Below are 71722 nucleotides of genomic sequence, written 5' to 3'. Positions count from 1 at the left end.
TGTTTTGTAAATAATTTTTTTAGATTCCACTTATATCATATGGTATGTTTCTCTTTCTGGCTTACTTCATTTAGGATGACGATCTCCAGGTCCATCCATGTTGCTGCAAATGGCAGTTTTATTATTTTTTTTTATAGCTGAGTAGTATTCCATTGCATAAATATACTTTATCCAGTCACCTGTTGATAGACATTTAGGTTGTTTCCCTGTTTTGACTATTGTAAATAGTGCTGCTATGAACACTGGGGTGATTGGGGCGCATGTATCTTTTTGAATTAAGGTTCCCTCTGGATATATGCCCAGGAATGGGATTGCTGGGTCTTATGGTATGTCTATTTTTAGTCTTTTGAGTAATCCCCATACTGTTTTCCATAACAGCTGCACCAAACTACATTCCCACCAACAGTGCAGGAGGGTTCCCTTTTCTCCACACCCTCTCCAGCATTTCTCGTTTGTGGGCTTTTGAACGTTGGCCGTTCTGACTGGTGTGAGGCAGTTATTTTTAAATCAACATCTAACTCTTTTATTTGGATACCCTCTGGATCTGGTTCCACTATCCATTGTTTCTATTGGTTTTCTCTCCTTGTATACTTGGTTATTTTTACTTGGGTGATAGATACTATACATTTAAAAGTATAGACAATTTATCAAGTTTAGAACATTTTCATTTTCTAGAGAGGATTTACATTTGTTTCTTGTAGGCAGCTAGGGTACTAGGAATTCTAAATTAACTGAATCCAATCATGGATTAATATGATTCAGTCTCAGTAAACGCTTGTTTATTTCTTGTTCACTTCTACTCTCAGTGTGCAGCCTTTTACTCCATACTGGGATCACACCATATCAAGGGAAGGGCTAATATCCAGGCAAGAACCTGGGCAACTTGAAAGAATCACAGACATGGAAATTAATGATCTCTTAGGGTACTTCCACTAAAAGACTCAACTCCAACTAACCACCTCTTTCTGTGTGTAACTCTAATTTATAAATTCCCAGAAGAAATAATTTAACTAGTTATGTTAGTTTGCATCATGTGACCATCCTTTTGTGGCTAAGGGAAAGGATCCTATTGGTAGACCATCATAACCAATGGAATGAAGGTAAGTTGCCCAAAGGAGAGGTTTGGGGAGACAAAAGTCTTGTTACAGAACATAAGGAAGAGAAAGGAACAGACAGCAAAAGAGTGGGGAACAAATCTGGGGAAGAATATAGGATTTCAGCTCTAGAAATGTCAAAACAGGCTTCTGGGAAACATCTGTGGAAAAGAGATGGGACACTAAAACGGGGTAACTGAGTACAGCTGAATGAAGGGACTAAGGTCAACAGTGTGGGCAGCATTAAGGGAGATCGACAGTGGGGGAAGCCTCCCAGGACTAGTAACAATGGAGGGTCAGTACCACCCTGTATCACCAGGCCTGCAGGACTAGGGGGAAGGAGTGGGTACTAAATCTCAGCAAGAGCAGCAGTAAATACAGGAAAGAGCCACCTGAGAGCTAAAGCCTTCAGTACAATGGTCTACCTGAAGCAACTCTGCAAAGAGCAGGGGAAATAAATACCATGACTCCACTTTCTTCTCACCTGCCAAGTCTTCTTCTGGTGCCTCCCATTTACTGAACTTAACCAGAAGCCAGAGAACAAGAAAACCCACCACTACTGCCCGTACAAGCAAAGAATCTCCTGGAGTAGAGCTGAGTGGTAAAGGTGATGGATCGGGGCTCACTTTTCTGCTTGGTGCTTCAGTGGCATAAAGAACCCAAAATGATCAAAGAACTGTCTCAAGACTTCAATTTAAATGGAATAAAGGTTGTGTTCCCTGGAAGCATTTCTACCTTAGGCACTAAGACCTCCAAACCCATCAAACTCAAGGTCACAACACAAGAAAAACAAAAATGCCTTCAATGGGTCAACTGGCATAATTCTCAGGGGTGAATTCCACTTCTATCCCTTGATTTCTTGACCTGTGCATCCTAGCACTGGGGGAGAAAGCATCATATACTGATAGGTTTAAGGCATATACTGTATCTTGTAAAACAGTACCTAACCTCAGAGTTAACTCCAAGCTAGTCCTGTTACTGAGCCTTTGGCAAACCATCAAGTCTATCAAGCAAGCTGATCTGGACAATGGGGCAGATGGTAAAACCAATGATTTCCATGAGGATGAGCCAAGTTCTGCAATTCCTTCACTTTCTTCAGTAAGAGAATATACTGTATGGGGTATCAATGATGAATAAGGTGTTCTCTAAGTCCATGAACACTGATACTGGCAGACATCACTGTAGGCAAGACAAATCTACACCCATAACACATCTATCTGTAAGACAAACTGCTGTCCTTTGCATGATGAAAGGCATGCAATGTCATCCCTAGGCTTAACGGCACCCCTAGGGAATGGTGTCACATTAGCTCACCATTGGCCTCTCCTGTTGCAGTTTGCTACTCAGCAGAGTAAACAGCTAGGTCATCCTTGGTAAGGGGAGGTCCCTTTTTTTGAGCTCATACACAGGCTCCATCTCCACTATGACTGCTTTGCTCAAGTGCCAAGGCAGTGGCTGGGGAAAACAGCAGGCACCCACAGAATGGGTCATCTTATTCATCTGACTAGCAAGAACAATATCCATAGTGGGTGCTTTCTGGTAGGCATTTACATGGGATACAAATATCAACTCTGTACTCATCCTGAAAATTGCCTGGGTATTTATCCCTGCAACATCTTGTCACCAATTTTTGATTCTTATTCTTTTCAACTCTCTCAGCCAGCTAATCTCTGGATTAGCCAGCTGGTTAAATCTAAGACCCTGGAGCAGGTTTAAGTTGTGACCCAAGACACTCTGCCACTTAGTCTCCATTACCTAGCAAACTGAACATTCCATTGTAGAATGGAGGCTACTGTACACACCTGATTTTATAGGCCAGGTAGCAAAGTTTACAACCAGCAGTTTCTGACACATAAACTCTCATGTTCTATGTTCAGGCATTCTACCAACAGCAAACAGGAGCTACTTTTCAAATGGTTAATAGATGTTTAAAAAAAAAAAAAAAGTCTCTCACTCCAAACCCCTAGCACACCATTCTCCTTTTGGAGCATTACAGAACACCTCTACCAGGAATGCTCCCATTTATTGCGATTTTCTAGGTCATAGACAGAACAGCAGAGTAACGTGGACTATGACTTGGACCCCTTCAAAGTCCTTTCCCTAGTCTCCACTCAAAACTGCCTGCCTTACAGGTTACTCAGTAAATGAGACAGAGAAGCACACCTAAATGTGATGTTTTGCCTCCAAAATCCAAACAGATACAACAAACATTATGCCCCTTTCTTAGAGACGGTTTAAGGTGAGGAAACTTGTCTGTTGCTTTAGACAGGCAAGGTGACCTATACCACTGTATGCACGTCAAAGGCATGTAAGATTCACAAAACCCCCTTACCTCACCCAGTCATGTTATCACAGTATATAATGTATATAAGTATATAATGATCTTCTGTGAGATCAACATGTCATGATGCTGGCTTCCTATTGTCAAAAAATCTTGCCTTAGCTCCTCATTCCTTTTGGATCAAAAATATACCCTACAAAAAAATGCTTCCTCAGCCTGAACCTCCCATCTCTCCTTCTTCCCCATCATACTTCATCCTTTTGCCACAGGCAGTTTCCCTCCCAATTCCACCTCCTTTTCTACTGAATTACAGCACCACCATATCCAAACTTAGTATCTTTCCCTCTCAAGATCCACACCATTAGTGAATGTTCTGAGGCCTAATTCGTCTGAGGAAAAAAACTTTTATACCCTTTTTACAGATGAGGAAACTGAAATTCAGAAAAAGAATAAACTTGTTCAGACTTACTAGCTAATAAGAAATTCAAACTCCTACTTCTGACTCTAGAATCCTTATTTTGAACTACTGTGCTAAACTTTCTTCCTCATGTCCTAAGTCCATTGTTTCCAAATAAATTTTAGGAACATTTTGCAGAGTTCTAGGGAAAGAAAAATTAGCATTTTGATTGGAATTGCCTTATGTAATTACTTTGGAACACTTCTATAACATAGTTTAATGAGGCGTGTTGTTTCACCCCTGCTAGTGAGCTCCAAGAGTGGTGATCAATCCTATCTTGTCCTTATTTTAGGAACTGGTCAATGCACTTGTTTTAATGAATGGTCTCTATCCTCAACCCCCTTCTTCACTAGTTGGATCCACAAAAAAATACCTGTAGCTCTTTGGTGTCAGCCATACCACCCACTCTCTGGACACTCCTCTCAAGGGTCCTGGCCTACAGGGCTGACTGGCATGACATTAACTTGCCCCTGAATTTATTTTGACTGATATATCCCAAAACATATAATCAAAATTTCCCTTTCCTGCTGTTGAATTTTGGCCCCAAATGCTATCAACAACAAAATGGCTTTTGGTATTCCAAAGGATAATAGTTAACTGTGAATTTTTTTTAACTTTATACAGACTGCTTAGTTCCGGTTGCTAGCTTCAAAACTGCTGAAATACTCTATCTTAATTGAGTCCTCCCAAAGTTCCTTCTCAGCCCCAGCTTTTGGTTCCAAAACTCAGTTTCTAGTCCTCATCTCTCCCTGATAATCCTTTAAAACAAAGCTCAAGTATCCCCATCCCTCATTTCCACCCGCTAAACAAAACCTGGAATTAGATGTGTTCCTGTTTTGGCTTTCTGGATACCTGTATACATATGCAAATGGTATTGAGAATACAAGATGGCCTATAAACTTAGTCTGGTGAGGAACACATGCCTTTTTCATCTTTATATCCTGATGTAGTCAATTAAACAACTTAAATCAAAGGTTCAGAAAACCACTGTAAAAACAAGCCACAAAGTTGGGATCTTTAATCTATGAAGATTTAAGAAGGAACATTCCTGAACCCATAAAAAATAAGCAGCCTAGCACAGTGAGAAAAACACGGGCTACCAGTCAGAAACCGAATTTTCAGCCTTACCCCCACCAGCTGCCTTCTGTAGCCTTGGAAAAGCCACTATTTTCTTAGCCACAAAACTACTATTTTGACAACCTCCTAGTTTGTCTCTATGTCCTCCATCCACCCCCTTCAACTACCATAAAAAACAAGTATGCCTAGTAATATCAGCTCTGGAGCCAAGAATACATGGATTGAAATCCCTAAAGTTGAGGGATTAAATGGAACATTAAAAGCTTAGAATATTCAGGCTCAACATTACCTCACTGCTTACAAAATTCTGATGATTCTCTATTGCCTACAGAAATCACATCCCGATTCCTAAGAAAAGTTACACAAAAGCCTTCAAATAAGACTCCCAAGTTAGTAATCCCAGCTCCCATCATACTCTCCATTCTACTATCAGGCATTGCTCATCCAACTAAAACAGAAAGGTTAAGTAACTTAGACCACACAACTATCTAGGCAATTTGGCTGAGTTGGTAATTCTTAACCACAGCCACCTGAAGCTTACTCATTTCTGAATGCTGATGCAAAGTCCTAGCCATTCACCTGGGAAGTTCTGAAAACCTGTGTCAAACATCTCTACAAAAAGTTAACATGTGGTGAGACAAAACACCAAGTTAATAGGCAATATATGTCATCCTACCTTTAGAATATTAAAAAAAAAGTATCAACTGATTTTAAAATAAGTTTTCACAATTTGAACCACTGTATCTCAAAGAAGTCAATGAGGCTCATATTCTTTTATCATGTATCATTTGACTACTAAAAAAACACACAGAACTGGATTTTAACATCTCAGAATGCTTTTCCAACAAAAATTAGAAGGATTTTAATATCAAGTAGTTTTTTAGAAAGCAAAATTAATGTAATGCAATTAAGAACATCTAATAAAAGTAACAACAACCCAAAGTAATTTTGTTACATAAATTAACCCATTTATTATAGGCTAGCAATGTTTCAAATGGTGGTGCTTCTACTGGTCCTTCAATTCCTTCAGTCTTCTGATGGCAGACTTTACTGTGACGGCAGAAGTGGTGCTGTAAGGAGAAACAAATTTGGTTCCAACATAATTAACTAGGTTAACATGTGAAATGGCAAATGAGAAATCGGCCTCATTTTTACATTACAATCTTGATGATGGTGGCATCCATTACAGTTGTGACTTCAGGATCTCATGCATCTGATTTCTCAACTATCAGAGCATGAAATTAACAGGAAGAAATGGTTGCAAGAGGCCAACTAAACTCATTAAAAGGAAATGGACAGAATGTCAGAAAAAACAAATTATACAATGGTACAATGAGAGGTATCAAGAAAACAGTGTCTAAAGCAGTAGAGCAGACTACATACAGCACACTGAAAATAACAAAACGTTTTACAACATTCAGGAACTGTACCTAAAAACCACATATCCATCCCACCCCTCTAAACATGAATGCTAATTAATTTTACCATAACCACCAATGAATACCCCACTCCGTTTTCCCTCATAAAACCCCCACAGAATGCATACATATATAATACATATCACCACATTATCATTTCAACATTTTCCAGTATTTTACACTCCTTCAATTTTAAATTTAAAAAAAATCTAACAATTTCAACTACACTAGCTGTATCAACTTTACTGTACGTAAATGACTAGGGTATTGGACAGCACAAGTCTATACACTGGCTCGAGAGAAAACACGTCAGCCTTCAGGGTCAGCAATGAATTCCAAGAATAGAGGCCCTCAGGCGTGGCTTGAATTTCCAGAAATGGATAAACTTAAAAGTCCACAAGAGCAATAACCAGCATAGAGGGAAATCTCAGCAATATCACCTGGCCCTCATCAGTCACAAAACTGAAGAAGTCCAACCAATACTGTTTATAATGGCAAAGCTGTGGTGGCCTAGATGGCCTCAATACATACACAGTAGTAAGCTAAATGACCTCTTAATTTTTGTAAAAACAGCCTGCCATCCAAGTATTCAGTAGTCTGCCCAACTACCGGACCTGCACCATACACAGTAATAACACTAATGACTCTTTAAAATCCTAAAACAATGTCAACAAGAGTCTGTAGTTTTATTTCAGTAGTTTTGTTTCTACTGAATAACTGAAAATAGACTCTAACGCTCAAAGAGTCTTGAAAAAAAAAGAAGCATCTTTACTTCCTCAGTCTTTTAAGAGTTAAAACTAGCCCATCCAGCATTACACCTGGATTTCTGACGTGGTCCACACACTTCCAAATACCATAAAGAAACGGACTCACTTGTAGGTCCAGGCACCACCAGCTACCGTTTTCATGCAGGAACCACAGTGCCAGATGCCCACGGCTCGTCTCTTCATCTTGGTCTGTAAAATACAATCATTTTCCCCATGAACCGAAGAAAAGCCTTTCCTATTATAAACACCCAGGAGTCTAAATTACACTAGAAAACTAAAGCTGGTGTATTTTATGAAATATGTAGTTCATTTTTCTAATTTTAAGTTCCCTGGTGGAAAATTTGCATTCACCATGGTGACACTGTCACGATGTGAAAGACGAGCCCCCCCGCCCAAAAGATAGCTATAATGCACACAGTAAACAAACAAACAAAAAAACTAAACAAAAAACTCTAGCAACACCAGAAGACAAAACCGACTGCCAATGGTATGTGCAATTCTAACCGCTCGAAGACTTAGAACCAGCAAACTATAAACGTCCCTTCCTCACTTGGGAAGGAAACCTCCCCTCCGCGCCTCCAACTCCCCGGCCCAGAGACTATCTTACTTTGCCACAGAAGGAGCAAGTGTACTTGGCGTGCTGGCTGATTTCAATTTTCTTCACCATTTTCCGGAGGGAGGCACCATAACGGGTCCCGTATTTACCGACGATTCCGACCTTCTTGGTGCGTTTGGCCTGTTAAAAGAGTTGAGAGAGATATTAGGTCCCAGGAACAGAGGCCTTGAGGCCTTGCCCTCCGCCCAATCCAGGCGCCTCCCTACCCCATTCTTCCACACTCACCTAGCTTCCCCTACACCAACCCGGTAAAAAGAGGCCCCACACTGGGCCCTGTGCGCCGAGGGCACCCCGTTAACCCCGCCGGATGCCCCAGCTCCCGTCAAGCCGCTCCCGCCCCTCGCTCCAGTTTGCGTCCGAGAGAAGCCGCGAGAGCACGGAGGCCTGGGGCACAGCACAGAGCGGGCGAGCAGAGGCGAGTTAGCGCGGAAAATACAAGAAAAAGGCAGATGAAGGCGGATAGATATCCAGGCCTCCAAGGGGCCGATACTCACCATGTCGGAACAAACAAGTCCAAGCCCAGAGAGGAAGAGATACACTGCGCAGGAGCGGTTTTAGGCTGGCGAGCGGAAGTGACGAATGGGAGGCCCATCTAGGAACTGAACTCTATGGTCTGGAGGTTTCCTCATACCCGGTGCCTCCTGGGTAACGTGGCCAGCTGTATCTCCTTCAAGTTTACCCTGATGCACAAATTGTAGCAACAAACTATAACGCAGAAGCTGTTCACACATCGACATTCTCTTACGCATATTTCACGAAATTCTGCAAAGCAGGTACGATTTCCTGCATTTTATGGACAAGGAAAGATTCACATTTTAAGTGACTTATCCACTTGTACTTGGCTTAGAGAAGCACTTAAATCTTATGACTCTAAATCTTGCTGCTTTCTGCATTATGCCTTCTAAAAGCGGCAAGCCTTGTGTAGGGGGCCGGCGTAGAGGTGACTGAAAACCATGGCTCCACTCTCATCAGTTATGGTCCAGCGAAGGGAAGCCATGGGACCACATTGACAAGTTCTAAAATTTAAAATTGATCAGAGCTCTGAAGGAGGGAAGATGATCCCACCTGGACCTCAAACGGAAGAGCCTGAACAAAGTCTGAGATTCGAAAGCTTAAGGGGAGTAAACAGGAGCAATGGTCTTTCAGCTTCTCCCTCCGTGTGAATTCCGATGGCCTGACTTTTGTTTCAGTTCAGAATCCACTCCCGTGATTGAAGCAAGGTCAGGTAATCAGAACAATGGTAACAAATGGCTAGAGTTCACAAATGATTTTAGTATTAACTGTCTCAAGTGGTTTTGCCTGTGGTCATGTTTCTTCACAAGTGTAGTAAAACCACCTTGCAAGCAGTTAACATACTTCGTACTTCATAGCGTTACAATCTTTGGACCCTTCAACGATTTGAGTGCAGCACTGAGAGACGCACTGGGAGACTCACTGGGACTCGAAGCAGCAGAAGTGGTGATAATAATGCCAGCTAGTGTTGGGTTGAAAGGTGACATGTGGTAGGCGCTGTTCTGAGTATTTTACATGGATGTTCACATTTACTTTTGACTATGATCCTTTGAGCTAGGAAGAATCATCTTCACTATTAGGATAAAAAGAGGAGGTCTCATGTAATGGTTAGGAACATAGATCTAGTTTAAAGCAGGGCTCTGCTATTTACCCCTAATGGGACCTCTGACAAATTATTTTATTTTTTTCTGTGCTGGTTTCCTCAACTGTAAAATCTGAATAACTGTAATACCTACCTCGTGAAGTTGCTGTGAAGAGTCCATGAGTTAAATGCATGAAAAGTTTTTGCCACAGTGCCTAGAACATAGACAACACTAAACAGGTAACTATTACTGTTACTTTTTCAGATGAAGAAACTACGACCCAGAGAGGTTAAGTACTTTGCCCAAGGTCACACAGCAATCACTAGTGGAACTAGAACTCAAATCCAGGTGTATCTGACCCCAAAGTAATTTCTCTTAATTGTTGGCTTATATCACTCCAAGTAATATTTATGGCACTGAAAAATCATAGAAGAAAATGTACTTAACTTAAAATCAGGCACTCAGTCCAGGCCAGGCTCTGTGACCACCTTGTGGTATGCCTGGTTTAGCCACTGTCCCTACATGACCTGGAGAATGGCCTCCCTGCCTCCCAGCAGTGACCATCTTTTTACAGTGAGGGGCTTGACCCGATGACCTCCAAGGTCCCACGCAGTTCTTATGTTCTATGATTCCAGGAAATGTTTCCAGACTTTGAGTGCTACTGTGGCAGCTGACTGACCAGGCAATTTGTCTTGTCACCATCCTGTCGACTTTTTGTGGAACAAAAATTGTTGTCTCTTTATCCTCCCGAATCCATTATGCCAGCTCTAGCTTCTTCTAGACAAAATGCAAAAAGTCTACTGTTTTGTGTTTGTGGATAGTGGGAATATTTAAATTATTTTTGTCTTTATACATTTCTGTATTTTCTAGTTATCTCTTACAATAAGCATGTATTTATAATCAGAAAAAAAAGTACAATTAAAAAAAATCCCATCAGCAATGAGTACACCTAGCACCCAGATCTTGGTTCCTAATACTGTTCTTCAGTGAAAAGAACCAGGGCTCTTTGGAGAAATGACTGATTCCAAGACTGCTGCAAGACATATACAAGATGAGCCTGAAGTATCTTGTACTGCCAGAAAGTAAGGAGGTACTCAGAAAGCAAAAACAAACAAAAAACCTACTGTGATAGAGCTATGTCAAAGGGACATAGGAACCAATCAAAAGAACTCCATGGATAAAGTCTGGAAAATTTTGAGCAAAAAAGAAAGTAGTATTGATTTTTAACCCAAAGTAGAAAGTAAATGTCCATGAGTCCATGCTGATATAGATAAGTGATTGAATAAATAAATAAATGGGGGAGAAGAGACAAATCTCTCTTGCAGAAGAATTTTAAATAATTTACGTGGATTCTCTGCCCTCTGAGAAAGGAGATATAACTCCTCGCTCCTTAAGTGTGAGCTGTGCAGAGTGACTCCTTCCAAAGCACACAATATGGAAAAGGGGAGAAAAGAGTAACTTTATAGTGGACAGAGCTGCCAAACACTACCAGAGCCAGGTCAAGGTCAGTATCAACAGTCATAAATCATGGAGCTAGTATGTCCCTTTAATTTGATGTGATGACAATGGCACTTAACTTTTAAAAAAACTTTTTTAATGAAATGTAGTCGATTTACAATGTTAGTTTTAGGTGTACTGCAAAGTGATTCAGTTATACATACATATATTTTTTTCTTTCCAGATTCTTTTCCATTATATGTTATTATAAGAAATTGAATATAATTCCCTGTGCTATGCAGTAGGTTCTTGTTGTTTATTTATTTTATATGTAGTAACGTGTGTCTGTTAATCCCCAACCCCTAATTTATTCCTCCCTGCCCATTCCTCTTTGGTAACCATAGTTTGTTTTCTATGTCCATGAGTCTGTTTTTGGTTTGTAAAATACAATTTGTATCTTTTTTTTTTTAGATTCCACATATAAATGATAACATATCATACTTGTCTTTCTCTGTCTGACTTACTTCACTCTGTGTGGTCTCTAGGTCCATCTATGTTGCTGCAAATGGCATTATTTCATTATTTTTTATGGCTGAGTAATATTCCATTGTGTGTCTGTGTGTGTGTGTATATATATATATATATATATACTATATCTTCTTTATCCAGTCATCTGTTGATGGACATTTACGTTGTTTCCATGTCTTGGCTACTGTGAATAATGCTGCTGTGGACATTGGGGTGCAGGTATCTTTTCAAATTATAGTTTTCTCTGGATATATGCCCAGGAGTGGGATTGCTAGATCATCTGGTAAGTCTATATTCAGTTTTTTAAGCAATCTCCATACTGTCCTCCATAGTGCAATGGCACTTTAGTTTTGTGCTCCTCCTCCCTCCAAACCCATAACCCCAGTCAAATCATGAAAATAAAATCAGACAAATTCCAATAGTAGGGTGTCCTACAAAATACTTGACCAGTATGCCCCAAAACTGTTAAGATCATAAAAAACAAGAGAGTCTAAAAACTGTCACAGCCAAGGGGAGCTTAAGGAGACATGATGACCAAATGTAAGATGGGATCCTGAAACAGAAAAAAGATATTAGGTAAAAACTAAGGAGCTCTGAATAAACTGTGGATTTTAGTTAATAATAATGTACCCATGTTGGTTCATTGATTATAATACATGTACCATACTAAGATGAGATGTTAGTAATAGGGGAAGCTGGGAGAGTATCTGGGAACTAGCTCTTCAATTTTTCTATAAATCTAAAACCTTTCTAAAAAATAAAGTCTATTTGAAAGAACAACAACAAGTCAAGGTCACCACAAGTCCACTCCATGAGGACAGGCCTCTGTTGTCCACCTCTGCATCCCAGGACTGAGCACACACAGAGCCCGGCAGGTCAGTGGTGATGGCTACTTCTTGAGTGGGGAAATGTTCCCTCACATGGGGTAATGGTGATTATGGGTTTTAAGTGTTTTAAAGGGTTATCTTTGTTCATGCTTCTTTGCCTTACCAAGTCAAGTTGCCTACGTCAGAACTAAAAAAGTCTTTAGAGATGGTGTGGCCCAAACTGGATACAGAGGCCCAGGGAGGTCAGGTGACCTGCCCGAAGTCATACAGCCAATAAACGACTCCCAGACCAGCGCTGTTTCTGCTGTATCATGAGATTCAAGCTGTTTCCTTAGCTGCACAATGACTATACCACACACCTTCTAAAGTCCTTGGGAGGCTAAAATAACTAATGAAGTGCCTACTGCATTTCTAAATGATCATTATTACTCTTGTAATGGATGATGATGATACCTAGTTTCAATGTCTCTTGATGCCTTTTCAGTCCTGTTTCTCCTCTGCCACACTCTGGGAATTAGAACAGATCTGCTTTCTGCTGTCCCTTAAAAAATATGCCCATCTCTTTTCTCCTTAATTTCTTTAGCTTGGGCTCAGTGAGACCATTCTAGTCATGGCTACTCCTACCTGAGGCCAGCCGATGGAGTAGGGTGTGCTCAGCATTTGTCAGTTCTACCAGAGCCTCTACCCATGCATTCTCTGCCCCTGTAGGGTGAAGAATGGGAAGGGACCAAGGGAGCAAGTCTCTCCTCCCCCAGAAGAGAAACTCACCACACTTGGAGAATGACTTCCGGAAACCTCTCCACCTAAACTATGCCCTGTCTCCAGAAAATTATCAATAAAAACGTATTGGTGCAGACAAATGGGACTGGTGGAAGGAGTGTTGAGAAAAAAGCACTCTGATGGTCCTCGGGTCCCAGTCTGCGCTTCTAGGCCAGCCAGGAGCCGTGCTCACTCGCCCTGGGTAGGTGAATAAGCATGACCAGCCACGCACTGGGGCAGCCCAAGCCGAGAGGAGCTCTCCTGGGCTGGATCCAGAGTCTAGTTCAGATCGTCTTTTACCAAATTTACCTTCTCCCAACCCATCCCCTTTATAAGCCGCCTACCTCTCTGGCCTTCAGAGAGCCTGAGAGAGAAGGAACAAGAGGAGAGAGAATGCATGAGTAAGAATGCAGTCGATTGGCTGAAAATGAGACCTTCCATTATAAGGGGGAAATTGTTCATGTTCAGAGCAATTTTTTCAAAACAACGATTCTCTGTAAATGGCGAGCTCGAGGATGTACAAAGAGCACTCTCATGAAATCAGCTCTAAGTGGCTTCAGAGGACTGTGCATGGAGCCTCAGTTTGTCTTACCTGTGAGGCAGTGAATCTCCATCCCCATTAGAGGCCCATCACGTGTAGAGACTGTTAACTGTAATGTGTGCCCATAAGCATCTCAGGAAAGAGCTCTGCTGAATCACCCCTGTTCCTCGGGAGCCCTCCACAATCACTTTTAGCCTTTAGAAAACTAAATAAGTTAAAGGTTGCCTCCAAAGAAGAGTTCTTTTAGCACTGTGTCAACCAGTTCCCTTGGGAGCGTGTAGCACATTTTATTCTTGAAATCTGAGGTGCAAGCATCATCCTAAATTCGTCTCATGCTGGAGAAGAAAGGCTTATCCTGGAGTCCCTGGCCCCTTGTTGTGTCTTCACTTTGTGCCTAAAGTGCTCTTGCTCGCCCTTACTGGTAGCCACAGACCAGAGCAAAGTTTGCCCAGAATTGTCAGGAGTCCAGTGGGCCACGTTCCCCAGGGAAGAGCTGACTCAGCAAGGGGAGGGCAAGGCCTGGACACCTGGGGAGAATCAGGTGTCTGAAATTAGCTTCAGCACGTGGATTCTTTCCTTCCTCCCTGCTTCTACAAATTTACTTTAAATTCATTGAAGTTGTTTTTTGAATGGACATTTCACAGAGCCTTGACACAGGCAGTGCCTCCATCAGGATGGGTTACTTGTCAACTCTTAGAAGGGATGAGAGGGACGAATATAAAACAATGACCAAATATGTAAAATTAGCCATTGTCAGTATGAAAGGTTTGATACAAGTTTTATAAAAACAAATTCTATGTATGTTTAATTACACAGGTTTGTATGCATAGCAAATAAATTACCAACAGCTTCATCCCAAATTGTTTGTATTATCACCTCCAGGGGTAGGGCGGATGAGGATGTAGGACTTTCATTTTTTTAAATTTATGCATTTCCAGATTCGTTGATTTTTACATAGAATTTATAGCAGTGAATAGAGCAGCAGATGAAGGGACAATCTTTTCAATAAGTGGTGCTGAGATAACTACATATTCATATGGGAAAAAATAAACGTTGACCTTATCTTCCCCATGTACAAAAATCAACTCCAGGTGGATTGTAGATCTGTGTTAAACACAAAACAATAAAGCTTCTGGAACATACTATATTCATAACCTTGGGGTCATGGTTACACAGTGTTTATTTTATAGTATTTTGTTAAGCTGTAAATTTGTTTGATGAACTCTTGTATGTTATATTTCACCCTCCCAAAGAGGTGTTAAAAAGAGAGGAAGAATGCCTAGTACTCAATATATTTGCTGAATGGGTTGGGGGTGTGGGATGTGGGTAGAGGTTGTTGCAAAACCAAATAACTGTTGGCTGTCATAATAAGCAAAAAACTGTGACTCACAGGCTTCTTAATACTTTCTGCTATGATTAGAAATCCATTTTCTTTGCTGAGACCACCCCTCTCCTCGGAAAACACAAAACCAAAATAAAACATAGGTATGAGAGATTGCTCCAGTAAATCCCCTTTAAGCTTCTAAGCTTTTTTTTTTTTTAATCTTGTGATCCTTAACTTCGTAGGAAGTGAGAGGATAGGGTAAAGAAATAAGGTTGGACTTCTTTTCATCCCCTTCACAGTTTAAATTTCACTTAAAAAAGAGCTTCAGAAAACATCAAGTTTCCAATAGACAAGAAGGCACAAATCAGGGAAAACCTAAGAACTGGCGGTGAGGGGACGGCACCTCCGGCTCTGTTTCTTAGCTCTCCCTCTGACCTAGAAAAAGGCTGGTGGGAAGCCAGAAAGGAAGAGACATGATTCACTCAAGCACAAGTGGATCAAGGCTAACAGGATTCCTTACTGCCTCTTGGAGTCTTCCTGACGCCGGTCCTCAAGGCAGAAGTTAACCAGGGCCATTCAGGGACCGAGACTCCACTTAATGACCTGGGGAGGGGAGGCAAAGATAGCTCCAGTGAGCTGGTAGGGGCCTTTAGTAAAACCTTTTAAGGGGACAGTTGATGGCAGGGACAGGAGTGGAATGAGATGCAACCAGATTTGCTTCATTCCAACTGACATTTCCAGAAAACATGATGGATGAGGAGATGGGGGGAGTGTGTCTGAACTGAGCTGCAGAGTCCATGAGGGAAAGGAGGGAGTGTGGAAATCCTTTCTTAAACCCAGAGGTATTCAGTCTGTAAACAAGTCCAAGTGTCCTTTACTGAATCACGCAGAAGTGGCTGGAAAGCTCTCAACAAATTTCAGAGGTACATTTGGGAAGGTACAACTTAAAGTATGTAGGCTACATGGTCTAAATAAAATTTGCTTTGGAGGACCTCAGGGACATCTCAAATTGAAAAAGAGAGAGAGAGTGAGTGTAGGCAAAACTGAGGTTTAACTAGAGGCCTCAGATGGAAGTTCAACAGACAAAGTAACTAAGACCACAAAGGAATAGTGGTTTCAAGCAGCCTCCCACTGGCAGACACTGACCTGACACCTTGCAGTATGTCAAGGGCTGCTCTGTGTGGGAGGCCCTGGGTGAATGCAGCCGGGATCTGTTAATTTAATTTAGAAGTGATTCTTCTAAGCAACACTATATATTTCAAAATCACCAAGGCATTCACTTCTACTTTGAAGCATACCCCTTGTATCCTGGCCACATCCCTGGAGTAAGGAGGGACTATTAACAGAAGTCAGAAATGAGAGCCTAAGCAATTAAAGAACTTGACCAAACGCCAGTGGGGCCCATGGAAAAGCGGTACTCACATTCTCTGGAGACCCTGATGAGGGTGGAGCGAGCAGCAGGCAGGTGGCAGCATCTCTGGGCAGTAGTCTGGATGTCCACAGACTCAGGGGACAGGGCCTCTCAACGTACCTCAAGCTGTGTGATGTGAGTGTGTAGAGCAGGGGCTGTGATGAGGCACTGGGGCCAGCCAGGAAGAGCTGCTTCTTTCTGAGACTTTCTCAGGATTTGACTGTGATCCAGAACCTTTCTTCTTCCTGGCTGCAGGTCCTGCTCTGCCTCTTCCCAGCTGAGACGCCCTGGGCACAGTTTCTGTATCTGCACAAGGGAAATATAACTATCTTTTTCCGAGACTGGGTTCACTGTGTCAATAGATTAAAGTGCTCAGCCCCCCGCACGTAGTCCACAGAGCAAAAGTGAAAACCATTCTGGTCTAACAAACAATCCACACACCATCACACCAGCACAAGGTGGTGTTCACTGCTGCCGAGGAAACTGGGCTGACTCTAAGCCCTCAATTACACCTGGCCCCTGGCTGCCTACAATACCAATGAGAGCAGCAACTCCTTTGTTCTTGAAACACTTAAAAAAGAAAAATCCCCTTCCTGCACACTCACGTGGGTCTCCTTCTCCTCTTCCCAACCCTAGATGTTGGGTGCATAAGGGTCAGTCAGAGCCAGTTTTCTCCTGATGCCATCAGGCCCCTGGATGATCTCATCCACCCTGGGGCTACAAGCACCATTTACATCTGGTGCAGCCTGAGTCAGAAGACTCGGACACCCTACTGCCTACGGAGCATCTCCACTTGGACCTTGCCACAGGTTAGGCTTTCCAGAAACACACTGAGATGAGTTTGGGGTGCAAGATGTTCATTAGAGAGCCTTTCCTGTGAAAGGAAGGGGGAGGAAGGAAGGCGGGGCAGAGGGACCTCCCTCTGGGATACAAGCCTGAAATAGCCTCTGACTACCCAGTGGGGCATAGGGAGACCTGCGGGGATACTGCCCCTCAGAGGGGGTGCCCACCAGGCCAAGCTGCCCGGCCTTCACGCCCACCGTGCTCAGCCACCGACGCACGCTGCCCCAGGAAGTGTAACCTCAGACAAAGTGGTTTCCTGCGGTCTGGGACTAACTGGAAGTTATGGCCAGGTGGAGGCTGTTTGCCAGTTGCACTCCCACAGCTGGGCAGCAAGTCCCTTCTCAAAGTGGGCGCTGGGCAGGGGGGTCTCCAGGTCTGCCAGATTGTCTAACAGCTGTCTCAGACTCAACAAGTCCAAAACCAAACACTTAATTTCACCCCGGCCCCCAGTCTCTCCTCTCCCATCTTTTTTTTTTTTTTAATCTATCTCTAAATGGTTAAGACCACTAACACCTTGCTGAGGCAACACCCCAGGTCTCGGTATTGACCTCTCTTCCTGAAATGCACACGGTCAATCCATCTGCAAATTCTTTCAGATTTACACCCAAAATATGTCCAGATTCCAAGTGATTCTCACCACCTTCACACTGCTCCTCAGCTCGACCACACCCCAGCACCACCCCCAAAGTCAGCTGTGAGCTCGGTAGCCTCTCCTACCCAACCCCTTCCTCCGTTCATCCTTTCTGATCTCTTTTCTACACACAAACCAGGCGATCTGCTCAAAACCAGTCAGTGCTTCCATTCACATTCAAAATGAAATGTTTCCTTACTATGACCTAAGACATCCAGCCCAGCTCTCTCTTCGAAGTCATCATCTATTACTTTTCCCACGTGGCACTCCCCTCCCCTCCCCTCTCTCTAAAGGTGTGCTGTCCAGCACAGGAGCCACCAGCCGTGACACCTGAAACGTGGCGAATTCAGGCTGTGATGTATGGTTACTGTCAAATACACACTGGATTTTGAAGGTTTGGTACGAAAAAACAAATGAAAAGTTCCTCAGTAATTTTTAACAGTGATTATGTTGAAATGACAGTAGTTTGAATGTATTGGGTTACAAAAAATGTTACTAATTTGGTCCTTTATTTTTTAAAGTGCTCTTTAGAAAACTGAAATCCCCTATGTGCCCTGTGTTGTATTTCTGTTGGACAGTGCTGCTCTGAACCAGGGGTTAGCAAACCATGGTCTGTGGGGCCAAACTCTGCCCACTGCCTGCTTTTGTATGGCCTGTGAGCCAAGTACAGTTTTCACATTTTTCAATGGTTGAAAGTAAAAGAATAGTAATTTGTGACATATGAAAATTATATAAAATTCAAAATTCAGTGTCCATAATAGAGTTTTACTGGAAAAGAGCAATCATTTGCTTCCAGATTACCTATGGTTGATTTCACATGACAGGAGCAGAGGTGAGTAGTTCTGACAGAGACATCCTGGCCTGTAGACTCAAAATTATTATCTGGCTATTTATAGAAAAAGCTTGTCAACCCCTGCTCTAAACCCTTTGCTTACTTTTTCTTCATAGAACATGTAACTATTGCCTCTTCTGTTATGTGATAAACTCGGCAAAGGCCTGCACTTTTCCTCTTTTGTTCAGTGAATCACTGCCAGCACCTAGAACAGGGCCTGGCACATACCAGGTGCTCTGTTGAATCAATACATTTGAAAACTCCAGATTTGGGGGACTGTGTAGGAAACATCTCATTAATGCAAGAACACGAGCCACCACTACTACAATCCACTGCCTCTGTTCCTCAGCCGGGAAAGCTGAGGTTAACTGAGACCCGAGCAAACCCACACATGAGAGGGGAAAGGAAATGCTGACCCTGGGCCTGGTCACCTCCTGGGCTTGAAGACAGAGACCAGTGCTTTGCTAATGACGGGAGGAGCACAGGCTTTAGAAACAAAATGCCTTATTTTATTTTACTTTAATGAATCCCATGATTTTTCATGCTTTTTTTGGCCCCTCCTACAGAGGAGAGGTAAAGCTGTCCCAGTTATCAAAAAATTCAAATCTCTTTTTCTTCAGTGGACTGCCCAGCAGTGTGCTTTCGTCTGGCGTGTCTCCCGTGTCCCAGGAACCAGCCCCGGAGGCACTTCCTGGGTCGAAGGACTCCGCTGCCTCCAGGAGCGCCACATCACTGCCGTCCTCCTCAAAGGACTTCTGGAACAGGTCATAGATCTTCTGCTGCTTTGGGTCCTTCATCAGAGAAAGAAAAGACAAGACGTCAGCACCCGGGCACCAACACTGACTCCCTCCACCACGGAGGCTGGGGAGAGGACACTAAGGAAGGCAGGGGACCAGCTGGGTGAACTGCTCATCACCCAAGCAGCCTTGGGCCTTCGTGTCTGGTTTCTCATCTTCTCAGCTGCTTGTTGGGGTAAGGAAAAAGAAATCGTTGTGAGAACAAAACAAAGAGGCTGCTCTCACACAAATTTATGCTGGGGATATTTTCTCCCTTCTGACTTTATAAATCGGTATTTCAGTATTGAAATAGCCCCCAAGCTCTCACTTCCTCCAAAACCTTCCTCCACTGAGAGGTTAGTTAAGCTGTGATTCAACTCCCAAATCAGTGTGATCAGCCATGGCTTACACCTGACTTTCAGAGTGGATGTAAAAATACACACACTTAACATATTAGTAAGTAGGTACGTGTGCCCGTTTCTGACTACTCTGAAATTACAAATGATCAAAATGCCTGCCAACTGCATCTGTGTGTTGACAATAATGGTGCAGTGTTAAAATCACACCCAGCAGTTACAACCAGAACACACGACAGGCTTGTTTTCATCCGTCTGCTGATCTCTCCGAAATCTAAATTTCCAACCCTGCCCATCATCCAACCCAGAGGCACATATTCAGTATCTCCACTGATATCCCACAGTTCCATAAAATTAAACTTGTTTAAAAACCAAAACCATCCCTCATCTCACTCCTACATCCTCGAACCAGCTCCAGTTCCCGACTTTTGATGGCCTACCACCGTTCTCGTAGTCTGCCCGGCTTGCAGTCACCAAGGCACCTTGACTCCGTATCTCACACATCACCGCATGGAGTTGCTTTCTGCTTTCTGTTCCCTCCTCGATACCTCGTAGGCAGGCTCTTTCCTTGGCCACACCACTTTCTACCTGCCTGGATTTGCAACGGCTTCACTGCACTTCCTGCCTCAGGCCTCCTCCCATTTCAACTGCTCACAGGTCCCTGCCAGGCTCATTCTGCCTCCAGACTATCGTTTATTTATTTTTGTTTTGTTTTTTTTGGAGGGGGGCGTAATTAGGTTTATTTATTTGCTTATTTTTAACGGCGGTACTGGAGGTTGAACCCAAGACCTCATGCTTGCTAAACATGTGCTCTAACCACTGAACTATACCTTCCCCCAAGACTATCCTTTAACAAGATTTTCTTCACATGTCATTGGGCACCCCTGTGTCTACCTCGTCAAGTCTAACGTGGCTTTTCAGGCCCTTTATAATCAGGTCTCAACCTAACTGGCCACTGTTTCTTCATTTTCACAGAAGCCCTCCACACTGGTGAAATGAAGTTCCTTGAAAACGAGTCCTGTAAGGACTCTGGAGTATTCCATAACCTGTCCTCCACCCTCCCTTGCCTTTCAGGATCCCAGCCTTTCAGATAGGAAGAGACATTAGAGATCATTAAGGTCAGCCCCACAGTGTCCACGTGTCCTCCTCTACCATGTCTTCATCAGCTTCTGTCTGAACAACTGCAAGGTCAAGGAAAGGCCACCCGCAAGGCAGCCCCCTCCAGGAAGAACTGACTGCTCACGTGCATTGGAGTATGATGTGGGAGCACGGTGCGCTAACTTGGAGCACGCGTAACTGCATTCCAAGACCAGACGAGTGTTTCACTTCCCCTCTCAGCAGGCAGGCAGGCATAAACGCCTTTGTTTTTGGCTCCTCTACAGGAGGCAACATTTTCTTTTACTAGAAGCTGATAACATTTCAGCTCTATTTTCATAAAAAATAAATTGATATAATTATTAATCAAAATAAATGCTGATAAACTCCATCTATATTATTTTGCATTTGTACTTTAGGCAGAATTCTTAACTAATTCAAAGCAACTGAGGGCCAGGCCAATCTGAATAAATGAGTTATAAATAAACCCATTCTCATGGGCTGAGAATCCTTTAAAGATAAGGCTCTTGCTCTTTAATGGGCACATAATAACCAAGGCTCTGTCAGAACAGTCACCACTGAACTAGAGAGTTCTTTAAAAAAGTTTAAAAATAAGGTTGTTTTAAAATTGGCTTATTAAAGTTGGCTTATTAAATCAACTACACTTAAAAAAAATAAAACAGGCTTATTAACTATAAGGATAATTCATACTTAATGTTTAAAAATATGTCCTCCCTACCCTAAGTCTTATTTATCCCAATAACTACCTTCTGAAGAGAGAACTTAGTTGCTCAGTAAATGTAAATGAAAGCTCATATCCTCAGACTAAGTCTTAGTTTCGCCTACAAGGCTGTGTTGACTTAACTCTCAGCCTCTGATGCACTGCAATTCCACGGGAAGGCGCAGGCACTTTGATCTACTGAAGAGCAAGGCCACCTTTCTGCATGAGGCTCAGACCTCTGCCCAAGCCCTCGTGTTAGAAATAGTCCACTCAGGAGCCGCCCTCCAGCAGGCAGTGCCCCCCGAGTCCTCACCGTCCTGCCAACCGTCCGAGCAGGTGAAAGAAGACCAGCACCTCTCACTCCTCTTTATCTGGTTTCACTGAGATGGAGGAGGAAGGGCTGGGGCAACTGGGGCCGCAGAACTAAGCCAGGGCAGGCCTGCTGGGCCCCGGGCTGCCCTCTCCACAGGCAAACAAGCCACGGAAGGAAAGAAGCCGCTGGCCTCTTTGTCCTCTTGATAATAAGCGGGGCTGTCGCATGGGGGATGCTGGGCGGAGCTGGGATGCCTTCGGCCTTGGGCTGGCTTCCCATGACCCGTGACTGCGAGCAAGACTTATTGCTCTGCAAGCCTCGGTTCACCCCTTTACAAAGTGGGAGACACCAGGGATAAAATGCAGTGACAGAGGGGAAAATATGCTACATAAAGGCAATACCCCGTGTGAAACACTCCCCATCCTGTGCGGGGGGCGTGTTCCGGTGGCAGGCCTGCTGCTTGGTGTTGCTGTGCACTTTTTTGCAACAACACAAGGGGAGTTTTCTGTCAGTTTCTAATGGCCTGATGGAAGAGGCAGCATTTGGAGGCTCTGGTTTTATGAGGATCTAGGTGGGCGTGTCAGAAGCAGCAGGCCTTAATGCCAGCACTTCTGCATAAGGGGAGGCAGACACAACTGAACCAAGAATGACTGCAGCCATCACTTTAGCTCCTGGGCTGGGGGAGGTCCACAGGAGTGATTCACACCCTCCCTCCCAGGACCACAGGACGCTGAGCAGGCAGCTCAAGGCCTCCCTCTGCCCCCGTGGTACGTGCTGGTGGTACCTTGTAGAAATAACCTGTGGCTTCTGTCATTTCTGAAAAATTGGTCTCAGAAAGCCCGGCTTCCCCCAGAACTTTAATCTTCTCTTGAATCAGGGGCCTGTTGGGGAGAAATGAGCTTCAGTGGAAACAACCTGCACAGAACCAGCAGACTGATTAAAATGACACCACCCCCTGTTCTCATGGGACCGCGACAGGCTTACTGTTTCACACCTTTGCACCTTTCCAGGCACAAGTGCCCATCCTGAAATAGTTACCTCCTGTCTACTGTAAACTGACCAATTCAGGGCTCATATCATCAGGCTCAAAATTCTTTCCACTGGAAGATATGTAGGAAATGAATGCCATTACAACATTTTGAACCTGGCGCTGTTGTGAGCTGCCCAATTAACAAATCCACCAACAAAGAAAGGGAAGTAGGGGCAACCTGCGCACGCCATAAAGGTAGGGTGATGCCTTAGTCATGGTGTGGAAATAGAGATAAGCAGTGGAAACTAATGAGACAATTAAGAAACTTAGTATCAGGAAGGGGGATGTGGGATTAGGGAGGGGGCATTTGGGGACTTTTCTTGCTGAGGCAGTGGACATGAAACCCCAGAGCTGGAAGTTTCACCCCAGCTCTACTAAGGAGGCACTACACGGCCCAGGGTGAGCCACCTTCTCCCACTGGCCTGGCAGCAGCACTGCAGGATGTGGCCTCATGGTACCGACACATGTCATGAAGGGAAAAGGGGGCCATTTCCCTGTCTCAGCAAGTGCCCTCATGCCTAGGAACAGGGTGTTTTACAAACAAAAGTCCACCGATTTCACCCCAAGTTCCCCTCCCTTATCTCAGGCCAGTGGGAAGGAACCACATCCCCTTACTCCTACGAGATTTCCTCATGCTCCCTGCAGCCACCAGTAATGCTGCGTAAGAGGCCAAACAGGGTCGTGATGAAAGAGGGTGGGCCCTACTAACAGGTCTTCTGTGGGGATCCCTGAAGTCCTCAGCAAAAGCAGAAGCTCTCGGGAGCAAAGGAGATCTGTCACTGGTGTCAACCCCAGCTGCCGGGCCAGCCAGAGGCGTTACCAAAGGTAGTCGTCGGCTGTGCCTCTCGCCACGAGGTAGTGGATGCCCACGGAGTTCAACTGTCCGATGCGGTGCACCCGGTCCTCAGCCTGGATCAGCACCTGCCAGGCAAGGGATGGGATGCATGGAGGTCAAGCCCGGGAACGGCTCAGCCCAGCACAGCAGGCAACCTCTTGCCCCTGAGCCACCCCACTCCCAGCCCTTCCTCCTCACTGCATGTCACATGGCAGAGGGCCTGTGAGGCTCTACCCACAAAGGACCTGACATCTGACAAAAGGGAGAAGCAAACGCAACACTGGTCAGGGAACTCAATCTGCAGCTGGGTAGCTGTGGATGGCCCTTCCACGTCAGGCCCGGTGCTGGGCGCTGCGGAGGGAGAGCGAGCTTTAGCTCTGCCACCAGTCGTGACCAAGGGCAGACAGACCCGGCACACTTTTATCCTTCCTCCGTGGAACAAATAAAGTTACCTTCTAAATAAATAAAAGTGCCGCACCCAGGGAGAGGCCATATATCATCAAGGGTAGGGGGTAATGGATAAAAAATTGTGGTATATGCATACAATGGAATATTAGCAGCAGTAAAAAGGAACGAACTACTGATACACATAATAACATGTATGAATCTCAAAATATATTGAGTGAGAGAAATCAGGTTTAAAAAAAAGAGTACACACTGTATGAGTCTACATTTATATAAAGCTCTAAAAATGCTTTTTTATGTGGAGGTAAACCCTACAATGAATAATAAGAACTCAGAGCATGGTTTCTGTTATAAATGCCTTCAGCCTCCAAGTCCACCCACTGTTACAGCTGTTGCCTATGTGTGGTCACTGAGAGCCATACCGAGTCAGAACGGAAGGGAAGAACTTTCTGGAGTTCAGGAGAAAAGTTTGAGTCCAAACAAATGTCTTCCATCTGTTGCCACAGCCCTCAGCTGATCAGATAAGGCCAGTGGGCACCACAACTGCGTTCAAGGAACACCCACCAGTCACCCCGCTGTGGCCCCTCGGGTAAAGCGGCTCATGAGGGTGGCTGATAAAAGGTGCTCATGCTAGGAAGCCAGAGCCCTGGGCTGGGGCCTGGGCTGCCAGGTGCTCCCCTTTAAGTGACAGCTGTGCTTTTGAATTCTCTGTGCCCCAATTTCTTCATACAGACACAGACATGGAGCCTGAAATTCCTCCTAAAACGTCATTCTTCCCATTGATAATAAGATGGAGTTGATAATGCTACAGTAATAATCCAATCCAGTAGGTTGTTGTGAAGACCTAATACCTGGCCAACGAACTTAAAGACAGACATATGGAAAGTACAAACGTGTTTCTGAGGCTTAACAGAAATGGAGGGAAGAAGATGAAACTGGCACCAGGGACAGAGCCCATAAACCCTGCCTTCCCCCACTGACACTAGCTCCCTCCTCCCTGCAACCCAGGGCATGCGCCTTACCCCTGGGTTCCAGAATAACTCTGCGAACACCACCAGCTCAGCTGAGGAGAAGGTGAGGCCCATGTTGGCAGCGGTGATGGACAGCACAGCCACAGCATGCCCCTGGGACTGCTGGAACTGCTGGCACAGGTCCTCACGGTCGGCCGAGGGGGTGGAGCCATCGATGCGGATGTGCTGCACGCACTGACGAAACAAGGGAGGGACACAAGGTGGGCTGCACGGTGCCAGGCCAGCCTTGGGGGCACAGCTCCAGGGACAGAGCCCCGCGCTGCTCTGGCTCAAAGCCGGCGGCGCATCGAGCTGTCACTTGGTACTGCTTTCCAAGCTTCTTTTCTGGTCTTTCCTTTGCTTTCAAATTGAAACTTGTGTTGAGACAATCGAAGATTCACATGCAGTTTAAACAATAATACAGAGAGATTCCTTGTACATTTTGCCAGTTTCCCCTGGCGTTAGTAACACTGGCAAAACTATAGCATAACATCACAACTAGTATACTAACTTTGCTACAATCCACTTATCTTATCCAGATTTCCCCACTTTTACTTAAACTCGTGTGTATTTTATACAATTTTATCTCGCAGGTGGGTTTTCATGTACCCACCTTCACAGCAGAGATAGTGAACAGTTCTAGCATCACAGGGATGCTCTATAGCCCTTGTATAGCCACACCCATCTCCCTCCTGCTTCCCCTCACTCACTCATCCCTAAGCAATCCGTCCTGCCTTTCTAAAATGTTCCATAATGTTGTATAAATGGAGTCACACACTGGGTAATCTTTGGGGTTGGGCTCTTTAAACTCAGCATCACTACCCAGAGACTCATCCAAGTCATTGCACGTATGGACACTTCACATGCACTGGTGACTCATTCCTCCTCATTGCTGAGCAGCGTTCTGTGGCATGGATGTACCACAGTGTAGCCACTCACCTCTGGAAGGACATCTGGGCTGGTTCTAGCTTTGCACTGCTACAAGTAAAGCTACCATGAATATTTGGGTACAAGTTTCTCTGTGAACATAAGTTTTCATTCCTTTGAGATAAACACCCAGGAGTCAACTGCTGGATCTTATCTGACAGTTGAAGGTTTAGTTCAACTTATTTTAGGCATTTATTTATTTTTTTAATGATAAAGACAGAAATTATAGTGATAACATACATCATTCTAATGATAAAGACAAGAAAAATAAAAATTAGTAATATTACCCATCCATTTTTTTCCTGTCACTCTTCTCAATGTGTATGACATTTTTTTTAAATAAAAGTTTTACATCTTGCTTTTCTCCAATAAACATGTTGTAAATAAAGTAAGTTATTAAAAAGTTTTCTAAAACATGATTTTTAGTGGCTGTATAATATTTCATTATGCAACAATAGTATAATTTAACCATTCATCTCCTTCCTCACATTTGGGTTGTTTTTTTTTTTTTAATTTTCGCTAAAAAAGAAGGGTTGGCAAATGTCCACCAAATTGTTGTCTATGCTTACAATGGAATACTACTCAGCAATAAAAAGGAATGAACTGTTGATACACACAATAACATGTATGAATCTCAAAATATGTTGAGTGAGAGAAATCAGGTTAAAAAAAGAGCACACACTGTATGATTCCACATTTATATAAAGTTCTAAAAATGCAAACTAGTCTACAGTGACAGAGAGCAGATGAGTGGTGGCCTGGAGCTGGGAGGATGGGGAGAAACAGGCATTACAAAGGGCACAAGGAAACTTCTGGGGCTGACAGATACATTCACTACTGTATGGCTGTTAGCATAACTGGAGCCATCTTGGGCCCATTCAGTTCCTCCTGTCCTTCCACTGATCCTTACCTGGGGCTGTACTGTGCAATAAATTTCTTCTCTGTCATCCAGGGCTTTGTAGTTAACAGATACTGTTTAATGATCATTAGGTCCAAGTGGTCTCTATGCTCGGTTAGTCTCTAAACAATGACGAGCTTTGATGCTGTATTCCCGATGCTCACGATACTAGTTACCCATCATAAATCTTGACTTAGGGAGGCACTTCCTGTCTCCAAGCACACACCCCTGTACCCTAGGTTAGCTATAAAACCATCCCAGTGGCTCCTTGGCGTTGCAGAGAGCAGCTGCAAATGCTTCTGGATCACCGTCCACCCAGTCCTACCCTGTATGTAAGCTCTACTCTGTAATAAACTGATCCATCGATTATGTGGAGCTACCTGTCTCGTTTTTCAGTCTCAAGATACCTTCTCAGTTTGGCAGGCATTTTTCATTCTCTCTGCCCTCCAACAACTATCTTGATTCTTACCCAGTTGTACACTTCAAATATGTAGTTTATTGCATGGTAATTATACCTCAATAAAGCTTATTAATACAAAAAAATTTTAAAGAGATGGGTTAAAATAAACCCGTTCATGGTTCTTTGTCTATACCTGGTCATTTCCTTAGACTAGACTACTAAAAATCAAAGTACATGGCAAAAGAGAAAAACTTCACTGACAGCTCCTGACATGACCACTGAATTACTTTCCAATAAGTAACATATAAGCATGTCCAGCTCACTGCATTGTTATCAATAGTGAGCCTTGTGAATTTTTAAAACCTCTGCTGGTTTGATAGGTTTTAAAAATTATCTCATTTTAATTTTCATTTATTTGATTACTAGTGGAGTTGAAATTTTTCATATTTCAGATTCTTAGCAGGTCCAGTGATCTCCACAAAAAAGAATTGATCTGCATCATTGTTTTTTATGGATGAATGGACTATTATTTAATGGGACACCTACTGATGAACATTTGGGCTTCTAATTATTCAATATTATAAATAACAACATGACTCATATTCTTGTACATAAATCTTCCTGACTGGTCTGGTTATTTCCTTAGGATAAATTCCTAGAAAAGGAGCTTGGAAAAATTCATGTGCACATTAAGTTATTGCCAAATTACTCTACCAAAAAAATGTACCAAATGTGTGAAAGAACAATGATTTAACCACTGTGTATGTGTGACAGTACAGACCCAAATTTTTAGTAATCTGAATAATTTTTTCCTTTGTAATTTCTTTCATTGTTTTTATGCTTAGAAAGTCATTCCCCCATCCAGTGATCAGTTATGTGTTCATTTATATTTTCTTCTAATACTTTATGTTTCAAAAAGTTTTGATTCATCTGGAATTTAATAAACAGTGAATTAAAATTTCAGTTAAGTTCTCTACCCACTTACTTAGCCATTACCCAAACTTTATTTGTTGAATAAATTAAATCTGATTTGATGACTTCTTGGTCACATATTTGTTTTTTATTTATATTAAAAGGCAATTCCACACACCTGGCCACCAGTTCTTGAACCAGCATGACTGAGTTTTACAACAGGGACAAGTCTGGAGGGACAAGTCTATCAACATTGCTTTTCTTTCTCAAAGGTGTCTTAGATATTGCTCATGCTTATTTTTTTGAGACTCCTTTAGAATAACAGTATAAATTTCCTTTAGAAAAATCTAATGGGAATTTTTATTAGACTTGAATTGAACCTACAAAATAATTTGAGACAGACAGACATTTTTACACTTTTTAGCCTTTACAGAGAAGAATATGGCATAAGTCTTTCCAATTCTTCATTAGTTTCTACACTCTTCTTGGTGAGATTATTATTAATTACTTTTTATTTTCTTGTTGCTGTGAACTTAGCTTTTTCCCATTACATTAACTAATTAGTTATAGCCGATACATTAAAAAAAGCAATTTATTTTAGTTTATTTGGAATTCAAGTACCCTACTAAACTTTTGTATATTCTAACAGTTTTCTAATTAATTTGGCTTCTTGAAATTGGAAACAGCTTTGATTTTTCCTTTCCAGAGAATAAACTATTAATTCTATTGGCTGGCTTCCTGCATCACATTATATACAAAATTCAAGTCCACCTCTTAAGATTTTCAGAAAAAAACAAAACAAACAAACAAAACAACAACAACAAAAAAACCCCAAAAAAACCCATCTGCCCCCAGCCCAAAAACAAACAAACAAAAAACCAGAAGAAAATCTTCATGACCTCAAGTATGGAAAGATTTCTTAAACCAGTCATAGAAGTTAAAAACCATATAGAAAAAAACTACAAGCATATTTGAAATATATTATAATTAAAAATTAAAATAAAAATGTAAAACTGTCCAATAGAAACAAAGTGAAAAGACAGATCATAATTGGCAAAGGATTGACATCTAGAATTTATGAAGACTATTTCCGAATCAATAAGAAAAAGACAAATAATCAACAGGCAAAGGACACAAATCAGAATACTTATAGAAAAGAGCCTGAAATGATAATAAACATATAAAAAGATATGCCTTTTACTGGTGGTCAGGGAAAGGCAAATTAAAGTAAGAATGAAATGAGACTTCATTTCAAAAGTAAAAAGTCTGATTAACACAAAGTGTTGATGAGTACACAGAACAGCAGGAATTCTCAAATGCTGGTGGGATTACAAATTTGAATAACCACCTTGGAGAGCAATTTGACAATACCTATTAGAGCGGAGGATAAGCCTATCCAAGGGTCGTGCAAGATCATTCCTGGACATGCCTATGTACACACACAAGGCATACTTATGTGTGTACACATATGTACAAAAATGTATTTCCATAATTACTTACAACCACAACATTGAAACAACCTAAATGTCCATCAACAGATGACTGGATAAAGAAGTTGTCATGTATATATACAATGGAATACTACTCAGCCATAAGAAATAATAAAATAATGCATTGGCAGCAACATGGATGGACATGGAGATCGTGATTCTAAGTGAAGTAAGCCAGAAAGAGAAAGAAAAATACCATGTATCACTTATGTGTAGAATCTAAAAAGAAAAAAAAACCCACAAATGAACTTATTTAAAAAACAGAGACAGACTCACAGACATAGGAGACAAACTTATGGTTACAGAGGTAGGAGGGAGTGGGGAGGATTAAATTGGGAGCTCACAATTTGTAGCTAACTACTACATATAAAACAGATAAACAGCAACGTCCTACTGCATAGCACAATAACTTGTAATGGCCTATGATGAAAAAGAATATGAAAAGGAATATACATATGGATAAATGAATCAGTATGCTGTACACGAGAAATTAACACAACATTGTAAATCGACCATACTTCAATAAAAATTAGCATAATAGCAAAAACTGTAAATAAAATTCAACATCCATCGGCAGGAGAATGGTATAGTTATTCAGTGAGATACTACTCAGTAATTACAGTGAGTGAACTAAACCTGTAATGCTACGTAGAGAAATCTCTAAAACAAGGTTGAACAAAAAAATAAATTCCAAGATACACTATGCTGCTGTTTATGTAAATATATTGCTATATATTGGAGGCTATATATTGCTCAGGGATACCTACTTTTAGAGTGAAGTATTACAATATTGGAGGGGAAGGATTCAGCATAGGGGTTTCCCCCAGGGAGGAAGGGACAGGAATAAATTAGAGGGTTATTTTATTACTTAAAAAATAAACTTTGAAATAAATACAGCAAAATTTTCATTTATTAAATGGGGGACTCAGAGATGTTTGTTGTATATTTCCCTGTACTCTTCTGTGTATTTGAAATAGTATATAAATGTAAGAGACGAAGAAAGACCAAAGGAAATTTATGGCCCGAAATTTAACCAAAAAGGAAAAGGGAGGGGAAAATATGATGTGTTCAGTTTTAATAAAGATCCTTGGAAATCATTCTAGACATTTTCCACTCAATTTAATGAGAGCCATAAAACCCTGTACTGAAGTTTGTGCTCAGCCATGTGCAATGAGTAAAGCCACCCTGACAGTAATAAGGAGGAGCAAAAGGAGGGGGAAAGGACGCATCTTTACCCAAGAGAACAACTTTTGCTACCTCCTGTCTTGTCAATCCTGTAATTATTTACACAGAATAATGGAAGAAGCCAATGGGAGATGTTCCCACAGCGAGACTCCTGGGATATCAGTGGAAAGCTTGGAGGAAGTTGAATGACACTGCTGGGAAAATATTTTGATCCCACCCTGGTTCTGTAAGCAAGAAATACTCTTCAGAAAGTCTTCAGCAATGTTTCTGGAAACCATCATCTCACTTCTTTGCTCAGATCGGACCTTGGCCTGCTCGGAACAATTCAGCACCCAACACACAAACTGAAAAGCATCCTGTGTTGAATTTCCAAGGGAGCTTACCTTCCTCTCAAGCTGTTTCGTAATTGCATCCAGAACCACCTTATGGTGTGCAAACACTAGAAACTTCTCTCTTCCACTTTCCAGTAGGTCCAGGATGTATTCACTGTATTGGACAATGACAAGACAATAAACTAAACATACACTCACCCGCTGAGGCTATTACTGCATCTGCAGAAGACACCTTAGGGGTACCTGCCCTCCGGGGGCCTCCCTCCCCCTTCTCTGAGAGCTGACCTGTCCCCCTTTCCCTGAGGAGCTGTGGGGACATCATCATCTGGGTTCCTCCACACTCTTTAGTCATCTCCCAAACACAAAATCAATTGAAGTTTTCTTATGTTTTATGTGTCTCCGATAGGTTGCTGAAACATTCGTATTGCCTGGGGTCATGGAAGATAATTAACAGTTTGCACTCTGGCTGCTACTATCATTGTCTTGTGTTTTCAGTAAAAACTGAAGTGTTGTCTGTAGATCTGAAAATGCCTGGGCAGGGATTAAGGGATTCTTGACAGTAATCAAATTCTTGGAAGTATAACACTGAGACATAAGTAATAATACTGAAAAGACGGTCAAGGATAGCTTTTTAGCTCCTTCCCACATCAGACTGCAAACTACAGGGCCAGCAATTAATTTAGTGGTAGATTTTCTGAGGTCAAGAACTATGGGGTGAAAGGCCTTATTTGCTTGGTCTTTATTCTCCCTTAATTTACTTCTCTCTTCCATCTACTGTTTTTTCTGCTCCTTATCTTTAGCTGTGGCCTGAAAAGAAAGCAGCTCCCCCCAGGAGCTGCAGGGAGGAGAGTCACCCAGTCAGCAGACCCTTGCCCTGGGACTGGTGCCCTGCGGAGAGTTCCCAATCCCAGCACAGGTCACTGCTCTGGCAGGGACAGCAGGAAGGTATGCCTCCCCGGACAGGACACAAGGAGCACTCGCTCTGCCTGAGGCTGTCCCCACACCCGGGTGCGTCTGGGCAGAGAACAGACATCGCTCTCCTTGGGAAAGGATGAATCTCCAGGGTCTCCTATTACAATGTTATAGGCAGGTGGTAGAAAGGTAAGTGGATTGTCTTCTAAACAGCTAAGAATTATTTTCAAACAACACTATGGCCAACCAGGGTATGGATTTGAGTTCAATCTGTGAATTGTTGGTACTAATAGAATCTAAATTTTAATTAGTTTGAGAGACATAAAATTTGCCATGACACAAGCAAAAAAGTTTATTGCTATAGCATCAGCAAGTCACAAGGCCATAAAAGAAGTGTGGCCAGCCCATAAACACCACAGCTCCCAATCTTCCTAATGTTTCTCTCCCCGCTACATCTCAGACGTGACGTTGTCACTCTGCCCTTCCTCACATCCCTAAGCTAAGGCTGCAAACACTTGCCAACCACAATAACCTTGGCTTTTATAGTGGAAGATGTCCATTAAAATGAAAACAACAGCAAAAAGGGGAAGAAAAGCAACTATCAGAGGAAATTGGGGTCGTAAGATTTATAACCTAATTTCTACTTACTGTGTGATTCTGAAGTTCAGAGATTTATGAGATTTGCTCAATTTCTGCATTTTAAAAATGGGGCCAAACAAGGAAATAGTCTTACTTCTCTCAAAAAAATTTGGGGCCAAAAGAACTTTTATTGATCTCACAAAGAGGCTGTAAATGTGAAATGAGTTAACAGATGTCAAAATTGCTGGAAACTATAAAGCACTGTATAATTTATCATGGATTTCTGAAAAAGCATGATAAGGTATGTTATGGACTGAAAGTCTGTATCCCTCCCCTTCTCCCCGTACCCCCAGTTCATATGTTGAAATCCTAACCCCCAAGGTGATGGCAGTGGGAGGCTGGGGATGGTACTGGGAGGAGATGGAATTAGTGCTCTTATAAAGGAGACCTCAGGGAGCACCCCTGTCCCGTCCACCATGCGAGGACACAGTGAGAAGATGGTTGTCTAGGATCCAGGAAGAGAACTCTCACCAGACCCTGAATCTGCCAGTGCCTTGAACTTGGCCTTCCCAGCCTCTAGGATGGTGAGAAATAGCTATTTGTGGTTTAAGGCAGATGGCCTATGATATTTTTGTTATAGCAGCACAAACGGACTCAAGACAAGGTGTTACCGAAGTTTATCTGTAAGGTGGAAAAATGGTTAGATTTAAAATTTCTAAAGGCAATGGGTGGTTCTGGGCCCAGCACTCAAGGAGCCTGGATTTCGTAGGTCACAAGCCGAGAAAGCGAGGGAGAGGCCCACACCCTTGCCATCTGTTATTCAGCAGCATGTGAGAAATGGGTCGGTGGGGGCAATTCAGAGTAGCTTCTGAGAGAGAAGTTTCCAGGCCATAAAAACCACATCTGGAGTTCATCAGCCTCCTAAGGGCATCATAAATGAAAAGGGCAGCGGCCAGGGGGTGAGGGCGCAGTCTTCGTGGGGAGTCTTGGATTTGAACAATGCAGTGAGCTCACTCTCAGACCACATTTAAGGGTGCGGAGGGAGAGGCTGGTGAGGCTGGAAGATGTGGAGGCTGAGTGAGAGGGTGGGGCAGGCTGTACGTCCCAATTTATCCACGGATCTCGGTCCCCACAGCCAATCTGGCACCGCTCAACCCACACGGAGCTCATTGTCATTGTAATCTAACCACTGGGACCATTATTCTGCCAGAGTCTCACATGAACGTTAAACAAAAAATGAGGCAAGCTGCACGTCGTTAGCATCGCTTCGAGTTTCTACCACAGTGATGTGTGAACGGCTGTGGGTTTTTCTTTCTTTAGCAAAGGCAGACAATTGAGATTTTTTTCAGGTCAGTGAAGAATTTGAAGAACAGAAATGATTACCTCAGCTTTAGTTCATAAGGCAGAAGAAGAACCAAGTGTGGCAACGGCCACTTGCCCGTATCTTTTGAACACCTTTGACATTCGCCCTCTTTCTTATTTAGGTAAATGACAACTGAAACACGACGTCTACGGAGAAGACCAGAGGATCCTGGGCTTCCATGAAAACCCTAATTTTTTCCTACAGACAAGTGACCACAGTTCTCCTAGTGAGAGGGAAACTCCCCTTCAGTGTTTGGGTCCACCTTCCACATCAGGGGCTGCGGCTTCAGCTCACTGGGGTTAAGACAGGATCTCACAGGGACCCCAAGCACACATCCTGATCATGCTCCGGTGACAGGCCTACTTCCGCCTCTCGGGTGGTAAGTCTGTGGTGCCCTAAACTTGATACTCAAGGCAGCTGTGATTCAAATCTGTCAACTCTAATCACTTCTTACAGAGCAATAAAACCATCCTGGCTGACTAAGGTAACAGGTGTTTCTTTTTTAGAAAGAGCGAGAGAGAAGTCACGCTTGGTGACCACTTACATGACAGATGGGATTTTAGCTTCAGCTGTTCTGTTGAAGAAGAGAATGAGGGCTTCTTTCTGCTGCTGTTTCTGTGGAAGGAGAAATTGAGAATTTGGTCTCCTGCTCTGAGAACTCTGAGGTAGGCTGATGTCATTATCACCGCCACGAGCTTCACAAATCCTAACATCAATCGTCAGAGCCAGGAGACCCTGACTTACCCACTTGCTTTATCCAAGCCACAGGAACTGTCTGGACTTTGGTTTTGTCCTGGGAGACACGGCATTATAGCTACTCTGTCATCCTTCGAGAACAGCTGTGAGAATCCAAAATGCGGCAAGGAACATGAAAGTTCTTTGGAAAGGCATTTCAGGTAGGGCCTCAGCATCCATACCAAGCTCAGGTGCTCAGCTGAAATGCAGCCTTGCTAAGCACACCTATTTACTACAGGCATTACAACCTAGTGACAACTTACACATGACATTGGCCCTGGGTGTGCCCCCACCCTCCCTTTTCACCTGCCCAGTTGTATCCACACCCAACTGACTAAGCTCACCTCTAAGATTTACTGAATCAATTCCAACCAACCCCAACTAGTCTATTCTAGTATCATCTCAAAACTATTATTCACGTGTTTCTGGCCTGTCTCTACATAACGTAATTGACTTCGAGAGGAAACTGTATTTTCTTTATAGTCTGCATCTAAGTAAATCCCAATAAAGAATGCTAACACAGGAGATGCTTAAATAGTTTCCTGACAATATGAGATAACACTTACTGTCACTCTTGAGTTCCCAGAGATGACAGACACTCTTACCATCAGTGGTAGGGCAGCCGTCTCCTTCCACTGGCCAGCCTGGGTTTACAGATACCCCCACTTTTGGGTTCTGGGCCCTGTGAGGCCAGTGACCCGGCAACTTTGGTTCTTCACAGAACAAAGCAGTAATAACACCTATGGCCCTGAACTCATCAATAACTCAGGAAACAGCCACAGCCAGACTGTACCTTAAATTACAGACACCACAGACGATGAGAAAAGCTACCTGCTCAAAATAGTTTTTTGCCTTTAAACAGCATCTTCCCTCTAGGCCTTGACAAGAAGGAAGAAGAGACCCAGGAACCACAGGAATCCATGGGGACACTGACAGGCAGTGGATCCATTTTATGTTCTGTGTGTCATGGCAGTAGTGGCCACCGTCCATTCTATTTTGGGGCAGCAGTTCAACTGAACAACTCAAACTTCCTGGGAACTCATGTTGAAGAGGTGATTCTGTGTGTGTATGTGTGTCTTAACACGTTTCTCAGCCCCACGCCCAGTCAGGACTCAGACACATGCACAATTTTGTGAGTGTGGCCCATGAGCTCACACGAAGTCCATTCGTGTCCCTCAAAGGGTTCCCTGCAGCAGGTTAGGCCCTCCAACCGAACGTGTCCCTAGCAGGACACGTGGAAGGGCTAGACAGTGTCAGGCTTCCGTATGATGACCTCACCTGCCATGTGGACCCCTCAAGCAGACTGCACCCCACTCGTCCTTGATCTACAATTTTACTCCCGAGTCCTTCAGAGACTCTTGGCAGGCTCTTCCCTCTGACCTACACCCACTCACTCCACACTTGCTATTAAGAAAGGGGGAGGGCAAAACAAACAGATGGAGAAATGGTGAAAAGCACTTTCAGAAACCCTGCCCCGAGATTTAACATGTAGAGCTGATGTGGGTATGAGAAAACAAACATCCTTATCACACTCGGCTGGGGGGATGGTCCCCCAGGCTAACCCTTTTGGGGATGATTTGTCAGTACATTCCAAAAGCTTTCAAAATATGCCCGTACCCTACGATGCAGCAACTTACCCCTTAAGATTTATCCTCATGATACAACTGGAGGTATACAAATTCCTAACTGCTTTTTCAGTGCAGTATTACTTAGAATAGTGAACAACTGAAATCACTTAAATGTCCAACTAAAAATGATTGGCAAAATTATAATACAGCCAGGTGAGAATCACCAGGCAGCCTTCAAATATTATACTTCAAAAGAATGTATAACATGGAAAAGTGCACAGATACAGTTTTGCAACCTGCTTTCCTCCCCACTTGATGTATCTTTATAAAATCCCAATTCTGCTTTTAAAATACATATGCTGCTTATTACATACATAAGCTACACATATATTTCTATATAAATATATATTTTAAAGCCAAATACACATATATTTTATAGAAAAAAATACCCTAGTATATACGTCAAAATTACATAATGCAAAAACAATGAGTGAATCTTTTTTATGGTATAGTAATAAAAAACATTTAATAAATGTTACTTATTATAAGTACTTTTCTTTTTTTCAGAATTTATACAACAGACATCTATTATATTTTTAATGTGGGAGAAATCAATAGATTTTATCTTAAGGAAAAAAAGCTCCCAAAACTGAGTAGACATAATACTAGCCTATTTAATGATCTTACTTCTTTTGCCAGCCACGGGCTGGGAAATTTTAAATAACCTGCATTCTTTGTTCCTGCCTCCTAGACTTTTATTAAATTAGATCCACTGGGATTCTGAATTTATTTTTCTATGCTGGAATTTGAGTGGATTGTCAAACAGCAGAAAGGTGAGCTGATACTGTCACCAGGAAGCCTGCACGGACTAGCTCCACTTTTCTGCTCCTGGTCTTGCTGATCAAAAAATGGCTTTAGACGGAAGATGATTAGAGTCCGTTTTTCTTAGCCTGTGAAGAGCTATCTATTATTTCAGCTGAAAAATGAGAAAAAGCTTTCACTGTGCATTATGTTTTATAAATTGGCTGCTTCACCTCAGCTTCTGTGATTTAAAGCTTTTCAAAAAATGTCTTCCTCCAGATGGGAAGGTATGAGAGAACAAAGAAAGACTCTCTTCTTAACAGGCCAGCAGTGCTTTGCTGGAACCACTATAATGTGCAAAATCACATGGAAACTTGGGGCTACAGAATCACTACAAAAATGGTGGTGGTGCTGGGGTGCTTTCTGTAGATTCACAGACTAAAACCATAAAACCGTGACCCTCCATTTTAAGTCTTTCAACTCCAGATTTCACAGCCATTCAGGGTTCAGAAGGCATGTCGATGGTCATCTGGTCCAAGCCCCGGCCGGCACTGGCTCCCCTTCCTGAGTTAAGTTGTGGGGGTGCTCCCAGTTGGAGTCACGGTGTGCAGAGGCACCAAATCCAGGGCTTTACGGTAAGAAAGGTTCTGATGTTCTAAAGTGTCATGCTCATAAATTCATTTGCCACTTGGATTTTCTATTATAAAAATGAGTTTACATTAAAGAACAAAAAAGAAAACCAAATTTTCAAGGATTTATCTTATTATCAAAAAGAATTTAGCATCTGGCTTGAGCGTCATGCTGAAGGTAATCTGTACCAGCTCAATTTCTCTCTCTTAGGGACGATCTCTAATGTCCCCAGATGCCAAGGAAGCACATAGCAACTCCTAAGCACTGGACTGAGAAGAGCTCTAGTTTCCTTCTCCACTGGATTCTTTAAGAATGACACCGCAATTTAGGGCTTGTTTTCACAGTCTGCAAAATAGCGTTTAGATTCTGGGGTGAAGAAGCAGAGACCACAATCACACAACAGGTGGGACACAGAGCAACTGCCACTAGCCTTCCATACTTTCTGGCACCAACCCTGTGAGGCAGGTCGTGGCCCCCCTTTTAGGTAAGATGAGGGATTTTCATAGCTACGGGAAGTTATAAACACCGAACATTCCTCATTTCCATAGCTCAGCCTTGTCAATTTCATATCCTTGCCTGTAAACTCAGAAATCAAACTTGCAGGTTACACCTACAATCATCTTTGGAAAGAGCCACTCACCTAACTATACACATTGGTGGAAAGTTTAAAAAATGGTTTCAAACCTTGCTGCACTAAGTTCAAGATTCCCATACTTCTTTGTCTTCTTTTTCTTTTTGGCCATACTACACAATTTACAGTTGCCTCTTGACCTTCTGTGACTTTCCTCCTCAATTCAAATGTTCACTGACCACTTTGTCAATTGTCTACACTGGCTATTCTCCACCTGGTTCAGGAGGTGGACTGGGTACACACCAGGGTGTTCTCTGGGGATTCCCATGAACTACTGACAGACTTTCTTCTCTCACACAAGGAACTAAAACATAGCATTTTATAAACATTCAGTTCTTTACATCTAAAAATATCACACTTCTGAATTTTTTCCATCAATATTATATATGCTATTCATGTCCATTGGTTTTCTTGTCTGTAGAGTTTATTAGGGGGCAAGTTAGTAGACATTAAGGTTTAATAAAGTTCTAAGAAAACATTTTACATTGAAAAGAAAAACTATTCATTGAGTTTTTATCTCCAGAAATCAGAAAAAGAGCACCAACACTGATTTTAGCAACAGAACACCCTGGTTCGGCTTCAGGGTTCCACTGAAATACAATTTGAAAACCACTGGTCTATGCGTCCATGTCCATACATACGGAACTTTGTTTGAAAACTCCACGACAAAAAAATTATGCCTGCTCCCTTCCTCCAGGCTGCCCATATGATTATGCATCATACAGCATAAACTAAATACAGCTAGACAGTTAACCAGTGCATCCTCTGCCCTACACTGTTTCTTAAAAGTTACTAGCCAGACTTGCTCATCACAAGGTAAAATAACATTAAAAAAAAAAATCACACCTCTGCTTCCTGTCATTCTGATTTATTTTGCACTCTCCCAGAAGGCTGAGATCTCACCTAGATCTAAGTTTCTGTATACAGGGAATTATCAAGCCCACATAATGCTTTATGATAATGTCAAAAAATGTCAATGACTGTTATTTTCTGGGGAATGAAAATTGCAAGGTTTTATCCCAAGAGGACAGAGACAGAGCTGGTATAGATTACTTTACAGCACTTAGCACAGTATGACACTAAAGACAGACATGAAATGAAAGTGTTTTGAAAAGATAAAACCACCATCTTGGAAAGAGCCCTAAAATATAGGACTAACAGGCTTGGTTATAGCCTCAGCTCTGCCATGGAGTAGCCATAAAACTTTGGGCAAATCCCAATCTCTGTGAGCCTCAGTTTCCTTCTCTGTAAAATGGGGATGCCAACTTCCTGCCAATCATAATGACTGTAGTGAGGGATAAGAGGGTTTGAAAACTCTTTATTATATGTGTCAGTTTGTTGCTCTGACTAAACAAATGGCATGGGATGGTTAGAGGGTTAACTTATATACCAAATACACTTAGGACTAACTTCCAACAACTGTTACTAGACTGAGACATTCGCAAAACACACTAAATATTATTTGCAACTGTCTTTAAGGGATTCAGAATATATATCACCATCCCATGGTTGCCCTGGGATTTATTTTTAAGACCATCCATCAACAGTGATCTATACAAGTATAAAAGTGCAAATTAATAAAAGATTCTGGAAGCAGACTAGGTAGGCTGAGAAATGAAGCGGGCTCCCGGTCCTGGCCCAGGGAGATGGGGAGAGGTTACAGAAAGACAAGGGCAGGGGCGGCTGGGTAATCTCCTCAGAGCCCCTCCCAGAAAGGAGCAGCTGTGGACACACGGACTTCCAAACCCCTCCTCCAGCCCTGGACTCACAGTTTTGTCCTTGGTGGTCATCTCCTTGGCCATGGCGTCTAGGGCAGCTCTGGTCCCAGCGCTGATCTGGCCTGGGGCCACCACCACCATCTTGCGCTGCTTGGCTGGGAGCTGGGAGAGGACGTCACACTTGAGGCGTCGCAGCATGACCGCCTCCTCCAGCAGGAGCTTCAGCTCTCCGAGGTTGGAGGAGCCTGAATAATCCCATCCCCAGGGCATCTGTGGAGGCAGGACAGAGATACAGCCTGTGAGGTTTTCCCAGGGCTGAGTAACAGGGCTGTGAGCTCCAGGTACAACCTTCTCTTCCCTGGGCTCTGCTCAGAGAACTCCAAGTGGCCTTGTAGGATGAATAAAACCTCATAGAATACAAATGAGAAACAGGAAGGAAAAGGGAGAAAGAAAATCAGGAGTGAGGTGGACCAAGAACACGTATCATGGTTTCCCACAGTCTGGCACTAAGCTTTCTAGCCACAAAGGCAAGATGTCAAGAGGTTTGGTGTCCATTACGCTCAAGAACTAACGAGGCACTCAGCTTGTCAGACTACTCCCAGATACTAAATGCAGAAATAATCCTTCCTGGGGCTTACCCTTCAGAGCCCATTTCACAGTGTAATAGATGACGTTGTAATATCTTTATTGGATGAGGTTTACAAGGATTTACAAAGCTGTTCTTCCTCAGCAGTGGGTTACGCCAACAGAAACAAGCATGGTGTGGTGAACACCATCGTGGTGGTGGTGGGGGGGGTGGTGGGGGAGCTAAAGGTGTCTGCAGTCTGGCTGAAACCAGAAGTGGGTTTTATTTAAAGTACCCAGGGAGTCCTTCAAAAAAAGAGTTCCTTCATTTAGCTGTTCATGGGAGACAGTGAGCAAGAATGTCTATTTCCTGCCACACAGCTGGATAAGATGTTACCAGTTAAAATAAAAACCCTGTCTTTTGCTAACAACTTCCTGGAAAACAGGACTGACTTCTACGGTCTTGTAGAAAATCAGGGAGCCAGGGTGCCTGCTGCCTTAGAGTTTCAGTTGCTCATCTCCCCTCGTGCCTCAGCCCACCCTGGACTGTGAACTCCTGAGGGCAGGGGCTTGATCATTTTCGAGGGCCAGTGTACCTAGAATAATCATGGAAAATTTATAGGACACCTTTGCCAAATTGAGAACAGGAGGAGGCAGCCCAAGGTGGAAAAATAACATAATAACACTGCTTCTTTTTAAAAAAACAAAACTCTGAAATCAACTAGAAGTTGTCTGCAAATGCCTTCATGCTATGAGGTCGAAAATGAGCTTGGCATGGGGCATTCTCTTCAGTGGATTCTCTTCATGCAAGAATCTGGCCACAAAAAAAAAAAAAAAAAAAGAAACAGAAAAGGAAAAAAAGGCGGCCCGGCCTACCAGCTGCTTTACATAACAATCATGCTAGGAACAAAAGGGTATCATAATTAATTTGGGTATCATGAACCTACATTCTCATATTGTCAGCTCTTAATCTTACAGGTTAAAACCCAATAATACCAAAGGTTGACAGCTCAGCTGATTAAGGGAAAAAACAAACACCTAAGATGATTCTCTGTGTCATCCTTTCTCAGGTCATTTTGGGGAGGAACACTGGAAATGTGTGCAGGCCCTGGCCAACCTGGCTATGGTCACCTGACACTGAGAGGCCCCCAGCCCAAGCCAGGAAACATGCCGAGTCCATCAAGAACACACTGCTGAGCTGCAAGGGAGACACAGCCAAGGAGAGCTTTGGTCATGCTCCACTGCACTATGGGGGTGGCCCCGCTCCTGCCGAATCAAGGCAGAGAGGCCTACTTCAACCCGCAGAGGTAGAGGGCACACGGAGGAGCTGAAAGAATTACATAAGGTAGGTGTTTGTGGATTACCAGTCTCAGAGAGGGACCAACTTGCTGGGGCGGGGCCTCCTTGGCCATCTGCTGGTTGAAAACAGCCCTGGCATACTCTGAGAAGGCACCTGGCAACATTCATTACTGCCAACAGTGACAGGACATCGGATGTGACCAGTCTACAGTGGAACCACGCCCAGGTCCGCCAGCACTGGCTGCAGGCCCATTCGACCCGTGTTTCTCTATGCACTGAGCCAGCCCCCAAACCGCAGAGGTGAGCGTGTTACCAGCCGAGGCCTATGCCATGTCTGGAGAGGCCCAGCACAGAGAATCTCAGCAAAGTCCACCCACGTGAAGGCTGGAGCTCGCACGGGCGATGCATCTGCTGACGAGGAGACCAGCGGTAACAGGGCTAAGCACTAGCTCCGCCCACCCCTCCTTCCTCTGCTCTCAACCTCCAGGCCCCTTTCCTCTGGTTCACAAGAAATGCTGGTAGCACCTAGAATTTTCTTTTCCCTTTGTCTGGCAAGGCCATACTTCTGAAAGCGAGTGGCTTTGGAAGGGACACAGGGAACTGGTGAGGAGGACAGCAGCTCCCGCTCCGCCGGCTGGGTCAGACTGATGAACACTAATGCCCGTCAGGAGGAACTGGGGTTTGTGAATAATGTAACTTAAACATTTAAAAGTCACTGGTTTCCTCACTGGGATGAGAAATGGACAATGGCAATCCACTTTGGTGTACGCTGTCTTCCAGGCATATTTGAGAGAGACAGAGAGAGGAGGAGAAGGGGAAGGGGGTGGGGAAGGGAGAGGAAGAATGAATAATTAATTATAAGGAATGTTTTGCATCCTACTTCTTCCCACTCTTTTATTTCTCCATGTCATTAAATATCTTTTTTTCCTTAAGTTAAAAAAAGTTGAGGTTTTAGAAGTGGAGACTTTGATCGCAATGGCATTCGGGTTTACGAGGCTTCCTCTGCCATATTTGGAGAAGAGAGGCCACACGGGTTGTAGCTCCAGCGGCATCTGCCCCACTGGCACCGAATTCACAGAAATAATCTGTAGGTCAGAGGCTTCTGGCCTGGTGACCAGGCATGATTCACTATAATGAGTCAACGCCTGTGAGCAGAGGCCCGCTGGTGAGAGCCCACCGGGGCAGCCGGAGATCCGCTCCCTGCCCCGCCTTCCCCAAGGCCCCCTCTGTCTTTCCACAGAGCGTGCAGGGCCTCGGCCCCGCCTGGGACTCACCCCAGCACCCCTCTCTTGGGGGAGAGCCGCTGGCCCTCCTCCACACACCTACGTGTCAGCCACCGGTTTCTTTGTCGGAAAACACTAACCCGGACCCACCACAGGCGTTAAAGCTCAGAGGGGCCTAACCCCTGAGGACAGGCCATGGTCAGAGTTAGGTGCGAAGCAGAACTGAAATCTGGCCTGCGCTCTTATGATCACACCATGGCCAAAGGGAAGGCGCAAAGGCCAGTGTGAAAGTCAGAGTGAGGGATGCTCTGGGAGGAGAGGGAACGGAGAATAAATACCCGCTTGGCACCACAGTAGCGAAGTCCAAAGGCGTGGAACTGAGGGAAGAAGGTTGGCTTGACGGCAAGGATCTGCGTGTAGAGCTCGGCAGGCCGGGACATGGCTGGCGTGCCTGACAGTAAGATCACCCGCTTGGCAACCTGGAAGACAAACAGTAGAAGATGCCAAGAGGCGCAGAGGACAGGCTGGGAATCTCCCTGGTGCCCTGTGAGCTGGAGACAATGCCCCCGGAATAGTATGTTCCCCTGGAATCTTGCATGAACACCTCCAGTTTCTGGTACTTCTCAAGATTACTCACCTCAGAACCAAGGTGGATCTAGCTTCCAAACACATGAAAGCTGGCCTCACACCCCAGCTCCGTGGGGCCACACCCTGGGTGGGAAGTCTAAGTGAAGATACTATGACTGGAGAAAAAGAGCACGCATGCTCCAAGAACCTCACGGTGTGACACGTGTAAGAGGCTGGACGTCCTCTCCTAAGCTGCCTCGACTGTGCCCCCTGTCCACCTCTACGTGAGCACTTAGCACACTACACTGAATTCCACCTTGTCTTCTCCCTCACTGGACTGCAGGCTTCTTGAGATTAAGGACCGGGCTGTGATCACTTTTATATTCTGTAGCACCATGGCTGGCACAAAGTAAGCAATCAATAATTATTCATGTTGCCGAAAAGTATTTAGAAGGAAGCTAATGAGCATCCCAGGAAACTTGGAGTGAACTCAAAGAATCCAGCATTGGAAGAGGAAGTGGGAGTATGGGAGACGGCAGCAGCTCTGAACTTTTTCCAGGATAGACTTCTGACCCCCAGACCGAACCTATGAGCAGATAGCAACACCTAGGACCAGTCCTTTCTCAGTCCCAGGAGGAAGAGCAATGGCCTACATATAAGCCTCTATTTGATTTTCTTTAGAGGGGAAAAAGAAAAGGCCGTCTCTAACTCAGCTGCAAAATGCTTTTCAGCCTTGAGATCTCTGACTCAAGCTCATTTTGCAGTTAATAAGGACTTTAAAAGATGGGACCTGGATCCATTAACACTACACTCAGCCCAGGCCTGCAGCAGCCGTGGGCAGCATGGGCATAAATAGTTGGTGGATTCCAATGACAGACTCCAGGTTCCCCATTATCCCGACACCAGCCTGACCCAAGGAGACCAGACCCAAACATCCCACCTCTTACTCAGATGAGAAAGAGGGCGAGATAAAAAAGGAGACACTTCCCACTGTATTAGAACATGGAATGGCCAAAGATCACTGGAGGTAAAGTGCATTTCACCTCTGGGAAGGGGCCCTGCCATGGGCTCAGTTGTCTAGAAACAGCTTGTTAACCACTGTCACCTTGACTTAATGACAGCAGCATAAGGCAACTGCATGCAGTCAATCACCTACAGGAGGAAATTAGGTTTTCAAATGGATACACTGCCTCATAAAAATAAATAAATAAAGATGCAACAGAGGAAAGAAAAATGATTCTTTATAAATATACAATATATACAATTTTCAAGACGCACTTCTGCCCTCTCAGCAACCACCAATACCTAATTCCACTATGACAGGAGAGCTATGAATTTCTCCAGCTATCATTTTCCGCAGTTCAATTACCCGGTCCTCTAATTTCCTGCATGGTTTAATGCAGACTCATTAAAATAACAATGAGCTTCTTGAATGACGCCTGTAGCATCGCTTGCCTTGGCTCAAGACCATTTCAATGAAATGGGGAAAATGAAAAGTCTTATCAGGAAGAAAAAAGTCAGCTCATCGTCCCAAAGCTCTTCCCCACGTCACTGCTGCTGCAGCCTAGGGATGCAGCCTGGGCAGCAGCTCACGGATCAGGGGATGGAAATTAACCCCTGATCCGTGTTCTCGGTCAGGTACTCATAGGATGGAGTGAATGCAGAGTCAGACCAACCATACACGGTCCAACCGTGGAAAATGGATGTTTGTGGGTGTGAACAGGCAGAGGCAGCATCATGGAAAAAGAAAAAGGCCAGCTGTGAAAAGAAGCCAGGACGGCATCTCATCTCCACGGAATGATTTAGCCTGAGCAGCCCCAGCACGTCTGACTGTCAGCACTGCCACCCGTGAGGCCTTTAATCGTGCCCCGCTGCACATGATTTATACGTCACTCTCCACTTCTGAGAACTTCCAATTTAGGAAACTATAATTGCAGAAAACTACATAAATCAACACTAAATTGAACACTTCACAGTTAACTCCTCTGGCACTCAAGAAATGCACAATGGAACAATGTAAAAAAATTGATTTCTATTTGCCTTTGGAGAGAAGTCTGGCGATTCACACGAGCAGGGGACCCCTCCTGTAGCCTGCCTGATCACTGCGGGAGAGCAGACCCTCCAGCTGACACCACTCCCCTCTGACCTGGAGAGGCAAAGAGCCATCTCTTTAAAACGTGAAGGGTTTTGGGTTTTCTCTTCTAGGTGCAAGGGAACTGGGCTTTCTACTCCCGCTTGTGTTATCACATGAAAAGCTGGCCATTGCAGTGCTGTACGGAACACCCAAAGCCTGGTTACAAAGCCACCACAAGGGAACAGATGATACACATTATGGCAGATTTATACAACAGAATACCATCTGCAAGAATGAGGTCGAGTCATCAGGAACAAGGTGGAATGATTACCAAGATACAACACTAAGGGAAAAAAGGTAGGTGCAAAATGGTGATTGTCGAACACTCGGGAGGGAGAAAGGAAACACATGTGCGTGTACTTTCATGGGCATGGACTAATTTTTAGAAGTAAACCTGAACATTGGGCAACTGTGGCTGCCTTCAGGGAGACGACAAGGGACTAGGAATCCAGAGGTGGGAGAAAGTTATTTTTCACTGTACACCCTTTTGTACTATTTGAATATGCCATCTGTTTAAACTAATGAAAAAGGAAAAAGAAAAAGCTCATACACCTTAGACCACTATTCTCATCCAGCCAATCGGCAGAGATTAAAGGACTCTACACACACAAAGAGAAACAGCAAGTTATTTGGAAAGGATGGTGGGATTCTGAGGGCCTTTTTCCTTCTAACGAAATAATCTAACTGGTTTAACAATAAAAAGTACTATAAATAAAACACCACTAAAGGAAACTCAAACACACACCTCACTGCTCAAAAGGGAAAAGTCTGATAACATTCAGACTGGGGTCACGTGGAGAAAAAGACCGTGTTATTCAGGCTGAACAGGAGTGAAGATGGTGCTGCCCGAGCAGCCTGGACTGCAGAGGCATCTATCAAAAGGTAAAATTATGACCCAGAAACTCTGAGTGTAAGAATCTGTCCTCAGAGGACAAAGTATACAAGCTGTGAATATACAGATGACGTTCATTTGCAGAATTACTTATAATAGCAAAACAGCCTCTAACACTATGGGCTAAATTATGGGATGTGTCCATACAACGAAATGCTCCCAAGCCATTAAAAATGACGATCTTGCCCTGCAACTGACGTGTTAGAACAACAGTGGTTTTCTATGTTGGAAGGAGTAAAGGTGATTTTAGTTTTGTTCTTTATAGTTTCTGTCTTGCCTACTTTCACGTAGTTGACACTTAATCAGTGTGGGTTTGCACTGCACGGGTCCACTTATCAGCAGGTATTTTTCAATAGTAAACTCTACAGTACTACATGGTCCAAGGCTGGATGAATCAGAGGATACGGAGGAACTGCAGTTGCCAAGGGCCAACTAACTATAAGTTAAGGGCAGACTGACCCCCACGCTGTTCAAGGGTCAACTGTATATGACAGGGACCACCTTGCTTAGCATAGCCCAGGCGAATGGTGCTGCAGGGGAAGAAAGATGTCACACTTCCCGGGGGACAATGATGCCAGTTTCTTACAACCTCAGCGCCATGTCCTCTGCACGCAGCTGCTGTTTCCATTCACGAAACCCGCATTATCTGGCCTGGCTCTCTCACAGGCAGTATGAGCTAATCTAATTACCTCATTACAGACATTTGCTGAAAATATCTTAAAATACTAATTATCATAACACAGTTCTATGAGATGCACAAGTTAAGAGGAGCAATCAAGTGCTATTAAATTAGGCCCTTATGTGGCTTTTCAAAGGCATTATTTACTTCTTCCCAACTCTGTTTATTCCCAAAATACTTTAATTCATTTCCTTAGAGTATATAGATCAGTGGTTCTCAAAAGAGAAGGGGAGGAGTGATTTGCTCCCTTACCCCCAGGGAACATCTAGCAATATCTGGAGACAATTGTGGTTGTCACAACTGGGGGTGCGTGCAGCATTTAGTGGGTAGAGGCCAGGGATGCTGCAAAGCATCCTACAATGCTCGATACAGCCCTGTGGATAACCAGGAACTGTCCAGCCTAAAACAGCACGAGTCAAGAGCCAAGGTTGAGGAACGCTGGTCTAGATGAAAACACAGCAGACAGATGAGAGGTTTGATTAACAGAATAACACAGAATGTCTCATCCTCCATCTCCACTCAGTCACGTTAAAATTCCAGCATCACGTGAAGTCAACGTTAGGGGCGAGCGCAGCTTCAAGATGCTCATCAACAGGCTATGCTCATGGGTCCTATTTTAAAATGTCAATTCATCCAAGTTCTGCTGCATAGGCAGAGTAACATATACTAGTTAGCAGTTAAAAGATTTGTTTTAAATGTGTCACTTTGAAAAAGACCCAAGATATTAAAAACGTAAACACTGCTTTAAAAGTGTTTTAAAAGCTTCTGGCTCAGAAGCACATAATTTAGAAACCAATATTTAAGTCCATATTGTCTGGCCAGGCAATGAGTGAATTAACAAGACAGCTACTAAGAAGCTTTGCTGTTTATCTTTAACGATACAATCTATCTACCATGCAGTTTCTTTTGTCTAAATACTCAGGGGTACAGATTTAATTTTAGTTATGGCTGTAATACCAGAACCATAGTACAAAGGCCTATTAAAATTTTTCAGAAGAAAACAATAAAACCTCCCAAAAGAAAAGTCACCACTCTGGGAAAAACATTTCATTTAAGTGTGTCCATAAATGGCTCTCAAGCTATAAACATTTGTAGGTAATACGAGCAGAGGATCAAGCTTTTTAAATAAAGGACTTTTAGCTTTGGAGAAAATAACATACTCCTGCTTTGGAAGATGTATTATATTACCTGCTGTTCCTAACACAAAGCAAACTTGAAATGAGTAGACACTTGCATGTGTTCTACGGGGAGTTGGAAAAAAACTGAATTAATTTTCAAATACTAGTAAGTTTCACCAACATTTAGCATTTGTTTTCCCTAGTTTAGGTACAATTTAAAGCTACTTAAAGCTTCTTTTAAGCAGAAAAAAAAAAGGCTGCAGTTTTAAAATGTTTATGAAACCCAAAGGCTGCTTTAATAGAGTCCAGTTTGCTCAGTCCATACAAACCAAAGGAGAGTCCCCCAAAGTCCTCTGTGAGATGTTTCTACCTAGTTATGAGAGAAAAGACTACTTTTCTAACTGTACTATTTTTTCCCGATAGTAGGATAAAGCTCACTACAAAAAGATGGAAGGAGATGGGGGTCTTCCCTCTGCCGGGACACAAAATACAGACCCAGATGTGTGTGCCATACAAAACAGGGAGCTTATACTGCAATCAGAGTGGAATGCTTTTGGAAAAAGACTTGAAGCTGCACTGTACACACACACACAGACACACACAGATATACACACACACACACATACACACACACACATACCCCTTCTGCTCTGAAGCCAGGACTCAAGCAAACCGCCCAGCACAGGTTTAGACCACCCCAGGAAGGGAAGTGCACGGTTGGCCCTCCCATTAACATTCTTGGAGCTGCCCCAGAAAAGCGCATCATCTTATAAAGCCAGTCTTAGCTTTGTAGCGCCTCCTGCTGGTGGTGACCATGGCCTGGTTCTAAGTCTGCATAACTCATCGCCCTTGGTTCCAGCACCATGAGAGCTTTGTGACTTAGAAGACAGGCAGTTCCTCCTGGGCTACTTAGAGGACACGCTGCTGGAGGCTGTCCCTCTGCCTCGTCCAGAAGGAGCCCAAGAAGGTTCTGGAGTGAGTCTCGACCAGGCCTGTGACCTTCAACAGGTCTTCATCTTTGAGAGACAGACAGACGCACTGACCACTGGTTCCTTGGCAGGATGCTAGGAAGAAAAACTAATCTGGCACTTAAGCCCTAAGTAGAGATGCCCTGAGTCGATGCCAAGTCACGTCCAAGGCCTGCAGACCTGAACTTGCAGCCCCTGTTCCCCTTGGGCCCTTGGCCAGCCCAAGCCAAATACAGCGGATCTCAGCGCCAAGTGCGCTCAGGTACCAGGTCTGTTCTCAGCAGCACTCACCTTGAGGAGGGGCATAGCCGCGCGACAGCGGGCGGTCTTAATATTTTTGAGGAAGTGAGATTCATCCTGAAAGGGAAACAGTCATGTAAGTGAACAAGACCAAATCCTGAATGGACGGAGAGAAGGCCCACGTTCAGCCTGGCCCCGGCATGGCATTACATTGAGTCTGCCTCCCTTAGCACTTTCTCATTCAGGGAGAAGGCTGTGAGCCTGGGTAAGGCCCAGGCTCCAGTGCATCTTCTCCATGACATTCCCGGCAAGATGCTTTATCTCTCAGGGACCGTTTTCCACCTGCCACGTGGGTTTGGCGACTCCCCTTCCCTCCATCTCACAGGCTGCACAGAACAAACCACTGAAAGGTGGTTTGCTGGTTTGCAAGATGCATCTGACATCTGCAAGGCACAAACACAGTGTGCTGCAGACCCATTGTGTGCCAGGCACTGGTGTGAGGTGCCGCAGCCCCCGCCAGCCACTCTGACACCTGCTCAGATCGTGTAACGCATGCTGTCACCAAGGTGGATGCAACACGGGACTGTGGGAACTTAAGGAAAGACGACGTGATTCTCTCCTCAAGGGACTGACTGTCACGTTTAGAATGTGGAGTTTGATTATTTAGAGCTCTGCATTCTGTGCATAAGCAAACTAGAATAAGTCATACTTTACAAAGCCAAACGAATAACTAACACTTCTTAGGGGGAAAATTCCAAGTTACTTGCTGTGTGATTTGGAGCAACTACTTGACCTCTCTACAGCGCCAGTTCCTCCATCTGTAACATGGGAACAGTAAGGGTACCTAACATTATCACGTTGTTGTCTTAAATGGACTGATGCACACGAAGCCCCTACAAGAGTCCGGCCACTTAGACAGTATCAGTTGCCCTAAGACGGGGACACCACGGAGATCCCAGCTCTGTCCCTGAAGATGATCTATGAGAAACCCTGTTCTGTTTCAGCTACGATGAACCAAAAAGGAACCCAAAAGCACAAAAAGGGGAGTGTGAGATGAATCCCCAAATATTAAGACAATACCTACTCTCAGAAGCCTGGGGTGTAACATTCATGCTCTTGTCTAATGATGATCCTGCCTGACAGCCAAGAAAAAGAGGTTTAGAAAGCAAAGTAGCAGAAAGTACAGAGGATACGGACGGGAACAGGCTCTTTCCACCAGTGGGTAAAAATGTACCACTATTATAACTCATCAGAGGGAGAGGCTTTATCCGAATCTCTTCTGAGAAGTGTGATATCACAGAACCAGCCCTTTATTCCTTCCAACAACATTGCTCTGAAATCAGAAGATGACAGGGTTCTTACTTAACTGAACAGACCAACACTGGTGGGGAGTGGCTTGCCAAAAATCATATGGAAGGTCAAGTGTTGAGCCAGAAACAGAAAAACATGAATTCTGAAGCAGATGCAACCCAGCTTTGATTAGTGTCTCTTCACCCTGCACCTGTGGGCAAATCAGGTGCCCTCTGTCACTGACAGTCTCGTCAGCTGTGAAAGTAACATCTGCCTTCCAGGCCATGGGAAGATCAGCCATCACAAAGTACCCCCTGGATGCTTCTTCTTCCTACACACTGTACAGTCATTGCCATCATGCTGCAAGACTTCTTTTAATGTTTTCATTCCACATGTGTGCTGATATCTTTTCAAAGACGTACATAGATCTGAGCCAAATCAGTAATGACTCCTCCCAAGACTCATTACTCTTAAAGCTTTGAAAAAATGCAAATGTTTAAGTTGGCGTATGCTAAGAACACAATATGGTTCTCATGTCCAAATTACAAAAACAGACCCCCAAGGTCAGTGACTGTGTCTTCTCCTTCCCTTCTGAGCGCCCACAGTCCTTGGCTTCCAGGTCTCTGAAGGCACTGGAATGGATTGTAAAGATCTGCGTGTGTGTCCACCTGTCCTGCTGGACTGCGGCTCCACAGAGGGCAGGGGCTGACCTTCCTCCCTCCGCACCCTCCGTGCACAGCACTGTAGGGCGTGGAGCTGGTTTCAACCTCTAGTTAGATGAGTGAGCGGATAAGTGTGCCTCCCACGGCCACCAGCTTGCTGCCGGGAAAACCAAGGCATGGTCTCTACCGCAGTCTGGTTGGTGGGGGCGATTCAGAGGCTCTGGAAGGGTTTTCTAAAAGCCCTTCCCTGCCTCTCCTTCCAGGTGAGATAATCACTGGGTTAAGAGGAGCAGCGAGGTCTGGGAAGCCACTGTCCATGGAGAATCCTATTTTTAGAGGAAGAAAATACCACGGGCTTTTTCAAGTCACACATTTGAATAAAGGACATTTCATGTCACCTGGAGGCACTGGGTTTCCCTGTTTTGCCAGGAGGAAAAGTGAGGATAAACTTCCCCTGGAAATCACCCACCACACGCTTTGTCCTGGAATGTGTTACCAGGACTGGGTGTGGGAACAAGACGGATGGGGATGGGGATGGGAGAAACTCACACCTTTTCAGATCTATGTTTGAGAGTCATGTAGACACACTGAGTGCTGACAGAGGAGGCTGGAAGCAGGTGTCCCCAGACCTCCCTGATGAAGTACGAGAGGAGTTAGAACAAGGAAAGTTGGCAATTAAAAGATGTGTCGCCACATCTGAGAGCAGGACACTAAAGACTTCTTTAAAAAAAAAAAAAAAAAACCCAGGGTAAAAAGTACTTTTTTGGGAGAGAAGTGTCTTTATATTGGCTGGAAGAAAATCTGTCAACTGTCTGAATGCACATCTAAGTCATCCCGACAAGAGGCACCAGATGAAGGCACACGCCCGTGCTGTCCAGCCTGCAGTTCCTGGAGCCCCAGTAGTCCTGGGTCCACATGTTCGCCTCCATCCATGACCCCACGTGGGGAGACAGGGGCCAGAAACCCCTGGTGCAGAACCAGTAAATCACAGGTTTTTAACAAACCCCCAGGAGATTCTAACGTGTAGCCAGGGCTGAGAACTGCTAACTGAGAGGAATGAAATGTTGGTTTCCCGCAAAACAGACAGTGATTTCCATTCTCCTAGAAACCTAGTGAGGCTCTGTGACATGGACAGGGACACTCCTGGAATTTTTAAGGAGAAAGCTTCCACAGAGATAAAGCACTAAAGATGGTGCCAAGTCACTTACAATGATGACAACTTTAAAAGGGGTTTTGAGCTGCCTTTCTAACTTGCTCAGGAGGTCAAAACTGACAATGTTGACCAGGCCAGCCGTCAGGCAGTCCTTCCCAGTCACCACGACATTGATGCGGTCTGGCCTCAGAGACGGCAGCCACCGACGGAAGGCCTGGGGACGACAGGACAGAACAAAACTGAAATGATGATCTGGCCTGGCAGCAGACAGCTGCGACCCCCGCCAACCCACCCGCTGACTCTCCACGTGGACCAGTGTTAACACCCCCTGAAAAGAAACTCGGTCTCCTTCTCTCCCCATCCTCCTGCATTTGTCATAACCTTGTCCCACGGGCAGCAGTCATCTCCCTTGTGCTCAGACCCAGCCCCCTCACTTCCCACTAACAGGACACTTCCCCTTGGTAAGCAAGCGCCTGTTAGCAGTCACTTTGGGTGCCTGGGTTCAACTTCTGTCACCTTTAGCTGGATGGCAAGTTTCTGTAGGGAACGAATGCATCTCTTTTTAAGAAGAATTTTATAAGGGATTGTTAGCAGAGCCTGGTACACCGAGGGCACTGATGATGATGAAAATATTCATGTCAGTGTTCGCTACAAAGCCAGTGGACAGCCACCAGGTGCCCCTGTGTCAGCAGCCGGGGGTCTGGTGCTCCTGGCAAGCCTGGGCTGACACAGTCCTGATACTAGAGTGCCAGTCCTTTCTCCAGGCTCCATCCTGCTAATAACCATCTTACCATATGACCCTTCCCTGGCATCTCTGAGGGTGCTGTGGGAATCGAAGACACACACAAAATAAATGTGTGTCGAACTGTTAGTTCCTAGAGGTTCTAGCACAACTCAGATCGCAAGGACAGAAGAATGATACTGGTTTGACACACATTTTTCAAGTTTCGCTTTCTCTCCGATCGGAGGGGCATATCGGGCATCAGGGCCCCTGGCTGCAGGCAGAGCTGCCTCTTCCCCAAGAGCAGCTCCTGGGGCTGAGTAAAAAGCCACAGCGTGAGGAAGCCAACAGCCGCCTCGGGTAGCATAAAGCAGGGAAGAGCTACGGACGATGAACCAGGCCTTCCTTCCTCAACTTTGCTTGCGTGGATTTTTATTGGTTTCACAGGAACCCTCTGATCCTTGCATTTATGGCTGACAAAGCTCGTGGCTGAGTGATAACACAATGTTCACGTCGGGTTCTCCAGCCATAGAGGTTCCTAGGAGACCGTGACTATCCCACCCACACCGCCTCCTACAGGGTGCAAAGCCCCCGAGCCATAAAGTCAGAGGGTGCAACTTCAAGGCCTGAGCTTGGTAAGGCCTTGACTTTCCTCTCTAGAGGCGTAACCTGATCTAACCCAGAAAACCAGGAGCCTGGCCAGCCTCCTGCCTTCAGCTGAGACAAGATCTTTCAGGCTCCCCAGGTCTTGTTCCCAAACTATCATTTCATGGCTCTAACACTGAGGAAAACCCTTCTTTTTAAAACCACACCAGGAGAGCTGACCTGCTCCCAGGTGAAGCGCACGGATGAAGGTACCACCACCAGGAGCGGCCACTCCTTCTGGTAGTAGGCCGCGATGCAGATGGCTTGGATGGTCTTTCCCAGGCCCATGTCATCGGCCAGCAGCAGGCGGCCTCTTTTCGCGATGGCAAAACTGAAAGCAGATAAGGTGAAGAGAGGGCACCACGCAAGTCCCACAGTGCTGGTTAACCTGCCATCGTGCCCCCACGTGAAGCCACCCTGCTGCTAGGCATGGGCTGCCTGTTCACAAGGAGAGACCTGCTCCCCAGAGCAGGAAGACAGGAGCCAAACAGGGGGCAGAGTGATAACAATGAAGAAAAGGCTACAAATAGGGACAACGTGAAATGTCGTCCAAAGGTAGGGAGAAGCTCTAGAAGACAATCAGGTTGTGGGAGCCGAGGGAGAGGGTTCCAGGAAGGAGCCGTCCTCAGCCCAGGGCAGGTGAGGCCCAGGGGATGCGGAAGGAGGATAGTGGGAAACAGCCCCTAACGAGGTGCTGGGAGGGGGGCGCTTGTCACATCAGGGATCTGCTGGGAAAGGAAGAAAGACGACGATGGGGCAGGGGGGTCAAAATAAGGCTTTCTCAAGATCAGAGAGGGCTCTGTGTGCATAAAGCTAGCAAAGACAGAAGATGCTGGAGAAAAGGAGGACAGCCAGAGGAAAGGATGGAGCGATGGTGTCTGTCTAAGACAGGGCACCAGCCTCAGCAAGGGGTCTCATTACCCAGCAGCCTCCAGGGTCCCCCAGCCCTTCAGAGCCGCAGCCCTTGCCAACAGTGTGTGAAGGGGTGTGGAGTTATTACCCTGCTCCTTCAGAGCCCAACTGGCCTGGAATCCTAATTCCACCTCTTGGGAGCTGTACGCCTTTGTGCAAGCTGTCTGACTTCCTCGTGCTTCAGCTATGACGTGGGACTAACAGCAGGAAGCACCCCAGAGAGCACTGCCAGGGTGCATAATGTTTAAAGCCCTCAGAACAGCGCCTGGGGCCTTCGAAGGTGCTGAGGAAGTGTTTCTCTTATAACTATTATCCAGGGAGAGCCTTTTGTTTCAGCCTCTGAGGGGTAGCTATCCATTTGGCTTCAGCCCCCCGGTCATTCCCAAAGCAAAAAAGACCCCTGAATTTCATACTTTCCTTTCACCCTGCCTTGAGGTAGCCCAGCTTAGGAACAAAGTGATAAATAATGAGAACAAAGACAATGCCAGGATGATAAACAATCACCTGCTGAACGCCATTTAACAGGATAGTTTAGTATTAAAGAAAAAATGCTGCACCCACCGTCGAAGACATGGATTTTGGCCCCAGTTCCCCTTTTGGAAGCTGAGTGACTTTAGGCAGATGACTGTCTTTCTTGGTCTCAACTCACTCCTTATTAAAAGGAACTGTTTAGATATTGGAGCAGGCTGATACATATCTAAGGGATTCTGCCCTGTACATTAAAGGGAGTTTTCAATTTTAGTTCTAACAAAAAACAAAGCAAAACAAAAAAACCATGGGATTGACAGCCCTCTTCTCTCAATACCAAACTCCTCGGGAAATGAAAATTGAAATCTGGATTTAATTGGAAGTTTTGAAGAAAGGCTATAAGTACCATTGGCAGTTTCAGAGCGATCAAGGAAAAGATGGCAACAGCCCCCGTGCGCTGGCTCTGACGCCTGTCAGCCCTGGGTTGCCTCACACAAACAGCGTCTCAGTGGCGACAGGTTAGCTGGAGAGGCCAGCACACACCGCGTGGACCCAACGATCTCTCTTGGAGCCATGAGGAACCTGGACTCTGAAGATGGGGGTCGTCCAGAGCTGGGTGTGGGCAACCTCTCTCGGAGTTAATGAAGGAGCCAGAGGAGGAAAGATGAAAGGGAAACCGAGCCCGAGCCCTGGTGAAAGGAGGCCCAAAGGATGTCTCGACAGATGAAGGACTGAAATGGCAAAGCGTGTTGTCTGAGAGAGAGAGCAGCACCCCGGCTATTTCATGCTAACACCCAGACCCTTCTAGATGGCAGTGAAAGAGGAGCCTTCGTAAAAGAAGGAGCGTCTGCGTGAACCCGTCCATGGTGAGTGATGACATCCGAGGAGAGGGCAAGAGGAAGATGAAGGACCTACTTGACCCCAGTCCTCTGGAAGGGCAGCAGGCTAGACACAAGCTTGGAATCCACCCCGGAAAGGTCTGCCTCAGGGATATTTGCCACTGGACAGAGAGACGTCTTCTCGAGCTGAGAAGCGAAAGCCAGGGTGAGCGTCTTGGGCAAAGGATCCAGCTGAACTTGGGGAAGGCAGCGCGCCCTTTCAACTAGAAAAAAGAACAGAGGCGAATGAATTGGAGTGTCAATGCCCAGGATCTCCGTGGTGAAAGCAGGGACTTCGAAATACCAAGGTCAGGGGCTGGAATTCTGCTGCTTGCCATCTTCTCCAAATAGTAACTGGAGAGAAAACTGGGTGCTGACAGATGCATTGTGGAGAACTAGCTTGCCCTCTCTATTCCCACTGTCTGCAAACCAGAGGGCAGTCAGTAATGCAAAACTGATTTTCTTCACTACACAAACACTGGAAAGAGCAAAAATGTTTTTATGACTGATTTCTTTTAAAACCAAAGTAATTTTTAAAATTTATCTTGGTATTCCCATTCAATAAATAAGAACCCATATTCTTAAAAAAAAATAATCACCCCAGGAAAAGCAAGACTTAGAATGAATAAATTTTGTCTTGTTTCCATTCTCCCTATGTTTTATTTTGACTCTGGTGTTTCACAGTCAGAGAATTCTAAGTCACCAGCTAACAACAGGCAAGGAAGCACCGCGCTCTGTGCGAAGAAGCTGTTCGGCGTTTCCAAGGAAGATCAGGAGGACAGTGATGCTGACCACAAACAACGACTAAGGGCAGAGTCCATGCAAAGGCCGCCAACCAATCACACTGCACGTGGCCCTGCACACTTCTGACCCTTTCCATAAAAGAATCATCATCTCCCCTTGACAGAGGTGAGTTTTACAGGTGTCAGCAAGCTAAGGCCTGTGGGCCAAATCAGCCTATTACCTGTCCTGGTAAACAAGGTTTACTGGAACTCAGCCATCCTACTCGTGTATGGACTGTCAATGGCTGCTGTCACACCACGACGGCAGAGCTGAGTAGCTGGGACAGGGACTGCAAAGTCCATGAAGCCGAAAATACTGACTACCGGGCCTTTTATAAAAAAAGTTTGCCAACCCCTGCTAAGCTTAGAGTCTAAACTATTACTAAGAGTGACCAAGGCTCTCAGTTAAAGCTTATATTTAGGGTCTTCACTTTCTTCCAAGTGCGCTGGTTCCAGACCCCTACAGGATAGATGGGGAAATCCCGTCTTCTAGCCCAAGTCACTAAACCAAGCGGGAAAAATCAATTCCTTGGTCTCTACATGGAAATGGAAGCAAATTCATTTTGCTGATTTTGCTTTCGAAGGAATTTAGCTGCACCTGATTTTAAAATTAAGAGGGAAGAAAAAAACCCCTTTATTCAATAGAGAAACAGAAAAAGAATAACCAGAGCTACAGACACAAATAAAACATAATTCTGGGGGGTGGGGGAGGCAAGGGAAGACAAGTTAAAAATTTTTAAAGTTAGAAGATGATAGACTAGAAATCTCTGGTGGTAGAATTACCATTAAACAACCCATCACAGCCGGCTGGCCTACAGTTGTAACTTTCAAGATGTTCTTCCCTGTGATCATTTCCTCTGAAAAATCTGCTTAGAAGAATGAACATTGTTTACAGATCCTCAATGGCTCTTTATCTTTTACCTTTTCAGAGGCACCAGGAGAGTTATAGTAACTCACCATGGGGTTAACTGTCTTCAAGAATCCAGAAGGAACCAGATAGAGAACGTGGGTCTCCTTCATTTCTACCCAATATCATTTGAAATCTAAAGTTGTTAATTCTCTAGTCCATATGTTTGTGCATTTTCATAATCTCCTCACCACCATGCCAAGTCTTTTGCCACAGCCATCAATCGGCAGTTACAAACACTGGTGTGAATACGGACGTCCGAGCCATCTACGGTCACCTTAAATTGCTTTGTATTTTCAGTATATTTAAACCCATTTCTGTCTTTCCCTAAATGTATGTTCCAGTTATTTCTGGAAACAGTTTGCATGAACAGAATCACTATGATAAGAAATTAGGTAAGGTTGATGGCTTTAATATAAAAGAGACTGTCTATATTGATGCAGAAACACGTTTTATACTTCCAAATTAAATCTGAGCGTGCTGGTTTCTGCACACTTCAACAGACTGAGCACTCCATGCGCTTTCAGAACCCATTTTCATTTTAATCCTAGGGATCTTCGGCACTCAGATACCTGATGAAAGCTAAGAAAGGGCTAACAATCCAGCTGGGGTGAAATGTGGTGCTTTGTAAGCATTATGTCCTTTCAGCCACTGAAGAGGGAAAAATCCAACCTCCACTCTGTTTCCTACTGACTAGCGTCTCCCTCGGCCCTACGCTGCTCGTTCAACCAGCTGAGTGTGTTTCTGAGACGGCCTCCATCCGCTGTCAACGGCTGTCCCTGCTAGCCCTTTCCCGTGCTGGGAGATGACAGCAAAGTGCCGTCTGGCTTCATGAGTCACCGACAAGTCATCTCTGTGAACTAGCTCTCTGGCAGTATGCAACCGAGCCACCAGGCAGAGAGATGTTCGTGTTTTCAAATAGCAGCTAACAAGACCAGACCATCGAGGGGCACGCAGAACCCTTCTGGACTGTGACAGGCAGGGGAAAACAGAGGGCCCTTTTGCCAATTTCACCGTGGCCAAGAGGGCCCAAATCCGCCTGAGGAGAGCGAGGAGGAAGGCTCTGAGACGCACCTTATCTGGAGACAGTAACAGGCGCACCCCAGCAGTGAGCACTCACACACTCAGCTCTCACTGCCCCTTCATCAGGTTCATACGCACGTGCCCACTGCTCAGGTCAACTCTCTGACCTTACACATGAGGAATGAGACCTAGGGGTGAGGAGGGAGGTGCAAAGTCCCAGGTTTACCGTCTGTTAACAGTGGAATCAGAACTAAACTGGGGACTGATATTCTGCAGCACCTCACCTCCTGGGCCTCTTAGCTCCTGGACCTGGCTTCTAAATTTCCCAATGGGTCATATCACAAACTCAAAACTGTAATTTCAGTCCAACTTGCTTATAACACTGCAGTGTTCCAGACAAGGAAAACAACTGTTTCCTTTCTCTGGCTCCAAGCTTCTCCTAGTCTGTGAAATGGGGAGAATCAGCCTTACAGTCTACAGGACATTATAACAATGAGACAGCATGTTAAAAAGCAATCTGGACTCTAACTCTGAATTCTCAACTCAGGACCCTTGGGATTAGTGATATCAAAAGCAAAATCTTACGTGTAGCCATTATGTGCATTTTTCTGGGTGAAGAATTCTTTGTCTTCATCAGACATTTCAAGGAGTCCCTGGCCCACAAGACTTGGAACTGTTATATATAACACTATGTGAACTGTGAGTCATAGTTTTTCAACATTATGTCTATCTGCTAATGCTATAAACATCCTGCTTTTTGTCCTTCCATAAAAGTCAAAGCCTTTATAACTCACATATTTATATGTCTTTCTGCGGTTGAAAGACAAAGGGGTGAGAGAGAAATCATCAAAAATTCAGCTCTGGCCAAATGGTTTGCTCTCAATTACAGGTTCCAAACGGCACACGCCATGGGGTCTCAGATCGACGTCAGCCAACCTTCCTGCATCAGTGAGTGTTTGCTGATACTAAATAAGTAACTCATCGTATTCAAACTTAACCTTGACTTTACAGCAAGTCTTTCCTCAAGGAATTAAAAGCGCTTCCCTTTGATTTAATTTCTCTCAGTAGGGCAGAAATGGATGAAATACACCTCCTCCTTTTTTTAACTGAAGGGACAAATGGGACCCAGAATATTCAGTTACCTACCTGACACAGCAAGTCACATAAGGACACAGAGGGAAGGGACCCTCTTCCTTAAGGCCCTAGCCTGGTGGGCAAGACGGCTAATGACTTGGAGCCCCCCTTAGCTGGAGTATGTCTCTCTTGGCCTGACTGGTACCACCTTTGGTACCAGAAAGTCCTCAAAGGGTCACACAGGAGGAACCTATGCTGTACCAGCTTCATACCCCGCAGGATCATAACAGCCTGGAAGATTGGTGACGGACAGGCTGAGATATGACCAAGCCCAGGAGATACACCATGCTGCTCTCTGAGATCCATTGCCCCACCCAAGCAGAACACCGAGAAACGTAAGCCCAAATTGGCTTCTTTCCTGTAGTTGACCTGTACACAGAGCCCTTCCCTTGGTCAGTCTCCAAAGCGCTTATTAAATGTTTACGCACCCTGGCCTTGGCTTCAGAATTCAACCCATTATGAAGCCTGTAACCACTAAGGCTCTCCAACCTTCACTGACCACCTGGTGCTAGAAGTAAACTGAGAGCCTGTTCTCAGAAGGAATTCAAAACAGCTTCCATTTAAGCCAAGCAATCCTAGCTAGCCTTTGATTCCCAAAGTCCATATACCCTTACTTCCAGTACTTCGATGGGTAGGAGGTTTCACAGGCCTCAAGAATTTGAACAGGACTGCCTCACCCTGATGGAAGAAGAGGCTCTGCATTTGCCTGGCCTGCTGTAAAGCCGCCACCCCAGCAGACGGGGACCATCCTCACCTCTACCAGTCCTGTATGCCAGCATGCAAAATTAATGCAGTAGAGGGGAGGACGTGATTCTTTTAAAAGACATTCAATTGAAGGCTTAGCAACAGCATGATATAAAACAAACAAGGTGGGCATCTCACTTAGTTTACTGTGCTCTTCCAGGAGAAAGTTCCACTTCCTGGTCTTGACATCTGCAATGACAAGAAACAAAGAGGCAAATGTGACACCTTGCTCTCATATAATGTCATTGCACTTAATCATTCCCTGGTTTTATAACCCCCCAAGGAGACTCACGTGATGTGGCTGATCTTGGGTGCCTGGCACTATGGACACAGAAATTGAGAGGCCCTGTCCTCGTGGCTTTCACAGAATTCAGGGAGGAAAGACAGGCAAATGTGGTGACAGCACTGGCTTATAAGAGTGGTGATAAAGGGTGCTAAGGGGACACATCCCTGGGGACGGCCCTGCAGGTCAGGAATGCCCTGAATTTCCAAGGTCAGGATAATACTTGTAGCTTACACTTATTCAGTGCTTACCTTAAGCCAGAGACAGTGCCAAGAGGTTCATACACATCATCTCCTTGGCTCCTCAATAGGCTACAAGCTGGGCACCATTATTAGCTCCATTTTGTACATGGGAAACAAGCTGCATATGTGGCCAGAGTAGTCAAACAGCCTTGGTTCAAATCCCAGATCTGCCACTTCCTGGCTGTGTGACCTTGGGCAAGTTATGTAACGTCTCTGTGCCTCAGCTCCCACATCTGAAAAAAGGAGGATCCTACAGCCCCTGCCTCACAGGGTTCTTGTGAGGATTATGTAAAATTTAAATGTCAAATGCTTATGAAAGGGTATCTGGTAAACAATGCACACTCAAAAAAAAGGGGAGTAATTCTAAATCATGATGATGATAACAAGGATGCCACCTCCTGATTAGCACAGTGGAGCATAACCTACATACATTAACTAAGAAGAGTGAGCATCTCACTACCCAGCGCTGGCCAATTACTTAGAGAGCTTTTCCAACCAATCAACCCACTGAGAAAAGCAAGCTCCAAATCAGCAAGTGCTTCTTCCCAGGCGGCAGTAGTTAATTCTTCTAGGTATGGTCACTGAGGGAGCAGGTGGTTAGGGAAACGGCACTGTAGACATAGTGAGTCCACTTCAGGAAAAAAGCAAGCTGGCCTAGGTGTAACCTGACAAAGACCAAAGGCAGACAGACTACTCTTTTTTTCCTTCTTTGTTATTTCCCATAATTTTTTCAGATCATTTTGCTTTTTTTTCTTTTCATTAAAGTATAATCAGTTTACCATGTGTCAATTTCTACTGCACAGCATAATGTTTCAGTCATACATATATGTACACTTATTCCTTTTCATATTCTTTGTCATTATAGGTTACTACAAGATATTGAATATAGTTCCCTGAGCTATACAGAAGAAACCTGTTGTTTATCTATTTTATATATAGTAGTTAATATTTTCAAATCTTGAACTCCCAATTTATCCCTTCCCATCACCTTTCATTCCTGGTAACCATAAGTTTGTTTACTATGGCAGACAGACTACTCTTGATATGGGAATAGTGCAGGAGGCCCTTTCTGACAGCTTGATCCTAACAATGGCAGGGCAGCAAACAGGGAAGTCTGTGGATAACTGCTATGGATGAAATGAAATGAAATGAAAAATAAAATGAAATGAAATAAAATAAAAACAGAGCCAATCATGGGTTTTCGATGTCTGCGTCTGGGCAGGGTTGGATGTCAATATTTCAGCTGTTCACATTCAGGTGGGAGGTTTTAAAGGTTTGTTTTCTACTTGCCAAAGGAAACACTAAAACCACTTCAAGAATGGGAATATGAATCCGTAAAAGCCACACTGTTTTATAAAACAACATGGCCCAAGCTAAGAACGAAACCCAGGAATTCAGAATTCTTCTGTTCCTTATTCTGATAGGGCAGCTTTTGAAGAACCTCACAAAACATACAGCAAAACTGCTCTGCTTTGGCTGGTGGTTTTCAATCCTGACTGATTATAGACCCACCTGAAGATTTTTTTAAAATGCCAGTGCCCAGGCCCCACCTCAAGCCAATTAAATCAGTATCTCCGGGTGGGAACCAGGCTTCAGTGTCTACATTGGGGTTGGGGCTCGGCAATCTGTGTTTTACCCACCCCTCAAGGTGGTTTGGATGCATGCTCAAGTTTGAGAACCATTGGCTTTGTCTACCCAAAGGCATTTAATTTTATGGCAAACATCTATTTTTCAAGCTCTCCTAAGGACAAAATAAAAATAGGTGAGTTTAAGTGGCTGAAGCAGTAACTTACCTGCTTCCACCAAGAAGACACTGACCAGGTGACTGGGGAAGGAGTCTTCTCTTTGCGAGGCCTTTAAGGACAAAAGAGGCCCCACTACGTATTCAACCACCTGGAACAATTTAGACAGCACCTTTCCATAGAGGAGCAGGCTAAGAAGACTCTATTAAGAAAGTCCTCTCAGAATACTCAAAGAGGGGAAGACACCCTACTCTGAGATCACAGACCACTTTGCATCCTGGGAGCGAGGCAGAAGCCAATTACTTGCCATAATTTCTGGAATCCATCTGTTGAAACAGTGCAATCAGGCCTTCTGAGTAGCCGATGTCTGCCTCGAAGCGGGCCCGGGAGATGAGCACGCACTGCCCTTTGACAAAGGTGAGGGAGGGAGCTGCAGGAAGGCAGGCCTGGGCCACGCTGCCGCTGCCAGTGGAGGGCGGCTCCCTGCGGCCCTCGGCCCCTTCCAGAGGCTGCAGGGTGACAGCAGGGAGGTGTTGGGCTGCTCTCACTGCCAAAGAAGAAGAAAACAGAGATGACGACCCAGGAGGCTTTCATGCGGCCCTGGATGCTCAGGCAGGCAGAGGAGGAAAGCAGGAGCAGGGGCAGGAGTTACATCTGGCAGGCGGGTGAGATGGGGACTGCCAGATGGGGAAGGCGTGCCTGTGCGCTTTCACTGGGGCTTCGGGAATTTCGGTATTTCCTGAACCTGACTCTTCTATTCCTTAGGTTTTCAAATTTTAAAAACTCAGAATTCAGAAATGAACACGGGAAAGAGGAACCTCAGCAGGATGAGTAAACTTACTAGATAATTTCTGTTGCCGTGTCAGAGAAGCCACCCAGGTGCGTCAGCACACCCGAAACCACCCATTTAACCCTATGCCCAGGTGACTGCTCTGCCTGCCGCTGGGAGGACAAGGAAGGAACGCAGGACCATCAGGCCACAAACACACAGTTTGGAACCTTACTTCCTCTATTACTGACACATTTTAAAGATTAACAGATTTGATGACATAAAACTAAATTGTCAAAAAACACAGGCTGAAATGAAAGGCAAAACTCCTGAATAAAGATACTTGCAAGAAATATAAACAGAGCTCATACTTTAAAAAAATACAAAGATAAGAAGACAGAGATGTAACCAATTCAAAAGAGGAGGGGAAAGGACTAATAGACATTTGGAGAAATGTGCAACTTCACAAATAATCAGAGTAATAAAAAGCCATGTTTTACTTACCAAACCTGCGGGATTAGGAAAACAGACATCAGCATTGCCAGATGGGAATAAAACCTTCTGGAAAACAGTTTGGCAATATATGGCAAGAGCCCTAAAAAGTGGTCATAATGATTCAACTTCCAGGAATCTATCTCAACTAACAGTTGAAAATACAAAAATTTATAGACCAAAATGTTCCTTACAGCTTTAACACTGGGAAAACTGGGAGCAAGTTAAAATTAAACAAAAAGAAAATGATTTACCCAATTTCCGACCCATCCTTACAATCGAATGTTATAAAGTCATTAATTTCTTTTTTTGGAAGAAATTTTGGAAAAGACAAAAATAACAAAAAAACAATATTAAGTTCAACAGTATGAAATCATTTTTTTGGAGGCCAAAGTGGTTCAATAATGGATACATACACTTTTCATTACTCTGAACTGTTTAATATGCACCATTGAAATAAAAACGCTTATGCAGGAACACCAAGTGAAAAAGGCAGGATATAAATTAAATTGCATATATAAAATATTGTATGTTTTAATGCACAGGAAAAAAGGCTGGAAGGAACAAAACTAAAATGCTAACAGTGTTTAAGTGAGTGGGAAGAGATGGGGGCTGTTTTTCTTCTTTGCACATTGATATGCTTTCCATATGACTGATGACGAGTGTGTGGTAGGTTAAAGAGGCAAAATTCAGAGGCGTACCCAAAGGAGAGTGACATTAAAGACTGACAGAGATAGTCTTTATATTTTATATTAATAAAAAGTATAATCTACTAAGAAGACACAGCAATCATGAACTACCTGAAAATTAAGAAACAAATGCACAAATCCACAATCGTTGCAAGAGTGTTCAAGGTGTATCTTGGTAGAAAGCAGACTGAGTGTGCCAAACACTGATAAGGATGCAGAGGAGCTAAACAACTCATCATCAGCAAAATTCATATGAAAGCTACAGAGAGAATTCTGTGCCCAATAAACAGTTTTCTAAAGAAAAAAACATGTGGAGCATTACCAAAAACAACCGTACCACCCAAGAAAACATAAATGAATTTGCAAAAGCGGAAGTCATCCAAGTCACCGTGCACTGTGGTCAGAGAACAGGAGTAAAAAGATGACAAGACAAAACAAAGACTTTCAAAGAGTCTTTGTAGGTTACTTTTGTATACATCTATAAAAGTATAAAAAAAGTAAAAAAGAAAAAAACATTTGACCTGACATGATAAAGACTTTGTAACAGTGGAAATCACTGGTTTAACACAAGCAACAGTGAGACTACCAGGTGTCAAGACCTGCAGTCTTTTTTTTAATATTATTTTTAACTTATTTATTCATTTAATGTTTTTTGGGGGTGGGGGAGTAATAAGGTCTATTTATTTATTTCAATGGAGGTACTGGGGATTGAACCCAGGACCTGGTGCATGCTAAGCATGCGCTCTACCACTGAGCTATCCCCTCCTCAACAAGAACTGCAGTCTTAATCCCGAGCACTGGTCTTCTCCTCCCAGTACCTAACAAATGGATTAAAATAATGGTAAAAGTGAGCTCCTCAAAAAGATCACCAGCAGCTTCCAAAAGAAGAGATGACACTGGATGCCGTGCATTTCAATAGGTAGAGGCCAAGGAGAGACATTCTGCAGGGAGCTGTCCCATCATCCCCGGAAACTGTCCTGGTGACTCCAGAGAATTCTACCTTGTGCCCCCAAATGGTAAGGGAGTGACCTCACCATGCACCCTCTGCTTTCGGCTTTTTGAACGGGGTGGGACAGAGAGGGAACAGGAGTGGCTGCCAGGATTGACAAGCAGAATGGGAGATGAGAACACCCAGGGCTGACTCTGACTGAGGTGCAGGCTCCAGGCCCCACGAGAAGGTGGCAAAAACCTTGGTGGAAGACAGTCAGCAAAGCCTCAGAAGGCAGTGTGGGGCACCCAAGGTGCCCGACCAACACCAGACATGGCACTGGCTGGAGCCAGTCTGGGCAGCACTCCCTCCCCGCACTCTCGGGTTAACCAGCCACAGAGAGAGTATGGTGAGGTTCTGCATTGTTTGTTGAACTGTTACCCTTCCTGGGAGCAGGGGGTTCACAGCTGCCTGGCATGGCTGGAGCCTGCAGTCCAGTAGGAATATGCACTCTCAAGTCAGATTGCCTGGGTTTGAATCCCAGTTGCACAACCTATTGGCTATGTGAGCCTCTCTGGGCCTCAGTTTTCCCATCTGTAAAATGGCTGTTATATGGAATAAAAGAGTTAGCATATATAAGGGGCTTATAACAACCTGGCATGTAGCAGGCTCCCTTAAGTGCTACCTTTTGTTAATATGACCAGTGACTTCCTCCCAAGGACCTGCCTTACTAGGCTGGCCATGGTGAGAAGGAAGATGGGCCTTGGCACCCAAAAAGCCATATGAACAACCAGCTAGACGACATCTGCTCCTCCAGAGGAACTTTTCAAAACCAGCATCTTCCTGCACGAGGGGCAACAACACAGCTACTTACTTAGGGCATCGTAGTCCGTCATGCTGAAGTTCCACGTCTTGGTGGCAGGATCTGAAATGAAACAGAAGTACCTGGTTTGCCCACAATGAGGCTGATGGCTGTTGTTATAAGTTGTACTTGGATATTTAACAAAGGTTTATTGAATGAATGAATGAATGAATGAATGCTAAGTTCAAAACAGTTGACTGAAAAGCCCCTATTGCCGTACAAAATCCCTGCAGAGAACAAACAGCAAATATAAATGAGGATAATGCTTCTGCTCTGCCCTTGTGGATGAACCAAACTGAGTACATCACTTCATCTTGCTCAGCCAGTTCCATCGCCTTTGAAATGTAAATAACACCTACTTATGGCAAAGAACTGTTGTTAGGCTTCAGTGCTACAAGGCATAGAAAGCACCTGGCAGGGGCATCTGCCTCTGAGTAAATATCCATCTATGCTCTGTATGGCCATGCAGCAGCCCGAGTGGGGCAACGGTTTGAAGGCATGTCTGTTACAAAAGGAAACATGAGCTAAAATAGAAAATTTTTAACAACTGGATGGACAGAATGTGCCAATGCACTCTCTTTATATTTATGAGAAACTGTCAGAGTTAAAGAGATTCTAGAAATATGACAAAACATCCGAACAAGAACTAGATGGAAGACTTATTACCGTAACGTCTGCTGGACAGACTCTTAAACACTGCAATGAGCTCCACATTGTACCCGATCTTCACCTGGAAACGGTCTCCATCCCTTATGCACATTCCCTGCTGGGAGCTTGCCGCTTTCTGGAGTGGGGTCCCTGATTTCTGTTGGAGTCTTCCTTCTGTCTTAGGCGTCACACTCCCTGAGCCACAACGGATGTCAGAAATGTTCTGCCCGGAGGTGGAGGGTCTTGACATCCTGGCCTCTGATTCAGGATCCCTGGGTCGGGAGGAAGAAGCTGCTGTTTCCTGGGAATTCTTTGCTTTGGCCAAAGGCTCATGAGCTGTGTTAGCAAAAGGTGTCAATGTGGTCTCATGTGAAGCCTGAGGATGACCATAACCTAACTCATAACCCAAGAGCTGTTGGCTGGTGACCTCTGGAGGGCTGTGTGCCAAGGGAGGGGAGATGCCAGTGACAGTCATTTGGCTCGGTGGGCTGTGGCTTGGGCAGGCTGTGGGCATCTTCTCTTGCCTTTTCCATGTCCCCTGTGTCCACGTTGAGGTGCTGAGTTGAAAACTCTGGGAATTTGGGGGTCTCTGGTCACCATTCGATGAACTCCTGGGATTCTGTTGCTTGAAAACAACACCATGGCTCCCTGAGTTAGAAGGATCCCTGGGGGGGGTTTGAGAAGGGCCCTGCTTGGACTGGGAAGGTGTGGCAGCAACGGTGAAGCCAGAGCCTGCGTTCTGACGCTGTTCTGCCAATAATTTCTCAGCTCTACGGGCCAGAGCCTTTTGCCGATTCTCTTCAATTTTTTTCCTCTGCTCCTCTGTAAGAGGCAAGGACATTTTAACAGGAAAACGCTCATGCAGGAATGTCGTTCTTTAATCAGAAACTTGGCAAAAGCTGAGGAAGGAAAAACAATATTGAAATAAACATTAAATGTATTTATTTGCTTACTTTGATTTTAACAAGCTTTTGTGCCAGGAAATGCACAAGAAGCATAATCAGAGAATAAATTAAGGTTTCTTTTATAATTAAACACACACACAGGGACAGTAGGTACCATATGCCAAAAACCATGACCTTGACAAAAAGAGCAAAAAGCAAGGTCGATCAAATCCAAAGCTGAAAAGGTTATTTCAACTGCAGTATTTCTCTCTCTCATGCACCAGCCAATACAAGTTATCAGATCTCAAGAAAGTTATGCAGTGCCAATTAAATCCATCAGATAACAAGAAGGGTGACATTTCAAACTAGAAAGGATAACGGATTAGACTGACATAGACCAAAATAACCAAATACCATGGAGTGACCCTTGCTAAAATAGCCTCTTTCCAACCTGGAAGAAGGAAAAAAGCATTCACATCACACACACTGCACACTAAATTCACCTGCCTCCCTGCCCCCCAAAATCAATCCTTTTATCATTCCTGGCAAATCAATCTGCAGATGGTCAGGTGCAAACCTTAGCGTGCTTTCCAAACCTACCACCATGGGGCAATCGAGTGACTCTTAAGAAAAATAAGGGGAAAAAATATATATATTCTCATTGCACAAATTCAGATGCTACATAAAGAAAAGAGTAAAACTAATCTGTAATCTCATCATCCACCAATAACCACTGTTCATAATTTAAAGTAAAGAATAATTCTGATTTTTTCCTATCTATATCCATAGATACATGTCATGTATTTGGAAGATAGATGAATTTATTACAAAATAGGATCATTAGTGTTCTGTTTTGTATCCACCCCCTCCCTTTTTTTCTTGCCAATTAATTTACCTAAGTCATTTTTCTATGAGCTGAGTCACTTTTACAGTACCCTAAACCCAGGGCGCTGGAAACCAATTTCTCTGGCTTGGTTCAGAATAAATAGCTTCCATCCAACGTAGTACCATGTGATGCTTACAATGATAACATGGGGACCCCGAGGAGTCAAAGGTTTTCATCCTTGACAAGAACTTCCTTGACAAGAACCCCAAACATCTATCTCCTGAGACCTCCCACTTCCTCCAACCACCAGCAGTTAAGAAAGGGTTAGGGAACGGTTTTGTTCCCGGGGCACGGATGAAGCTCTCAGGCTCCCTGAGTAAAACACTCTTGCCTAACTTTCCAACCAGGGCTCTCCTGAGCCCCCAAAACTTCCAGGTCCAAGTCCTGGTGCGCTGCCTCCACTAGCCAGGGGAGTCAAGGCCATGGAACGAAGTCCCATTGATCAGCCCCGAACTTATGGTCCCGCCACACGGACGCCCCTCTTCTTTTCGCTGGGACCTGTGTTCCACGCTATTTGGGGGTGCGCCTTCCCCCGACTCCGCAGTACGGGAGAGCCACGTCCCACTCCCACCCCTATCACCTCCACTTGGATTCACCCTTCCCGTTGGCCTACTCCCTGCCCCAGGCTACCATTTGGTCTCGTCCGCCTCCGCCGCCTTCCTCCCAGTTTCTCTTCTCACCTAGAGAGAGGCCTGGAAAGCGAGCCACGTTCGCGGCCGACCCCGAACCCAGGCGCGTCTCCAGAGCCCTCCCGAACCAGATTACTTCTCCGGGTGGCCGGTTAGGAGCCGGTATTTTAACGCTGCCAGTTCGCTCGTCTTATTTCAGGAGCAGGGCCTGGAGGTAGTGTTGGTGGCGGGGTTGTTCACCGTGGAACTACATTTCCCAGCAGGCAACGCGGCCCCAGCTACGCTTCAAAAAGTTAGCGTTATGAGAAGACCTGAGCGGCGCTGCAAGGTCTTCTGGGATTTGTAGTTTGAACCCGGAGCCTGGTGAGAATTAGGAGAGACGCAACGTCATGAGAGGGGCTAGAATGGTGCACCCTGGGAAGTATAGTCCTTGGTACCCTCAAAGGTTTCGTGAAATCTTTCGAGTTCTGGATCCTGAAAGCCTGGGTCCTTCAGGTTTCCTAAATTGGAGTCTCGCTGACAGAGCTCTCAGAAGGCTGTCAGAGCTGTCTCCAAAGGGCTTCCCAGACGGGCAAACAGATTTGGTAGCTCTTAATAAAAGAAGCCCCAGAGGCATCCATTACTGAATTGATAACCTTGCAGTTTAAGCCCCACTTGCTGTTCAACTCCAGCCTGACCTTCCTGGACCAAAAGAGAGTTAGCATTGTCGTCATTGTCTTCGTCATCATCATTAATTGTGCTGAGCACTTAGTGTGAATTACCTCATTTAATCCTCACTACAGCCTTACGGCACACACAGTATTTCTGTCCTCCTTTTACACATCGGAAAACTGAGCAGCTTTTTCAAAGCCTTGTGAGGCTATTTGTGATTCTGATTCTGGAGTGCAGGCTTCTGAGAGAAAATTAGTAAATTGACACTATCAGAGTCAGTTTACCCCATTTCTGAGCACTAGCACCATTTCCATTCCATAATCAACTCCACTATTAAATATTGGCAGTAAATATAATTTTCCCCTATCATCAGTGTACACATAAATGTTGATATTGTTTTCAAACATGGCTCATTTAAAAACAAAAAGGTAGAGCTCTACTTAAGGATTCGGAAAAACGGCCAAGACGTGTTGTTAAGAAAAACAAAGCAATGTGTATAGTTTGACCCATTTAAAAAAAAAAAACCCTTACTTACCAATGCATGTAAACTCATAGTTCAAGACCAAGGTGGGATGGGATACACTCTTCTACTTTTTAATCTATATTTTTCTGAATTATTTGAATTTTCTTAAAATAATCGTGTAGAACTGTGTGACTTTTAAAACAGTAAATCTGGCTTTTTAAATGACAAAAACATTGGCCTGTCTTACAGTCCTTGAGTAAAGTTCACCAGAACAGATGGGAGAGGCATGTTGCTATTGTTTGAAGCGCACCTTCTTAGGTCTTTCATTACTCTACACCCCAGCAGCCGTTCCCTACTATATAGTGTGAACAGAAACTAATGAGCATCTTGCCCTGCCCTTCCTGTGCCCCAACAGAGTCAGTTAATTTGCTAAGAAAGCTGGTTGCTGGGCATTCCATCCACGACTGTCACCAGTTCATGTGACAGTCACT

The 71722-nt window shown here is 44.4% G+C and overlaps 2 protein-coding genes and 1 pseudogene across 3 annotated transcripts; 1 reads left to right on the top strand and 2 right to left on the bottom strand.

Annotated features, from left to right (window-relative positions):
• Positions 1-5852: 5852 nt before the first annotated feature.
• On the bottom strand, positions 5853-8361 carry RPL37A (ribosomal protein L37a). Its single transcript, XM_006186823.3, has 4 exons — positions 8205-8361; positions 7702-7830; positions 7201-7283; positions 5853-5979 (listed from the first exon to the last, which is right to left on the bottom strand). The coding sequence occupies exons 1-4, from the start codon at positions 8205-8207 to the stop codon at positions 5916-5918; spliced, it is 279 nt and encodes a 92-aa protein (XP_006186885.1). The 5' UTR covers positions 8208-8361; the 3' UTR covers positions 5853-5915.
• A 10564-nt stretch (positions 8362-18925) lies between these two features.
• Positions 18926-70363, bottom strand: SMARCAL1 (SWI/SNF related, matrix associated, actin dependent regulator of chromatin, subfamily a like 1). Of its 2 annotated transcripts, XM_032480187.1 has the most exons (17): positions 70169-70363; positions 67737-68617; positions 67083-67133; positions 63638-63877; positions 61202-61252; positions 56511-56697; positions 54396-54546; positions 52905-53063; positions 49796-49861; positions 43485-43625; positions 40112-40330; positions 34522-34592; positions 31175-31277; positions 24992-25174; positions 23550-23650; positions 22484-22580; positions 18926-19229 (listed from the first exon to the last, which is right to left on the bottom strand). In XM_032480187.1, the coding sequence occupies exons 2-17, from the start codon at positions 68557-68559 to the stop codon at positions 18999-19001; spliced, it is 2874 nt and encodes a 957-aa protein (XP_032336078.1). In that variant the 5' UTR covers positions 68560-68617; positions 70169-70363; the 3' UTR covers positions 18926-18998. The 2 variants fall into 2 exon arrangements, with proteins under 2 accessions (XP_032336078.1, XP_032336079.1); XM_032480188.1 differs by lacking the exon at positions 70169-70363 and having other exon boundaries at positions 67801-67938.
• On the top strand, positions 41668-42304 carry LOC116663846 (annotated as a pseudogene).
• Positions 70364-71722: the final 1359 nt, after the last annotated feature.

This window comes from Camelus ferus, chromosome 5 (assembly GCF_009834535.1).
Source record: "Camelus ferus isolate YT-003-E chromosome 5, BCGSAC_Cfer_1.0, whole genome shotgun sequence".
In the NCBI taxonomy this organism is placed as follows: domain Eukaryota; kingdom Metazoa; phylum Chordata; class Mammalia; order Artiodactyla; family Camelidae; genus Camelus; species Camelus ferus.
Note: the sequence above shows the minus strand (reverse complement) of the source record. Positions and strands in the feature narration are given on the sequence as shown.

Excerpts from the sequence above, each read along its gene's own strand:
- RPL37A (XM_006186823.3), bottom strand. Across the intron at positions 7,284-7,701 it reads CTTGCTCCTTCTGTGGCAAA|ACCAAGATGAAGAGACGAGC; the intron begins GTAAGATAGTCT and ends TGTATTTTACAG. Across the intron at positions 5,980-7,200 it reads GGTGGTGCCTGGACCTACAA|CACCACTTCTGCCGTCACAG; the intron begins GTGAGTCCGTTT and ends TTCTCCTTACAG.
- SMARCAL1 (XM_032480187.1), bottom strand. The coding sequence starts at position 68,559 with ATGTCCTTGCCTCTTACAGAGGAGCAGAGGAAAAAAATTGAAGAGAAT. Across the intron at positions 43,626-49,795 it reads CGGCTATGCCCCTCCTCAAG|GTTGCCAAGCGGGTGATCTT; the intron begins GTGAGTGCTGCT and ends TTTGTCTTCCAG. Across the intron at positions 22,581-23,549 it reads ACAGCCGACGACTACCTTTG|GCCCCTGATTCAAGAGAAGA; the intron begins GTAACGCCTCTG and ends TCTCCCCAACAG.